At 34.1% G+C, this 72,089-nt stretch overlaps 2 protein-coding genes, 2 long non-coding RNA genes and 1 pseudogene across 9 annotated transcripts; 3 read left to right on the forward strand and 2 right to left on the reverse strand.

The window, feature by feature from the left end:
* The first annotated feature begins 11,376 nt into the window (after positions 1–11,376).
* On the forward strand, positions 11,377–12,530 carry LOC140013103 (uncharacterized). Its single transcript, XR_011820175.1, has 2 exons — positions 11,377–11,512; positions 12,072–12,530. It is a non-coding gene; the product is annotated as an uncharacterized lncRNA (long non-coding RNA).
* A 7,479-nt stretch (positions 12,531–20,009) lies between these two features.
* On the reverse strand, positions 20,010–20,119 carry LOC140013150 (U6 spliceosomal RNA; annotated as a pseudogene).
* Positions 20,120–26,060: 5,941 nt separating this feature from the next.
* On the forward strand, positions 26,061–35,257 carry LOC113703195 (uncharacterized). Its single transcript, XM_072061847.1, has 10 exons — positions 26,061–27,178; positions 27,881–27,972; positions 28,201–28,303; positions 29,187–29,452; positions 29,672–29,803; positions 30,027–30,149; positions 32,827–32,955; positions 33,043–33,260; positions 33,555–33,708; positions 34,525–35,257. Exons 1-10 carry the CDS (start codon positions 26,938–26,940, stop codon positions 34,741–34,743), a joined length of 1,677 nt encoding a protein of 558 aa, XP_071917948.1. The 5' UTR covers positions 26,061–26,937; the 3' UTR covers positions 34,744–35,257.
* Positions 35,258–35,873: 616 nt separating this feature from the next.
* LOC113703200 (endoribonuclease Dicer homolog 3-like) lies at positions 35,874–52,028 on the reverse strand. 5 transcript variants are annotated; one of them, XM_027224490.2, is made up of 26 exons: positions 51,552–52,028; positions 51,263–51,443; positions 50,747–50,860; positions 50,037–50,171; positions 49,542–49,614; positions 48,413–48,477; positions 48,194–48,331; positions 47,210–47,362; positions 46,710–46,845; positions 45,554–45,659; positions 45,244–45,436; positions 44,998–45,158; positions 44,639–44,881; positions 44,501–44,521; positions 44,256–44,407; positions 43,381–43,649; positions 42,763–43,283; positions 42,536–42,630; positions 41,064–41,299; positions 40,768–40,977; positions 38,222–38,698; positions 37,697–37,969; positions 37,249–37,575; positions 36,967–37,171; positions 36,402–36,513; positions 35,874–36,243 (listed from the first exon to the last, which is right to left on the reverse strand). In XM_027224490.2, exons 1-26 carry the CDS (start codon positions 51,671–51,673, stop codon positions 36,036–36,038), a joined length of 4,926 nt encoding a protein of 1,641 aa, XP_027080291.2. In that variant the 5' UTR covers positions 51,674–52,028; the 3' UTR covers positions 35,874–36,035. The 5 variants fall into 5 exon arrangements, with proteins under 5 accessions (XP_027080291.2, XP_071917944.1, XP_027080290.2 ...); XM_072061843.1 differs by lacking the exon at positions 44,501–44,521; XM_027224489.2 differs by having other exon boundaries at positions 44,256–44,521; positions 51,552–52,027.
* Positions 52,029–53,399: 1,371 nt separating this feature from the next.
* LOC140013084 (uncharacterized) lies at positions 53,400–57,202 on the forward strand. Of its 2 annotated transcripts, XR_011820162.1 has the most exons (5): positions 53,400–53,588; positions 53,719–53,882; positions 53,992–55,166; positions 55,701–55,738; positions 55,853–57,202. It is a non-coding gene; the product is annotated as an uncharacterized lncRNA (long non-coding RNA). The 2 variants fall into 2 exon arrangements; XR_011820161.1 differs by having other exon boundaries at positions 53,719–55,166.
* Positions 57,203–72,089: the final 14,887 nt, after the last annotated feature.

Genomic DNA, 72,089 nt, shown 5'->3' on the forward strand with positions numbered 1-72,089 from the left:
TCTCCAACCTAGTGTACGTTCTTGGGATCTCCAATCCCAAGGTGGTTGTATCCTCATAGGTGATTTTTAACATATATTGGACTTTTGTCTTATCCCCCTCGATGTGTATCATATCCTTGACTCAGGCTTGAGATTTATTTTTTCAACACAAATAAAATAACAAAGATATGATATTCTCGAATTTTTTCAAATAATCTCTTAGTGGTCCAAATACATGGAACCAATCTTCGATGAGAAAATTTCTCATCCATATATTTTTGCCAAATAGTGTAGGCGTATATTTACTCATATGTAATTTTTTAATTTTTTCCATGGCCAGTAGTCTAGTGATGCACTAGAAGCCATTCTCAAAAAACTCCATGGTTATTTTTGCTTTTGCAGAAATATCAAAAAATATTTCAAGTACCTTCACATCAGGTCATACTTTTCAGTGAATGCTAGTCTGCATAACTCAAAATAAAGTTAGAATAGATTCAAAAAACAATAATTATGTCATACTCATAAATTGAGCAAATAGAATGGGCATATATTTGCTCACATCAAGCAAAGCCACATTAATTTCCATCATTTCTGTACTCTTCTCAGTGGCTGGTAATCTAGTAACCCACCACTCTCATAATCCTCAATGAATTTTCTTTTGCAAGAAAACTTCATAAGTAATTCAACTCTATTCAAATCATGCGTCACTTTTTAATCTGCACAACTCAAATTAGAGATTAAGGAAATTCAAAAAATATAATAGTCAATGCACTATTATGCTTTAATTTCAAAATTCAACCTGCAAGTAATGCAAGCCATATAATGAAAATTCTCAAGGGTTTCAAAATTCATAGCTACCAGCTTAGTCAACATCCACTATCCGCGTTTCCATCCAAGCATAGTTTGACTATAGTCATGCTTGGCAAGGAAATTAAGTATTCCAGTTTGCATTAAATATAAAGACAACCACATAGCAAACAACATGAAATAATTTAATACAAATCCCAAAGTTGTTGGTTGCCTGCAAATTGATGGCCTTTGACTCGAATACATATTTTTCAATGTTCAACATCACATTTTCAACTCAAAAGTTCATATTCACAATTTTAACACAATACAAGTCAAGAGAATAGAGTTGTTGAGAATTATATGGCTAATAACTTTATATTTCACAACTTCAAGCCACCAAAGCTATTATCCATCTATATAATTTTTCCTTGGTGACAGTATAATCTTTTCTTCATGTATTATCAATACCGTTTATTGCTTGTGAAAATGCAAACCTTAAGCTTGACTAATATCATATGAATTCAAGACAAAACTAGAGAATTTTAAACCCCCACTATTTAAATATAACTTGAACCCTCATAATTGCAGTTTTTTTTTTATATACATCTTGATACCACTATTCTTCAACGTGTCATAGTCATCCACTCAATTGAAGAATGCAATCATGTAATTACATACCCCCACTATTTCTAACAATTATTCATTCAAGACTACTCATGGAGTTCATATGTTAAGATAGTGCAGAAATAGTGTTCTAGGTACTCAAAATGATATACACTCAAAGTAGTACATAAGCATAAGAGCCATCTTATTGGGTACAAATCACACACATTCAACAACTAAATAGTTGCAAAGTCATTCATATATTTTGAGATCACCATTGTTTAAAATGAGGCTGTCTACAGACTTGGAAATTGAACTTGACTCCAAGTTATACATGCATTGTGTTTAGTGTATCTTGACTGTAGTTGAATTCAAGTTGATGGCCTACTGGTTTACCATTGTTTGAACTATAACGTCATAAGACTTCTACTTTTGTACAGGAATTTTTTTTTTTTTTTTTGGCAATCACATTGAAAACCAAAACCAAGAAAATACTCGTATACAAGTCTTTTAGGCATACTTCAAAACTATGAGATTGTACACATTAAAGTAATAAACTTTTAAATATGAGCAATATCGTCTTAAAATTATTGGTTCTAGACCAAAATAAATCATATAAGTAACAATGATTTATCTAATAAAATTTAACAAATAAATTAACAAAAATTCATACCTCAATATTGCATTAAAAATGCAAATAATTGTACCATAAAAATGTTAATTTGGCATGGGTTGAGGCGCGGACCAAGTCGCTCTCTTTAAGACGATTCGCACCCCTACGGAGTGTCCTCCGGTGTAGTAGGTCTCAGCACGTCGCCTCCAGGATACAACAGCCCAGCCTTTTGCACACTGTAGTCTACTCCAATCTACACTATTAGAATAAGACAGAAACCTCCCACTAACACTGATCTTTGCCCTATAAACTCTTATAGTAGTGGAAGAAAAATAGAAAGTAGTATAGAGATAGCAAAGTATATATATGAGGTTTGGTTGATAGATGCCTTATATATAGGCTAAGAAACAAGGAATATTAAAATACCAACATTAATAGGAATTTCACCTCATATTTCAATTACAAATTGAAAAGTCTGGATTCATTGTATAACGGTCAAAAATTACTAAATGAATTCATAAAACCTAATTATTACATAAGTTACAAAAACAAGACATAAATCTCATAAGTTACACATTTAAATGTTTCAATTTGTAACTGAAAATTTATTTAATTTGAATTCAAAATAAACAAGTGAGCATTATTTTTGTTGTTTCGTTGTCATATACGCTACCGTCTCTGTCACGCCATAGTCCGGATGTCCCAATCACGCAGCATTCGCCGTATTCTCAACTTTCGCTTAAGAATATAAGGTAATATTAAATTAGACTAAAACTTATAAAGTATTAAATAGCATAACTAAATATAGTGTGGTACAAATCTTAAATGGAAGGTAGATTACAAGTGTCCAATAAGTTCATGCGTTTATTTTTTAGATGAGACAACGGGTAAAAAATTAAATAAAACTAACAGCCAAAAGCAGTTAGACTGCTAATTTCTATCCATTTACCTAATAAAAATCATTCTCAAGTCTTTAATGTAAACCAACTTATACTCTTCAGAATCTGCAAAAGTGATAAAAATTGGGATGACCGATAAGTCGTTAATAGGTAGCGCCTACCCCTCTGTTGGACCATGCAATCATACCTTTACATATACATACATACATACACATATATACATATATATATATGACAAATTATTTGCACACCATTCACATGTATAATTATTAAAAATAACGTTCTTCGTAAAACAGTCAGTAATAATGAGTGACACAATAATTTGTAAACATCTTATTCATAACCAGTGGCGGAGCTAGGAATTAACTTTGGAGGGGGCGAGTCTATAGCAATGAAAGTAAAATATATTTACAAAAAAAATAATGTGAACATGTATATCACAAGATTAGAAACTTGGGGGGGCAAAGTGAATTTTTTGATCAATTTTTGGGGGGGGCAAAACATAATAATAAAATTTTTTTTACTTAGAAATTTTTTTTTTAACAATTGGAGGGGGGGCGGTTGCCCCCCCTGGCCCCCCCCTTCCCTCCACCCCTGTTCATAACCATACATGAAAGCCATAGAGTCATAAATCATTTCATATCAACTCATAACAAGTACATGCAATGACCGGCTTCTGAGTACTCAATTTAGAGATTAAACCCTTCTAGGTGAGCGACCAATAGATTTCATGACTACCGATTGGTTTCATTATATATAGGCCAATCAGCCGAGTTCTATACCGAACTATCATGACCTTATCAATCGGCCAAACTCTATGCCAGGCTACCATGACCATTAGATAGGACTATAACCCCTACCGTCTATTCCATGACTGTTTTGAACTTTACTTAACATAAATTCATTTCACACATCACATACATAGTTCTTTCATTTCACAAAAGATACCACTTATTTTGTATATAATAACATATCAAAATACTTCAAATAATTCACATGATCCATCTTTATATAGTAAAAATAGAACTTGCACAAATACTCAAATAAATCATTTAATCAAGTAAATTTCAAATTGACACATCAAAATAAGATTAGTAATAAAAATTTCGCTTTGATTTTTTGAAATCCCAAAAGAGTAAGTACCATCTACCTTTGTCTGGCTACTCTAGTGGGACTACTTTAAATTTTTTAAACTTGTGTCGTACCTATTAAATGCATAGATATTTTAATTAGTTGATATTTCTTATAGATATATAAATATACAAAACTCTAAGCAACTATAAGATTCATGTCTAGTGACGCGCGCGAGGTATACATACACAATTAGCTCATCCGCAATCAAGTTTTACATTTATAACTCTTAAATACCCCACACGCGATTTATCGCAAATATACGAATCGTAAACGAGTATAAGGTATTAAGGGTCGATCCCACAGGGAAGATTGCAATTACCAGTGTTTTTCGAACTCCTTTATTATCTAGACTACCATAAATATGAAAGTAATGAAAATAACACTAGAAAGCTCCTAGAGATATGGAATTCCTCACTACTCTTGCAAATGAGATTACCGGTTAAGTGAATGCTATTATCTTGACTAGTTATGGCGTAATTTCCTAATGCATGTGAAACCTACTCTCGTAGTGAATCAACTATACTTGTAATTAAGCCATACCTACTCTCGTGGTTATGAAATTAACTACAAGTTCATTTCTTCTATGAAATTACATGAAACAAGTCACTTAAACCACATAGGTGCACCTCTACTTTCGTGAGTGAACTCCCTATGTTTATCACTTCCTTGAACTAGTGTTAAATTCCAATTCTCATTGCAAATTTAACACCTTAGATAATCACAACTAATGGCCGGCTAATTATGATTAGAATATCAAAAGTGATAAATAACTTGCTCAAAATAATATCACCAAATAACCAAGTAAAGATCATAAACAAGATGTAGAAAGTTCATCCATACTCTAGGCATAAACTTTAACTAAACATGATAAAAACAAACACCAAACTTGTATTATAGTTAAACATGAAATACAAAAGAGAAAGTGATAGGAAAGAAGTCACCCTTGTCACATGAGCTTCAAACTCTCCATCTTTGCTCCTCCAATCTTCCTCCAAATCTAACTACAAATACAAGAAGGATAAACTACTCTACCTATACTATATTAATGAACTAAGAAAAACTAGTGAAGACTATATTTTTGGTGAGTTTTCCTAGCCTTGCCAAGTTATCAAAATTGTCCTTCAAGGCTTCTATTTATAGAGAAATTTAAGAGCCAAATGAATTGTTTCTTGTTGTTATTTTTTACTCTTGAAACTCTTTTGAATTGTTTTTCCAACTTTCCAGCCTTTTCTTAACTATATACAACCGAAATTTCTGGCTGGAACTGAGTTGGAAATGTTGCATGAAAGCAGGACAAGTTGGTCAGAAAATTGCAGCGTTCAGATTAGAATACGCGACTTTAGAAAATGCGACTTTCTGGTCGCGTATTGAACAGTCACGTTTTGAGTTCTGTGTAATTCAACTACCATTTTCGTAATGATAGAGGCCGAACTAACTCTTCTGTAAAACATAAAAGTTGTAGCCCTTTGAATTAGCTTTCCAATGCCTCAAGAATTATCCAATTTGGAGTTCTCTAGACTGAGATATGACCAAAATACTAAAGACTAGTCAGAGCTCTGTTTTCAACTTTGGACAGCTGAGTTGAATTTCGGTATTTCAACTTTTGGGACTATTAAAACGGCTGAATTGGACTTTGATGTCTTCATAACAAATGTAGATACGTCTCTTAGCTTCAAAATGGTATAAAGATCATCTCAATCCAATGTATGTAGCCCAAGATATAGCCAAAATATCAACAGATGCCAAAGCTGACTTTTGTTTGATTCTTTTGTTCTCAAATTGCATTTCTCCTTTTACACTTCATATTTTATTTTCATCACTCTAAATCATCATCAATCATCCAAACATCTTCTCAATGGTCTCCATTTGATGATTGAATCATTAAACCTGTAAAATATGAATTTTTACCATAAAAATTCATAGAAATGCAATTTTCACACTTTAACCACAAAATGCATATTTTCACTAGAATCTTAGTTAATTATTTATAAAACTAAATAAAACACACCAAAACTAATTAATAAAGCACACTAAAAATACGTAAAATATACTCTTATCATCTAGATCATTATCTGAAGCCTAGAAGAGTTTCCTAAATTGGAAAGTTTCTATTTTGGAAAGTTTCCTAAATTGAAAAGTTTCTATTTTTTGAAAGTTCCTTTTTTCCTTATGTAAAGTTTCCTAACTCATAAATAATTGTTTATAATCATATTTATTATCTTGACTATTATTTTTTATATATTTTTTTATTTTTTTATTTTATTTGTTAGTATTGTTATTGTCTTTATCAACACTATTTTATTTTATTTTCATTCATACATATATATATATATATTGGTTAATTAGTTATTATTATCTTTTGTTCTATTTCCATTTTTGCACCTGTATATGTATTATTATTATTGTTCATGTATATACAAATGTGTATTTATTTACCATTACAATTATTATCTTAGCCTATTCCACTTGTATTTATATTTATATTTTCGTTTATATCCTTAATTTATTTCATCCATATTTATATCATCATCATCATCATCATTTTAAGCATTTGTTTAAAAATCTAAAACTTATCTTACATTGTATAAATTAATCTAATAATGTTAGATTAAAATGTCTTAGACTTCTACTTAAACATCTTAAACTTAATTAATTAAGCATAAGCCTGAATAACTAAATCTTTAAAGCCCAAAATTATTTTAGATTAGTTTTTGAAGTTTAATACCCATGATAATCCATAAAAGATGGGTTGGTTATATCTAAAATTTATCTATCGAACATTCACTAAACCCATACTATATTTTTGACCCAAGTATACTTGCCACCTTTTTTTCGGATTTGAATAATAACGGCCCAAGCTCATTATGCCCAAGCATTTCCTTATTTCTCCTAGCCCTAGCCCGATTCCCCTTCACACTTGGCCCAGCATCCAACTCAACTAGCCCACACATACCCAACTACATCTTGACCCAAACCATTTCCTTCCAGATCCGACCCATAAGACCGACCCGATTCATTAACCCATCAATTAGCGGGTCATCTTCTTCCCCATTTTTTTCCTTAACAGAATTTTTTTTTTCCTTTGGCCGCCCTTCATGCCTGACTTGGTATGAGAGGAGGGTCTTGCTCTCTTTTTTTTTTTCTTCTTGCATTGCTGAAGAAGCTTCAGCAACGATGCAACTCTTTTTTTTTTTTTTTAACTTTCCATAGAAATGGGTTTAGACTCTATTTCATCCCATAATATAAAATTTAACACACTATTCCTACTAATCCGAACAAGAATCTTCCTAAATTTCTCATACATATCATAATAAATACATATACATAAAATCTTTAAAATAATTCATGAAGTTAATAAGACTTAAAAGAAAAAGTTTTAACATGCGTTTAAAAGTTACAGGTCTAGATGCTTAGTTCCCTGCTTATTCAACGGCGACGTCTTCTTCTTCTTCTCTATTCTCAGATGGTTCTTGATCTAAGGGAAGACAAATAATGAGAATTAGGAACGATGTTATTTCTTTTAATTGTTTTGATAAGTGTTTTAAATTCCTAATAACCATCCACTACATGGTAGTTACGTGGGTTAAGGATTTTAGTTTATCCTATTTTATCTCCTCCTTAACCCCCAATTACCTTTTAACATTCTCTACCAATTTTTTTTACTTTTTACCCATAGAAAATTACCACTTAATTAATGAGCAAAAATAAAAATTGAATATAACAACAAAAAATGTGGGTGTTACAGTCTCCCATAGTGAAAGAACCTTTCTCCTTATTGAGAGAGATCACCAATATATGCAATATACTTGTTTTAAAACAAAACTTTCCTAAAGTGTATATACTTGTGTTTTTTTTTTCAATTAATCAACAACATCTATACACTACTCTCACTCTAATATTCAAACAGAGGTCTAGCTAGGTCACGAAGTGTTAGAAGGAAAAAAAACCCATCTTTGGACGAAAAGGATGCATTATTGTACACCTTTTGATCAATTTAATTACAGGTGCAAAGATTTGAACTCTTGACATGCAAGTAGAACTACATTATATGCTTTTTATTACATTAGAGCTCAAAACAGGAGAGGCATATGAAATTCAAAACCTAAGGGGCTGCAAGTGAATTATCAATAACCACAAGGGAGATAACCAAAATTATCCCTCTTTTAAGTAAGTTGTTTTTATTTTATTTTTATTTTCTCCTCTTTCTCTTTTCTAATCAAACCATACAAAATTTTACATCCACAAAGTCAAATTTTCAGTCAATTTGTAGATATTATCATAAAGAAATAATAAAAATCGAATAGTGTCTTGGACACGCTTTTAGGACTTAAAATTAGTGATAAATACAGTAATAACATGATCTGTCGTTTAAAAATTTTCAATCCATCACAAACCTAACTAAGGGTTGACACACAGGTATCGTGATTAGTACCACTTCTTCCTTATTCAGTCCGTATATATGTTCAATTGGAGATAGGGGTTACTTTTAGTTGATGTAACCCACCTACTTATTAAATGTAATGCTAGCTCGTTGCTTTGTCATCAAGTTTTTTTTTAATTTTTTTAATTTTTTTGTCCTAAAATTATGATGGTAAGATTCATTAGATTATAGATAAGGTTTACTCTTAAATATCTCTAATTAAAGTAATAACAAAAAAGGGCATTGTTAATACAGTTAGACTAACATATACTATGCCGCTTCTATATGAGAAGTATTGTGATGTGTGAAACATCTAAACTAGTATATGTGTGCTTGATAGGATGATTAAGTTCACTAAATTGATCCTCATAGAGACATCCTTTAAGTGCAAAAAAAATTAATCTCTAAGTGACATTTGTGTAAGTGATCTTTAGAATTAAAGTTATCATGATATCTTGAGTACGGACAGTTATACTTTATTTGTTATATGATTGCTCCTGTAACAGGTAATGCTTCCTAATTAAATTATTATGCTTCCTGGTCCATCTAAATTATTGTGCCTCAACCGAAATTTTGGACCAGTCCTTCGTGAATTTTTGGAAGCCAGTCCCTCCTATGAGTTCCGGGTTTGAGTAGAATGTCCATGCAAAATTAGTCACGTGTTAATTTCCTCAATTTGTCGATTAATGCTGCTCTCTACCTTTATTGTAGTGATGGTTGCTAAAGTAATACATTTGACTTTCTTGAGGATGTCAATAATCAAGGTATATCTATAGGAGGAGCTAAATTCTTCGTACACACTTAAAACCAAAATTCATGGTACTCCTCCCTCTTGTATTCAAACATTCGATATGGTGAAAACTTGTATCCAGTATTGAAAATTGCACAAGGTCTAGATTAGAATTGAAAGAGTAAATTTTATTAAAAAGTATAATGTTCAATAGGAGATTATTTGAAATATTATTTAAAATACTTGTTATAGTACATTTTGTGATATGTATGATAAAAATATGTATGTGAGATAAAAAATTATTGAAAAGATAAAAATATGTTTTAAAAAATATATTTATGATACAAGCGAACACATTGGTTTTTTTCTTTTTCCTTTCTTTATTATAATTATTGTTCTTATTTTTTATAAGCAAGTGGTTTTTCTTTTTTTACCCTCCCTCTCTTTTGGGAACAATGGACGTAAAGTTTTACACGCACAAGAGATCGATTTTCAATTGATTTTCAAAAGTTTATACAATGAGATTGTGAACAAAAGATGCTATTCCCAGTAGGACGTACAAATTTAAAAAAAAAAAAATCAAACGCATTACGGACCAAAGAAACTGATGGGTTTTACTTGTGATTGCTTCTAGCTAATCTCTCTCTCTCTCTCTCAAAAGCATGCGCACACAAATACACTAGGAGATGAACAAACAATAACTCGAGACCCCATAACCATTATTAAGTTTAATCTTATTTATTCTTCAATTGCTTTTTCCTCTTGGATAAAGTTAGTATATATATATATATGGTAACAGTGTATGCACAAGTGGAACGAGATGAAAGACAATTAATCACAATTTAAACTTCAATATTATGTATATATGCACGGTTAATTTTTTTTTTTTTTTACGGAAACGTTAAAACTTGTATTGAAATCAAAGCAAGCTATACAACTTGAGCAACGGTCCATGCGGAGCTTTACAATTGTGTCATTCGACACTGAGGACTTAGATATTCCTCATCTTGCACTAAAGTAGTAGCATATATGCACGGTTAATTAGTTGATACAAAATTTAGTTTCACGGGTCCCACAACATTACATCATCATTTGGGACCAAAATTTAATTACCACATCACATTATCATTTGAGTCCCACTCTTCTCATGCAAGGAAAAATAAAAATGAAATTATTGCTGTCTATCGAACCTTTCCCACAAAATGATAGATTTGCTTAAAATCATCACATTGCCATGTTATCAAGCGGGCTCCACCGCCACATCACATCAGATGTGAATGATATAAGGTGCTTTATCTTTCGCGCCAGAGGAGCTGCCCTCTCATCCAACGAAAATATACTCCATTTTGGCCAATGCAACTGTGTTGTCGGATAGGAGATTATTTAGAATAATTTTTTTTTATAAAATATTGTAGCAATTTTTAATGAAATTAAATATATTCCATTCTGGCCTGTGCGATTGTGTGACACTTTTTTGATATGATGCCTGTAAAATAAAAATACAATTAAAAATATATTTATAATACAAACAAATAAATTTATGTAAATAACTTACTGTCCAACTAATTCGGCGTGAGAACCCGAGTTTGATACGTATCCATATCAACATCAGTGAAGCAATCAACACATAAAAAGCAAACTATCATGCCGTATGGCATTGAACACATAAAATGACAACATTAATTTCTTTTTTTTCTAGGTAGGTGACAACATTAATTTCTTGCTTGCATGCTTTTCTAGATTTTAAATGACTCTTCCATATTGTTGATTATATACCACATATATATAGTATCGATAAGGGTACCTCATGAGGGGACCACAGTGAAAGAACCTTTTTCTTTGTTAAATCGATCAACTTTTGCAAATTTCTATTGATGGTTTTTTAATCTTGCATGTAAAAATCTATAACAAAAGTAGTATATGTCGTTCGTGAATTAGTCTACAAATTTTTTTTAAGAGTGCCCCCTTAATTCTACTGTTTTTACCTGTCTTACCCAGCAAATCTCAAATTCTGGTTTCACCAATGCCCACAAACACATTAAAGAGGCACGGACATGTTGACTTCGGTGTTCAATAACTATTGAGACCTAAACATCATTATTATTTTCAGTGGATATAGCCCGTGTGATATATACTGCGAAGCATCAACTACGAATTTATAATTATTGACAGTGCAGAAAGGAAGCAACCACACTTTTCTGCCCTATATATACTGCTCTGTGAACTGAGACTTGAACCAGGAGATCTCTAGCCAGTCATTTGTAGCTCAAAAATTCAGCATTGAGAAGAAATGGAGAAAGCATCAAAAAAGCTGATACTATTTGCTCTCTTTGTGATTGCTTCATGTAAGTCTTTCCCTCATGCATGCTCACACAAATTAAAGAAAAATGCTTCCACATCCCATAAAAGTTAAGGTTTCTTACATATATATATATTTGTAAAATGCAGAATTTGCCTCTCCTAAGATTTTAGAAATCATTTTATGTTCCACTGAAATTCTAAAAGTTCTCAATTATATTCAATTATGTACGTAGATGTTAGACTTCCTCACCGAGCTTTTTGCATATCTCAGCTTCTGGTTCACCCATAGCACACAAACACGCTAAAACAAGCACAGACACGTTGACATGGGACTTTAGTAACTATTGAGGTCTAATGATCATTATTAAGTTTAATCTTAAATTGCTAAATCTTATCAAAATTTACCCGTATCGACTCCTTATTTGAAAATTTTAGTGTGAAGACATAGAAACTGCTCATGATCTACAGGGACATTAAGCATTCGAAATAACTTGAGATGCAATGAAAAACGAACAACACAAACTATTTGACGAGTTAACCAATATGATTGGTGTAGTTTTAAACTATAAACTGTTGAGCTGAACTTGCAAAATTCATTTGCAGTGGTCATAGGGGGGCCAGTAGCACAGGTGGAAGCCTCAAGAGTCCAACCAGCTGAGGCTGAAGCTGAAGCTATAGCTGAACAATTGATAACAACTCTGGAGTCAACTTTAACTGATACTGGAGGAATTTGCCCTTCCCGATGCTATACTGATAGGCAGTGTCAAACCCTACTTTGTCACAAGACGAGTTGTGAACATGTCGACTACAGTGCCATCAAAAAGTGTGTCTAGTTTCTCCATAATTATCACTGGATTTCATCTCTTGTAGAACCAAGGGATTTGTAGGGCACCATCAATAATAAAGCATGTGAGAGAAATCATATGCAGTAGTGTCATGTATTATGCGCCGATATGTATTTTTCTTGATGTTGTTCACTTTACTCTTTTGCTTGTACTTGTCTTTCACTGTACAATGTACGTTGGATTTGGGTCATCCTGTAATAAAGTTGATTGTTATCTATATTGGCATTTATTCGGTACATGGATGAGAGGCCTTGAATCTTTATTTTGGTCATTTAATCTGGTCTTTAGAAGTTACTGTTAGATTAAACATTTTATGTTTGTGCCCTACAAGTTGTTGATCAATGAAGAACTTCATCTTTGTACTGAACTTAGTGCTAATTTTTATTTATTTATTTTGACAAAAAAGAGTTTATACCTTTTGATAACTTGAAAGTTTTTTATTATAGGAGGAACATCTTACCTACCAACTAAGCTGTATTTTAATAACTTGGTCAATGTAGATAGAATTTAGTATTGAAAAGTTTAGGTGTCTTTGATTCCAAAAGTTGTTCCCCCTTCTTGTTCACTTTGTAATGCAAAGTAGAGATTGTTAAATTTTTCCAAACCCCTCTTGGCGACCTTGATACTCTGTCTCACTTCTTTGCATAAATATTAAATATACCAAATAATGATTTTTATTTGGTGCTTCTAGGGCTATGTGTTGTAAAGAAAAATTGTGTTTTGGATTATGAAAAGATGGAACATGTATATAGAATTAGGATAATCTTATATACACTTACAGTATATATACTTTTACTCTTACATGTACGTCACTCAATTCCAATTTGACTTTGAATATCATTTCTTGCATATGTGATATGTATTTAAAAATGATAATGTATACAGTGTTAATATACACAAGATAAACTCATAAAATTAATGTTTCAATGGCAAGAAATGTTCACAACATGACTGGTGAAACGTTTTCCCTTGCAGTTGCGCTCTTAAAGATGAGAACAGTTGAACCATTTGTGCAAGATGTACTTGATGCAGAAGTCATCGACCAAGATTTGGGGATCACTTACAACAGAACACTATGGATAATTAAAGTTTAGGTGTCTTTTAATTGTTACTTAATACAATTCTTAAGCGTAGCTCTTGGATACATACCTGCTTAATATTATCATGTTTGGAGGCCTAGGCACACGTGATAACTTTTGAACAAAGAAATGCAATTTGTATTCCCCAACGTTGCTCCCTAATTAAACAGATCAAGTACCTCGTAAAAATCGAATATCCATCGATCATTGATTAGAGAATATATTGCTTGGTCTTTTAATTGTCACTACTAGTTCTAGTTAGTAAAATTCAAAATCGAATATTTTTGGTGTCGCGTAGTTTTCCTTATTCTTAAAAAAAAAATTGTACTTATTGACTAAATATATAACGCACTTGTAACTTTTCATGATTAATACTTCTATTTTGTCAAAATTTAAAGTAAACAGACCAGTCATTTGCAGCTCCAAAAATCATTCTCGAGAATATATGGAGAAAACGTCAAAGAGGCTCATAATGGTTGCTTTTCATGTTGGTGTCTCTCTCATGCACACACTAACAAGTAAACAAACCAGATGTAGATAAGGTCAGAATTTTCATGCAGATATATAGTTATTGTTCTTACATAATTCAGTGTACTATTATATAATTTTGTTATATGCGTAAATTTTATTCATACGTATCAACTCAATAGGTAAATATAACTTGGGCCCTGTTTGGCACTTGAGTTTTTTACCAAGTTTTTTAAAAACTTTAGCTACAGTAACCTCAAAAGATTTTTCAAAATTTTTAAATTATACACTTCAAAATATTCAAAAATTTACACATTTCAAAAAAAATTTAAAAAACTTCTACAGTAAGTTACAGTAAAATTTTAGACAAACACCCAATAAACTCACTTGCCAAATAGGGTCTTGGTCCGTAAGCACCTACACCAAATTTTAAAAGAAGTATAACAAACTACTAAGACCCTAGCACCATTGTGTTTACTATGAACCATTAATGACGTTATTGGAGTCTCTTTTAGTTTTAGCTAATAATGTTGGAGAAAAAGTGCCCTTTACCATTGAATAACATTAATTATAGATTAATTTGGTCTTTAAAAGTCATAGTTAAATTAAAATTTTCAAGTTTAGTCCTTTAAAGTTGTGGATAAGTGAACAGCTTCATCTTGGTTTCTCCAAGTAAAAAAAATATTTCGTTGAATAATACACCTTGGTAAAAAAAAAAAACAAAACAAAATGGAGTGTTTTTATTCACACAGTTTGTTGATAACTTTGATAGACATGATCAGCGGGTATATACTTTTTTTTAGTCAGGCAAAGTGGTGGTTTCTAAGGGCAATGTTGTTTAAAGTTATAAATATTTATGAAATGTTTTCTAATTGCTGGTTAATTTGGTTCTTAATTAACTAGAGCTTAATAGAAAATTCTATAGCACCAGTACATACCAGTTGTCCTATGGCCCCCGCACAAAGCGCAAGAGGAATACTATGAAAGTTGGTAGATTCAGGGCCATGTTTTTGGGCCTGGGAATGAAATCTAATCATCAATTTGCATCATGCAAATCTACAAAGTCAAAGAGGTCCCATAAGCCAGAACGGAAAACGGACAGAGAGGGTAAGGCCCATTCCAAAATAAATGCAGAGATTGCTCAAATGGTGTTCTAATTGTAGTTTTAGCCTGTTCCCAACAGCCAACACCCAATTTAGCTATTAAGATAGGGATGGTAACGGGTCGACTGCTCATGGGAGAGTCATGGGGCTAGGGGTGGGGTCGGGTGGGTGTAAGAGCAGGGAGAATTTTTCTCCACCCATTTTAAACGGGGCAGGGGAGTATCCCTGTCCCATATCCCTCCATCTCTTGTACTAATATAAAGTTAAAAAAATAAATACTTATATATAGTTTTCTACATATATACATATACACATTATAACTACATATCAACAATGTATGCATACATCATAATTTGTATGATAAAATAATTATTTGATTATATTTTTAGTTTACTTGAATTTTTTACATATTGTAAGTTATTTACCAAAAATAAAAATAAATACGATAGTTGCGAGTTTAAATTTGATATACACATTATAGCTACATGTCAATAATATATGTATATCTATTATAATTTGAGAACTAAAAAAATCATAATTTTTTGATAAAATGGTGATTTAGTTATTTTTAGTTGACTTCAATTTTTTACATATTGTAAATTGTTTAAATAAATATGATGATTATAAGTTTAGATTTTCTATTAAAAATAGAGAAATGAATTAGAAAAGATCAAAATGAATTTTAACCTTGATTTCACATTGATTATTTAGCTAAGAATCTAAAAAAGTGATTTACATTGTTGTTATTATATATATATATATATTGTTCAAAGAAAAAATATAATTAAACAACTGCATGGGCACCCGCAGAAGTATGGAGTAGGGTAGGGGTGGAAGTAGAAAAATTGGGGACGGGGGGAGATTTTAGAGCACGCAAGAGGATGAGGGAGGGATCCCCTGCCTTGTTGTCATACCTAGATAAAGACATTGGACAGGTGATCATGAGATGTGGACTACCTAATTCTAGGATGGCAGTAAGTAGGGTACCCTCTAAAATCCCTCTTACCAAACGCTTACCTGCTTAGATTAGTGTCTTATCAAACCCTATGGGGTAACACTATATGTTTAATTTCGATTACCATACCTGCTTGCTCACAAGTTCAGATGAACCATTGAATATCCTTTGCCCACTATTTAAACTTATCAACTCATTCATGAAACTACTATACAAGTATCTAAATTGTTTAAAAAACTCTAAAAATTAACTTTTGTTAAACTAAAATTTTATTGCATCAAGATTAAAACATTCCATTAGGATAAAACATAAGTTAAAACCATGGTTTAAGAATCCTATCACATACAGTTTAGAAAAGAACATCAGTTCAGAGATTGATAGATTGTGTCAGAATGGTCAAAATACAATAAGAACAAAATGATAAAAGAATGTCATGGAAAATAAAGTTGTATATTATTTTTCTTTATTTTCCTAACTCCCTATCATGAAATTTTATATACAAACTATATATATGTATACATAGATACAGACACACACACACATATACACATATATATAGATATTTTTATTTATATTTTTAGTAATATGTCAGGTATCAGATATTGGGATTTTTTGGGATCTCTTACCAAACCCTATTGCACTACCTATTGATAACCTTTGCTCCATAGCAAAATCTTATGATAATCCATTGAATCAAATTATGCATTGAGTCAAGTACAGGTGGGTATCCGTGCAACCTTATCTATTGTTATCCCTGCGTGATTCGACTCTCAAGTCTTCCTTTTCTTTCTATATCACTCATCAAAATTTTTTTGGGAAAATGTATACTTTAAATACATGTGTTTAGTAATACCCTGAAAACATTCCAAAAGCACCCTAAAACAAGAAAAAAGATACCAAAAGCAACTTAAAACACATATACAACATTATGCTTCCTTTCTCTACCACCATTCCTCTTTCCCCACCACCAACCCCCTTTCTTGAATTCTGGTATCCCCTTCCTCTTTCCCCACCACTACCCACTCCTCCTCCTTTCTCTCCTTCGCCCAACCAACTTGCCACTTAACCAGTTCACCCATCACCCTTTTCTCCCTTACTATCACCACTCCACGACCCTCTTTTTCTCCCCTTCTTTCCTTCCTTCCTACCATCAATCCATCACTCTCTTCTCCTCTTTACTACCATTCCGCAACCCCTCTCTCATCGTTTTATCCTTCCCCACCAACTCGCCCACTCCCTTTTTCTTGCTCACTTGAAACCCCCTTAATGAGAAAAAGGGTCTCAATATAAGAAGCAGGAAGTTTGGTGGCAATGTTGTTAGATTCAGACCGGATTGACCGGTCTAACTATGAACCAGCATTCTTTCCAAGTTGGTTTGTAATACAAAATCGTTTTAGTAAAAAATCAATCAAAACTATCAAAATCGACTAAACCAGTGACTTAATTTGACTGGTTGACTTGGTTCTCAAACTTTTCTTTCTTGTTTTCTTCAAACATAATTTGAATCACTTAAATTGTAAAACTTTCATTCATTAATAGGAATAAAAAACGCCACCTACTTAGTGTAAACACCAAAATTACTTGCAATCCTAAATAATCTCTAAATCAAGAAGTTTTCATCCCTATCACCTTATCAATTTAGTATGAGTAATTCCAACTTGCGTTAATTTGTTTTAATTTAGTTTTTAAAGTAGTTTTGGAGAATGGATATATTTTAGCCATGAATTTACATTTTTATATATAATTTCTAGGTTTATATTTGATTGCAAGTCTAATACTTTTAGAATATTTTGTATGGTTGGCCGATATAACCAAGAACTTAATTTTAATATTTCTAAAACTAATATAAATATAAAACAATTATGACATCATGCTATTGTTAGTGGATTTTTTAGAACGGTTCAACTGATCTGACTAGTTGACCTCTGACCCAGTAACTTAATCGAGTTGCTATCCGATCAGAATTTAACAAATTCGGTTGGTGGAAGCAAGGGAAAGAAGAAAGAGAGATTGAGGAGGCAAGGTTTTAGGGTTGGGGTAGGTTGGTCGAGGAAAGGGACAAAAAGAGTGGAGAGGCAAAAGGGAATAGGATTATAGGTGGTGGTGGGAAAAAGAGAAAGATAGGTGTGACACAAAGAAAGAGGTGGTTTGCCACTCTCCAATAATTTTTTTAGGCAAATTGAAGATTGTTTTTAAATCACCTCAAAAAAACACATTCTAAAATATCACATCCAACAAGTTATAAGTGTTGTTCCAGTCTATGACATTAGGACACATGATAATAGGTAGGGTTAGGTGTTATAAAAAGGGTTCTTCTATTATGTACTCTTAGGGCACATGATAAGAGATGGATCCGGGTGTTGGTTGTTCGAAAAAGTTTTAAAGAGGTGTATTCGGATGTTAGTTGTCCGGAAAAGTAGTACTCTTAGGGCACATGACAAGAGGTGGATCTGAGCGTTAGTTATCCAGAAAAGTTTAAAAGAGGTGGATCTGAGTGTTAATTGTCCAGAAAAGTTTGAAAGAAGTGGATCCAAGTGTCAGTTGTTAGGAAAAGTTTAAAATTTCTTCACTAAAGCTTCCTAAATCTAGGGAGAGATGACAATATTTAAAATTTAAAGTGGATCCACTTCTTATACTTAGTGTGCTTATCTTGTGCTCTTAGAGCACAATATAGGAAAAATCTTACAAAAATATGGCTACAGTAAAATTTTCTAAATACACCCTCAGTATCACATGATTCATATGGACCAAATATTTTAGTCCTCAATGTTTGAGGTATGGAACAAATTAGTTCACGATATTTTTCTTGGAACAAATTTGCCAAAACAAAATCAATTTCGGTCAAATTGCCCCTAATGTTTCAGTTTAAACATGCAACTCATAAGTGTTCAAGTTTTGGGCGAATTATACGTAGCATCAAATAAAAATTTAAGAAAACTTATAAAAAAATATATAAAGTTGACTAAAAATCATAGAATGTATTAAAACTACAAAAAAATGCAAAATTTAAACAGTCATAAAAATATAAAACAAGTGTGGCATTTTTTTTCCAAATGGAGACAACTAATTTTTTTTCAATCTACCTACATAACAATTATATGCTAAATATATACACGTGTTGCATTGATTCTATTTTTACCCTTTTGATTATAATTGTACAAGTATGGTTTTTCTTTTCTTTTTTTTTTTTTTAACTTTGTCTTCCAACAGCCAACGATATTCTTTTTTGATACTTCTTTTTCCAATGGTTAGTAACATCCCAATCTTGGCATAGACACTCTGTTTTGAAACTCGGACCGGATCGGCCGGTCGAACCGGGAACCGGCCAAGTATCCGGTCCGAGTCATGATAAAAAATCGGAAATTTAAAGCCCGGTCAAAGCCGGTCAAAAACTGGGTTTGACCGGAAAAAAATCGGTTTTTTCCGGTTCAATGGGCATTTTTTTTTAAAAAAAACTCAATCTTTTCAATATTATGTTTTGGCCCCCTAAATTGTTAAAACTTATTAATATACCTCAAATATTTCATACTTTATAAATATTGTCCTAAAATTTGATGTTATTTTTCAATTAAATTCATAATTTTAATTCTAAACTTGTTAATATTTATTAAATAACATAAATTGCTACTTGATACTTCTAATTTCTTTGTATTTTCTTGTTAAATATATTTGAAACATCAAATATATATGAATATACCTTTATTGATATTAACATATTATTAGATATTTTATATATAATATTTTAATTTTTAAATAATTTTTATTTATAACGTCATCCGGTTCGACCCCTATCGACCCCCGGTCGAACCCATTAACCCCTGACCCCTGACCTCGGCCGAGTCGATACCTGGTCCGGTTCTGAAAACATAGCATAGACATTGGAAAAGTTCCAACACTGTTTGAACCTAAACGACAATATAATATATTTGCTTAGAATCAATATCTTGTTCAATTAATACAGTTTGCGAGGTTTTCTTAGCAAGCAGGGAACGAATACAGAAACAAAAAAACAGGTTCCAATTGCCACTACACCAGACAAGAGATTAGATAACTCAATTCCAGGACCTTCAGACTCAGAATCTAGCAATGCAAAAAATTTTGACCATTTCTCCATTTGTGCGTGTCATCCTTGCGCCGGGGCCACGCTAAATGCTAATCTTCTTTGTATCGTTCCAATTTTATCAGATGTCCCCGAAAGGACGAATCTAGCACAGGGGCGGATTTAAGGTATGCCCTCAGTGCCCTCTTAAATTCCTATAATACATATATAATTTTGACATAATTTTAAGTGTGCCCCCAAAGTTTTTTTTAAAAGTGTGAAAGAATGGGTCACAAAATTTAGTTTAGTTACTTATATTGAGAAAAATATACTTTATGAAGTTCAAAATGAGAAAGTTATAAACCGTTATCAAAATATGAAAACTCGTTATAAGCAATTATAAATAGTTTAGTTTGTTTTGGAAATAAAATTATTATTACATTAATAATTTTGAATTTGTCTTTTATGTTTTTAATGGAATATACGTATCATTTGTACTTGTTGGTGAATTTATATATTTTTGTTGATTAAAAAACCAAAAAAAGAGTAGATAAAAAATTTTAGTGTTATTTTTGCCCCCACTAAGATTTTTTTCTGGCTCCGCCACTGATCTAGCAATGCAAATTACCGTAATTATCACCAATTTGATGAAATTCCAATAGCAACTAAAATGGCCAAGATAATGATTTTATTGAATTTATATCATGTATGTAATACACTACTGCTTGTGCCAGATCGAGTTAATTGTCAACACTCAAAAAATTTCCAATTAACTGACGTTGGAAAGCAGCTTCAACTCGAGCAAATACTAAGTGAGACAGCACCATGTTGGCACCCATAGATACGAACCCCAGAATATTTTCCTTCTTAACGATGTACACTGGCTCATCTAATTGAGCCCAGGTGAGTGGTAATGACTTTGTATTTAGTCAAATATAATATAATACAAAAAGCTAGAAGAAGTCGAGACATCCTACAAATATTCAAAAATTAGCTGTGACAAATTTTCAATTTTTTTTTAAAAAATAACTCAGAATCTCTTCCCCTTAGACTAAAAATAATAATTTTAGCCCCATTATCTCATTTGCTAAGCCTAATAAGAACACCATAAGGCAGAAAATTAACAAAAATTCAGTAGAGGAGAAAATTAGGTAGGTTTAAGTCATTGTTATTGGTCTAAAAAAGATTAAAATACTCGACTCCCACATACTGCATATTTATTAAATTATCTAAAATATTGGCTAATGCTTATTCATTAAATTCATTTGTTCACCTTTTATTAAAAAATACTATCCATTTTTGACATAACGTTACTTCACAATGAATATATACAAATCTGACAACATAATTACAATTTTAAGTTGAATAATTTTCAAGGATAATGTCAAAAAAACCATCCTTGAATGCAAAAGATGAAATATCACATTAACAACGGTAAAGCATAGCCTAATCCTTTGTGTGAGGGAAAAAAATCTATTTGGTATAGGCTGGTTGAGGAAAATCATATATAAAACAACCCTAACACTAATAAGTAACAAGAAAATAATATGTTAGGTATAACTCTACTCGTATGCTTTAATGTGAGTTTTGTACACGAGGAATTGCAGCTAACCTTGTTGTTTGGTGACTGATTTCTAGTAAATTTCTTGTTAGTACACAAAGCCACCAATTTGCTCTATATCATGGGCTTTGTCTTTGGCAAACGCCAAAGAAATCACCTTAATTTGCACCCTATCTAATTGGTTAGACATTGTTCACCCACCATATATGCCACAAGACTTGGTTTTGAAGAACCTTAATTTACTAATAACCTTAATTGCTTAAGCAATCACCTAATTCATTTCATTAACATATCATGCAAATGAAAATGCTTGATACAAAGCTTGTTTACTGGAGATTCTTCAACTAATTGAGACAAACAAATAACTTGAGCTATTGTACAAATCTGACAAGTCAACTCAAAATTTTTCTTCTTTTTCTTTTTGTGGTTTAGATAAGGCTATCATTTCACCACAATCAATTCTTGCCAACCCAAAGGCTGTCATGGGGAAAAGGTATGTACTCGTGATAAGATTTAATTAACTTTCTAGCTAGCTAGTGTTATTGTAGTCTGCATGTGTTTTCTTTTTCCATGCAAACATGAACGAGCATTCTGCGGATGGACGAAATCAGATGAACCCTCAATAGCTCGTACTGTATTCCTGTTGACAATTGTCCAGTGAATTGGAAAAGTGTATGTACATAAGACTGATTATTAGGCTCTTTGTTTTCTGGTTTAGATTTTTGTTCAAGGAGTTTGGAGATTGACCAAATTAACAAGGTAAATTTCGACCCCAGAGAAATTGTTAATGCGTTTGTGTATTTACAATTTGGGTCTTTTTATTAGAAAATGCTATGGTTCCTTTAAGTCATGATAAAGACTCGAATTTTAAATGGCAAAAAATTTTGGCGCCCACTAAACTATTTATCAGGTCAAGTTTTGATCATCAAACAATTTTACGTTACAAGTTGACCACCAAACTAACTAATCAATACACCCATAACCATTGTATCAATTAATACTCTTAATCTATGAAATAAGCAGAACACGTGGCATAATTTTGTTTTTAATCGTGTAAGTGGTGGATAAAACTATTCTTGCACTTTGCCACGTGTTCTGCTTATTTCATAGATTAAGAGCATTAATCAATGCAATGGTCACAGGTTTATTGATTAGTTAGTTAAGTGGCCAAGTTGTGATGAAAAATTATTTGATGGTCAAAACTTGATCCGACTAATAGTTTAGTGGCCGTCGAGATTTTTTGCCCAATTTTAAATGATTGAAAATATCATAATCTAAGGGTCCAAAAGAGTACTTACTTTACTATTCATTATTAAATTTAATTGAGAGTATGATATGCAAAAAGGACTATAAAATCTCCCCTTATTATTTAGGGGAGATTGTCAATTTTAAATATTCTCTGATATTTTAACTTCAGTATTCAAGCACAGGATGTGATTAAATCAAAAAAATCATGTAAATTTTTTTAAAAATATGTATAAATAGAGTACTCTCACGAGCCACAATCATTGCTCAGAAAGTTAACAATTAGTGATTTTGTGGAAGGCTGATTAGAAAGAGATCTAATTTAGAAGAACTTTCACCATCATATATTATATTTGTGTAGTTGTGTTGTGTTGTCAATCTGGTGATATATAGGCCACGGCACAAGAGCCACTGAATGCAACGAAAGCGTCTTCAACTATTGGACGAGTTATGACTCTTATGAGACAGAAAAAAGAAAGGCGCCCCTTGATCCAATGAAAAGCGGGTTGTGGTCCATGTGGGCCTCCGGGCCTCTCCACCTCTAGATGTGAGCCCGATCAGCTCGGTCGTTTGTCTGCTTGGGTCTGTCAATGTTAGGTTTGATTTAATACTAACTTGGTAGTTGTTATCATGACCTGGTTGATTCCTTCAATTAACGTGTTTCCACGATAATCGTAAGAAAAAATTTTAGGTATATGGAATGCTTATGATAATGCACCTATCATTGTCAATTTTTAATTCCTCTATCTCTTTTGAGCCTCCTTTTAAAATTTTTTTTTTGGTGTTTAACTCAACACATTAAAGATGGTGAACTGCCTTAATCAAAATCCTAATCTGGGGTTCAAAATTGATATGTTATCAACTTAACAGGATGATTTTTTTATATATATAAAACAGAAATCAATATTATTAATAAACTAGTTGGAAATGATCCAATGCAATCTGTTTGACAAAAAAAAGTTGCACTAATTGTAGAAAATACATAGAACATATCACAAACGAGTTGCTCCATAAATAATATCTACGCATGTCCGTTCCCTCAGATCTGCTGTTCAACTCATTCGAGTTCAAAACTAATGTTGCGATCCGATGAGAAGACCCGAGAAATTTCATATATAAAATATAAATTTGAAATAGCTCTGACATCTGAGAAAAAGAAAACAAAAAATAAATAAAATTCCCACTAGATCTGAGAAAAGGAAAATAAAATGCTAAATAAAACTCTTACTAATAATAACTACTAGAATAGAGAAAACACTCACTAGAATATCTTAGAAGAAACTTTATTAAACATAAAATAAAAATAAAGAAAAAGAAAGAAAGATCTTGACTTAAGGCCAAAATCGTGAAGAGAGAGTTGAGAATCGGGAGAAGGTAGATAAAACGGGTAGGGATGGCAACGGGGCGGGGAACCCCTCCCCCATCCCCCGCCCCACTGCCTACACATTCCCCCCGCCCCGCCCCGCCCCGCCTCCCCCGCGGGGCTAATAAAAATTTATTATATAATTTTATTATAGTTAAAATTTTAGCAAATAATCAAGTACTAAAATATCAACACATCATCAAATTATTATTCTTTGTAATTTTACAATTGAAACTTATAAAAACAATCAAACAAAAATTATTTGAATACAATCCAACATAATGAAATAAATATAACTAAAGTAGTCAAGTTTTCACTTTTGGCACAAATACAATCACTAATTCATTATTGTGCTTGTGCTTTTTTTAAGAAAAAAATGTTATTGTATTAAGTGTAATTAGGGATGTAGTATAAATGTATTAGTAAATTTAGTATAACCAATTAATAATTTGTATTAGTACACATATATAATTATTAGTATAATTAATAATATCAATTATATTATATATACTAATAGACATTATATAATACATATAACTAATAATATCATTATTATAAGTTTGTAACTAATTAAATTATATATTATATATAATTATATACATATATATATTTTATATATTTATTTTTTTAAAGCGGGTGGCAGGGCGGGGGATGGGGCGGGGGTACACTCCCCCGCCCCTCGCCCCGTTTCTGAGCGGGGAGAAAAATTTTCCCCCCATTGCCTCCCCGGGTGACCGCCCCATTGCCATCCCTAAAAACGGGTGAGTAGATAGAGAACCGGGGATGATGGGAAAAGAATAGGAAATTTCTTGAAGTATAAATTAAGGTAGAAAAAGTTTTCAAAAAATTAAAGTTGGGGTGCTGTAAAGTAAACTGATCCGGATGTAAAAGAATATTTTGACTAATGCAATTGAAGACTAGTGCATGGGCATATTTGTGGGTCAAGCAGCATTTCGTAATATAATTGAGGTTGACATGTTTTGGATTCTTTTCATTGAAAAACATTGGGATATAGGGTTGTATTTTTCTTGTCTTGTAATTGCCTCATCACCCTGAAATACACATTCTCAAATGAAAAATGTCCATGGTTGATTTTATGTTTTCCGTGAATTCATTTTTCAATTACCATTTTATCTCACATACATTAAATCGGTATAATACATTTTTTTTCTGCAAAAATTTCAGAAAATAGCAATCCAAACAAGCTCACCTTATGAGGTAAGGTGTAAATAAAATGAAACAGTGCAACTGACTCCTAATTACAAGGGTCCAAACTATTATTGCTATGTTAAGATCATTGTTTAATAACAATTAGTGCTAAAGGCATATGCAATGTGTGAGAAATTTAAAATGTCTCAATCTTTTTTTGTGAATTAGTTTTACATAAATTTTCATTACTAAATCAAATTTGGGATTTTGACCTTCTTTTTTCCATCAAATGATGGTTACTTTGGTAGTTACACTAATTAAAGGCACTTGTGTTGTCAAACAGTGTTTAGATTGTTAAGGTTAAAAATGGTTAGAGGTGATTATCTTAACAATTCGTGCTTATTTTAGATAGTAAAGTATAAGCGATTTTCATAACGGTAAAGTTAAATTTTAAAAAATGACAAAAATTATTTATTCCAAACCCCTACCTCTCTCTTTATTTATAGTAACATATGTGGATTCTTCTAAATTCATACAGATGCATAGTACTCCCGTTTGATTCTATGATGGTTCAGTTCCCGTCGATTTCTCTAGATCTCATTGGCCCCTCATTCCCTTAGTGTAGGCTAGAGTAAGAGTGGGAATAGATTAGATTAGCTGTTACCATCTGATAAAAAAAAGGAACTATTTTCTCCTATCACAAAATTGGATATTTTCAAATAAATTTTAAACAAATTACAAACTCCCTCCGCAATATCTTGCTGAAAATTAAATGCAAGAAATTATACTTCCACACAAGTTTCACTCTTCTTTCCTGTTGTACCAAAAAGGAGAACTCTTTAAGTTCTGAAATTTCTGAGTCACTCTCAGATTAGCCATAATATTTTGATGGCTGATGATTCCAGATTCCACTTTGAGGGCCCAAGCTCCGAATCCAAAATCCACCCCCCAAATGTCATTGAACTTCAAGCTTTTACCCCTACAAACGTTAAAAACAGTGGGAATATTTTTTTTAAATAGATGCCCAATTCAGGAAGAAATCAATTGTTGTTTGTGATTGTTCATTTGTTTGTACGTTGTATTTTGTAGCATTGAATTGTCACGAAAAAGGCAACAAGAACTCCATGATTATATCCTCTCCTTTCCATTTTTGGCTGGCCAATTGAATCAATCCACTCTTCATACACCCCAATAAAAGCAAAAGCTTCTGACTCTCTCACAGGAAAAGCTTTCAAGCAGACCACTCTTCCTCCATTCAAAAAAATTTGCCAACTTTACTTTTGTATTGTAGTACTCTTCTTGCTTTATACTGGTAAACTCTTTCTCATCATTCTGTCAGAAGAAAAATGAAATTTAGTGCTAGTAGATTCTTCAAAATTCCCTGTTTGATTTAGACTCTACTTTTCCATTCCTTTGTCTTCTTTTTCTCAGTACTACTACTGCTGTATCTTCCAATTCTTTACTTTTCCATTTCCCTCCCAAAATTCATGCCTGAAACTTTCTTTTCCACTCCTGACAAAAACCCACCTTTTTTTGCTTTTATTGGGGGGTTACCACCTTCCATTCAATCTATTTTGGCCTGAATTGAAAAGGGTTGTAGGAATTTTTGTTAGACTCGTTCAAAAGATTTGATTTTTTATTTTCTTGCTGTCATTTTGTTTTATGATTAGTTGCATGGGGGGAGGGGGAAAAGTGGAGGTGATAAGCAGTAAAGGGTGTTCAAGGCTGGTTGCAGAGATTTCAACTTCATTTTCCTCATTTAGAGGACACGGGTTCCAATCCTCTGCAATGGAGCCTATGTCCCCTGTCTCAGTTGCCTCCGGAGTTGATGAATCCGGCCGCAAAAACCGGCCCCGGGGACCCTTTTCAGGCCTTGTTATTTGTGTTACTGGACTTTCCAAAGGTACAACAATTTGCAATTCTGGTAACTTGTAGTTTTATTTCTTATTTATTTGGTATTTGTAGGCCTTCTATTTCCCTGCCAGTATGTTTTCCAAAGGTAGTTTTTAGATAGCAAAGTTAGTACATTTTTGGACTTTGTTAATTGTTATTGCATTCTGTTGGTGGTGGATGACTTTGATTCATCTAAGAGCAGACGTTATGGTACTAAAATTTTGGATACAACTGTTAGATAACGTGTTATGGTGCCCAAGTCGTGGACAAGTTATTGTTTATGTTGAAAAGTAGAGATCTTTACGTTGGGATTTAAATCTGAGTTTGGCACCCATTGATTTTAATTATGAACCACCAGAGAAGTTTTCTTATTTTATTTGCCGATGCAAATGAGATGAGTAAACAATTGAGCAAATAAAGTTCTCTGTTTCATTATTTTATGTCCTTGTTGGCTCCTGTTTGATCCTTGTTCCTTTTGGAGTCTGTAATCTTTTGCATCCTCACGCTGGAAGTAGAACTAATATGTTTAATCTACAACTCTATCTTTCAATGGTTTGATGCAACATGGCTTCCTCCTCTCTTTTCCTAGGTTTCTGGATATAATATAAAGGCGTACATAATTAGAAATTGGCAAATATAAGCTGTTTTGATATCAATTTATCTGTTTATCATTTCATCCGTGTTTTATATTCGCCATCACCATGATATGCAGAAGCTAGGGCACAAGTGATGGCTGCAACACAGAAATTGGGTGGTGAATACAGCCCACATTTGCATCCTCAATGTACTCATCTGGTTGTTCAAATATCCTTTTGCATATGTCCTTTTTCCTTTGCAGTTTAACTTATATGATTCCACTCTGATATGAATTATGATAATTTGTGTTTAATTTTAGCATTTTCAACCATTGTAGAAAGCTTTGAAAAATTAATTGCATGTATTATGGAGAAATGATCATGTCTGTAGGTGCTGAATCTTCTTGGTTATGTCGTTGCAAAAGTTGGTCAAAAAATATTTCTTAACGCTTCCTACAGCTTTAGTGGACGGAAGTTTGAGCATGCTTTGAAACATGGGTCAAAACTTGGTCTTTCTGTTGTTACACTTGGATGGTTTGTAGACAGTGCCAGAAGGAATGGTAAGAAACTTTTTCCTGTATTTCTTGAAGCTGATGTTGATTTCTGATGAATTTAATGTAGGTGTTTACTTTTCCAGCTTCAATTTTGTATGACTTGTCACTTAGACTATTAAACCAATAAGAGCTTGAAGATAAGAACCCTGTCATTTGCCTTTGCATTAACCACTTAGTTGAGATATAGCACAGGCCAATTTCTTAACCGAAGCCATCGTTTATACACGAAAGTGAAAATCCATTTGTGCATAATGCTCATGAGGACCTGATATGACTTCTTGTGAATTAAGTCCTGCCAAAGTGTAAAGACAAAACGAGTAGGGCTAATCTTTCTTTTGCCCAAATTAGTTAAGCTGTAGCTATTTCCTAAATTTGTGAAAATTCCATTATTTTCAGGGCTTCATATCGTTTGTCCAATTATGTGATTACTGACTTTGTCGTTATTGTGATTGTAAGTGAGTGCAGCTTGTAAGTGAGTGCAGCTGTTTTCTTACCTACTACTACGTCTTGTCTGCAGCTTGGTGGTTAGGTTGTTGCTAATTTGAAGTCTGATTTTTTATTCTGAGCATAATGAGATGCATATGAATGTTACAAGTATTATTCAGGAACAGCATGTTTATACATATTAGTTCCCCTCGTTAACTATAAAAAAAAAAATTTAATCCACAGCACCACAAAAAAGTCGTAAATGCTTTGTTTAATTGGTTTGTCAAATATCACTTGATATCGGCAGGGTAGGATGCTTTCTGCTTTTGAACTTTGAAAAGGCAAATTAATGCTGCGCCTTGGCATTTTGTAAGCCATTGTTTAGAAGGGGAACTAAAATAGCTTATGCTATGCAAACTGTTACTAAAGCTTTTTCTTCGGGCATTTCTTGTCATTTTCTCAGTGAGGTTGAGTGAAACACTTTATAGTGTTAAGACCATTGGAGAAAGTGTGGCCGCAGATGATCTGAACCGGCTAGTTCACAATATGGGTACTGAGAAGTCTTGTCTTCCCTTTGGTTCACTTGAGTACACTGATAATTCTAACATGACTGGAGGGCCACAACTTCACTTTCCTGAGAGAGAGTCCAAAAGAAGAAACACGAGTTCACTGCTGTCTGGTTATTCCTTTTACATTGATGCAGATGTGTCTGCTGAGCTGCAGAGTAAGGTAGGCTTTGTGTGCTCATAGTAAAGCAATTTTTCTGAGATTGTTTCGAATCTTTGTTTCTAATTTTCTGTACTCATGCTCATAAGAAGACACATTATTGCCTTTAGCCTTTTTATTACAATTTTTTAATTCATTTTTGCTAGTCTTGCAGCACTAAAACCTTAAATTTTTCTTAACTGCTTTAGCTTTTCGCGTATATACATGTTGCTGCAAGTTTAGGTTGTTGAAGCTGCTTCAGGTGAAGGTGCTAACTTGGTGGACCAGTGGTATGTTGGTTGCAGTGCTAGTCATGTAGTTTGTGAAGGACCTTCAGTTGGAAAATATCTTGGTCATTCAAATAACATCGTTACAGTAAGTACTACTTCCCACTGTTTATGTTTAAATGTAAGTATTAGCTGTCTACTCATGATTTCAGGGGGTCCATCTGTGGAAATTTTGGTATTCAGCAGTAATGGTAATTGATGGGATACGTTAGTTAATTGATGTGGAGTGCATAGAATTTGGTGTTTTTATACTTTTAACTTGACACTGATTTTTTATAATGTCTTTGTGACCAATTTATCCTGTGCCTTAGCCGCTGTGGGTTCTGAAGACTGCAAAGGAAAAACGTCTGCAGAGGCTTGTTCACATTTCTGCTGATTTGGCTAGGCAAACTGCAACCACAATTGATGCTATTCAAACCGGCACTTGCAGGGAGGTAATAAATTTTGTCTTCCTTTTGCTCTTCTCCTTCCTTTTTTCTAACCCCCCCCCCCCTCTTTCTTCCTTTCTTCTAACTTTATATTCTCTTTAATGTGATTTAGTATTAGATTTCACTTTCTTAACTCAAAGATAAGTTTTCCTGCCAGTTCTCTTTAAAATATGTAATTTTTTCTGTCCAATCCTTTTTTTTTAGTTGTACAGTACATCCATTCTGTTCTTTGCCTACTAATCGATTAATAGCTAAGACCTAAATTTTTGTGGTCAAAAGAACACATACCTGTACTTTATGACTAGGGGTGAAATCGAGCCGAGTTGAGCTCGAATAGTGACGTACTCGAGCTTGAACCCTACACAGACCACCACAGCTCGAGCTTGAGCTCGAGCGATCTCGAGAAATAAAGATCGAGAGCAACTCGATGATAATCAAAGCAGACTCGAACTCGACTCGATCGAGCTTGATATGCCATTCGAGCTCAATATCGAGTTGAGTACTCGACAAAACAATCTTGCCATCACTTGTTAGTTCACCCCTTTCCTGCACAATTCCTAATAATCTAACTACCTGTTTGGTTGCCACTCTAGAATGGCAATGACAATCACTATCAAACCTCTTCAATCGGAATAGGTTTATGCTATTCCTTTTCAGGTGTTTGGTTTAGGAAAAGCAATGGGAATGATTATTGATTTTGTTGTTTGGTTTATTCACAGTCATCAATGGGAATACAAGCCCCAATTCAACAACTATTTTCCTGTGAGTAAATAAAAAGTTTTGGGATAATTTCAGATACCTCCCCTCATTGGAAGCTTGTTCATTGCATTCAAGTAGAGGAAGAGGTTGATGGTGTTAGTCAAATCCTGACCACGAATAACTCAAATCTGGACCCGGTTACCACGACTTAACTCAAATCCAGACCCAGTTCCTAGCTAGTCCAGACTTATGTGAAACGGATTCATGCTTGTGTTAAACAGCTACACAGAATACATGGCCGGATTCGCTATTCAATCCATGGCCGGATTGCGGATTCGCTATTCAATCCCTGGCCGGATTGAACCTAAGCCGGTTTACCTATAGTTAGGCAGTTTTATCCAACATAAACAAAATAAAATTTGTACATAAAATTAATACTGCAATCATTAATATAATACATTTCTAGCCAGAATCAAGGCCGGATTGTGGATTCGCTATTCAATCCATGGCCGGATTGCAGATTCGGTATTCAATCCGTGGCCGGATTGAACCTAAGCTGGTTTACCTCTAGTTAGGCAGTTTTATCCAACATAAACAAAATAAAATTTGTACATAAAATTAATACTGCAATCATTAATATAATACATTTCTAACAGTTATCCAACATAACTGGTTAAGCCCCTAAATATTGTAGCTAACAAACCTAAAAGAGTAAATTAATAACTAATATATATATATAATACATAAATGCTACCGAGCTCGAGCTACTCGTCGAGCCCACAATTCCTCCTACTAACTACTCGAGATTGACTCGTTTGCTCTAGCAAGTAGCTCGGACTTGACTCAAGCTCAAATTTAACCAAGCTCGAGTCGAGTAGTTAACCAAGCTACCCATGAGCTCGATTCAAGCTACTCGATTCCTCTGCACCCTATTTATGACAGTAGCTTAGTGATTGTGCCGACACTTTTGAACAAGAATTAAAAGGCATGTTTGTGCATTTTCTGGATTCCGAAGAAAGGAAGATCATCTGTGAAAATGACTATTAGAAGCACCAGTTGAGTAGAAAAATGGTAACTGCTGAGGGTGAACTTACATGTAGAGGAAGATCAATATGGCAAGACATTTAAAGCAACATGATAATTACAACACTCATCTTAATACTAAATGGATATTATGCAATTATCAAATCAAATGCAGAACAGAACATTCACTTAACAGATCACTAGAGTACATAAAAACACTGCACTTTAGTTGACTGCATAGAGTTAATAAAATTAAAGATACTTAAAGCTTTCTTTCATGCACAATTTGCAGATTGAAAATTAGGATACTTTTTAGTAGCACTTGCACGCTTGAACCAGTGCAATGCAAGACACTGTTTTAGACCAACAGTTTAATATTCCATTTATCACCAATATTGTTTCTTTGATGTAATGATAATTGGATTAAGTATCCCAACAATGTTCTTTTCATGTTATTGGTTGCATAAGAGAAAAAGAAGAAACATGCTGCAACAATGGAGGAAAAAGTCAACTACCACATCTGAGTGCAATTTTATGTAAAGTTAGTAAAACAAAACCTTGCTTGAAAAGGGAACATTTTGTCCAAGTGATCAATATGTCCTTCTGTTTCCATACTTAGTGCTTGGGAGTTTAAAGTTTTTCAGATAAATTGACAGACATTTTCTGGAGACGAGGTTTCTAGGTTGACAATGTATAGTTAGCCAAGAGTTGATGTGCATATGTATTTCCACTTCCCTTTTTTCTATAGTTCTGTTTGTTTTTCCAAGATTTGAACTTCTATCACTTCCTATAGCATGCTAATTTAAAATTATGTTTCCTACTACGTTCATCCTACATGACTTGTATTTTTCATTTAGAGTTTTTTAGCCTTTTTCCCTAGTTATTTGCAGCTTAATTAGTGATTTTGTGCTTAAGGAAATTAGTTTTGAGATAAAATTTTTATTTTTTGATCCATTATTAGAAATTTGGTGGGTCTATTTGTCTTCAAGATGCACCAACTTCCATGCTAAAAGTCAGCCACGAAGAACGACAGAAGATTATTAACCTGGCCAAAGACTGGGTTAGGAAACGCCGTAATTGCCGAATGCAGGTAGATTTGGGAGTTAGCTATTGAAGTCAGGTTTTTTATTTATGTTATATTCAGGTTGAATAATTACCTCATCTGTTGTGGTTGCAGACATGCCAAACCCCAATGCGTCCAATTAACCCGAGCAGCCTTCTGGATTCTGTATGCTGGTCAATATCTGAACCAACTTCATCTGCCACTATCTATACTGAGTCTTCCAGTGTAGAGGATGCCAATGACCAAGATACATTTGTCTTCTTTGATGCAAAGGCAGATGGAAAAGAATCTGAAGCATCATTTGTCAACTTGTCTCGACCGCTTACAGAAAGGTTACTGAAATGAATTCCTCTCTGAAATAATTTTCCACTTTTTGCCCTAAAGCAATAGTTTACTATCCTTGATTTCTTTAACTAGTAGAATACATGAAATAATACTTGAAAAATATCCCCTCAATGATGTAGTAGACGTTCACCTTGAAAGTATAAGTTCTTGTAGAGAATGATAATATATGTCATCAATGTTTCAGAAGTTACCTATTGTACACGGGGAATTTGTATTTTTAGTATATCTGATGTTATAAGGTACACATATGTTGCTATCTAATGATATCCTCATGATTGCAGTGAGAAGTCTGAGTTAATATTCAAGAGCCACTTCCTTACCATATTATTCCCCGTTGATCGATTTTCTGAGATGGGACCCTGTTCGAGGACATTTTTCAGTGATAAAGGCTTTACATGTTTGCAGGTGTTGGATCACATCTATGCATTCTATCAGGTACTGCTTGATATCTTTCCTTTGGCCTATATTTTTGAAACTGTAAAACCCTTATTTTTTCTTGTTGATTCTGGTCCTTACTTCTTCTTATGAATCATTTGGTTTTCTTACTGCTGGATCTGCATAATCATTACCAATGTTAAACAATGATTGGGTTTCATGCGCTTTCTTGATTGAGGATAAGAAAAGTAGAATGTTGTGTAGGTAAATTGGAAGTACCTTTAAGAACAGATAGTGTATGACCAATTCTCCCTGCTGGGCACTTCATGGTAGTACTGTTTGGTTTCAATGGGAACAGAAAAACTGTACCTATGAAACCTGTGGAAGATTTTGATGTCCAGTATAATTCATATCTTTATTTAAAGAATTTTTTTAAAAAATATTTTATATCTCGTCTATGAAGTGAGAGTTTTTACAGAAATATGCATATGAATTAGCAGTATGGTGGTTATATTTCTTAGTCAAATACACATATAATGTCCATTTGTGCGGATAACTAGTAAAACCAGATTCAATGCAGATGGATATATTTTGAAAGGTGGATATGCTGTTCTTATGTCTTAGTAATGATTTTGGGCTGCCACTAATAACATGGTCAATGTTATTGGGAAATGGTGCCACAAATAAACAAGTTTCTCACTTGAGGCTTAGTTGTACAGTTTTTTTTGGATACAATACAGGTTGGTTATTGAACCTGGCACCTTAGGTATCCAGGCCAATGTTGTTACCTACTTAACTGAGATGGCTCGATGAGCATTTTTTGTACATGAAAAGGAGGTTTGTTGTCAGTTTCTAATTTTGGTAATGCTTCCATAGGAAAACATGTCAGCTGCAGAAGTAGAGGTTGCCCTTCATACTGATTCCAGACATGCTGACCGGCTGCGATCAGTGTATTCTAGTAAAACAACTGCAGAGCTTGGTTATTTGGAATTCAAGCGGATTGACTTTTTGGGAAGTCGTAAAAGTTTTGAAATGTTGAAGCGTGTGTCGGGGGATAATAACAGTAATGTTTATGAGTTGTTAATCAGAGCCTAGGTCACACTTGAGAAACTGCTGAACTTGGTTTGTGAAGGTGGTGGCAACTAGTGCTGGTATTTCAACTGATAATATAAGTCAGTGCTTGGAAAACAGGTCAAGCTGTCAATCGCATCAGCAAAGCAGCTTTTGAAACCATGTGAATGCCAACCATACCATATCATGCCACTAGTCTGTTGTTTTTTGATCAGTTTGAACTTTCATATGATGGCCTCAATATGTACATATGGTTCTGCTACGTAGCCTCACTTTTGAAGGCGAAGAGATGTAAGATTTCAATGTTGTGTTGTTCGTTTGGTTTGAAAATAGTGATCAAATGAAATTGTTTAGACATATACAGTTCTGCTTAGGGATAACCATGAAAAACGAAAGGTAAATAGTATATCTGTATTGGTTCAATATGTTGCAGCACCCTCTTTTTTTGGGGAAGCATATTCTTGATGAATAATTATGAATCAGTATGCTCCTGTCCTGTGTTGGAATTTGCTGGAAGAGCACGAGGACATCTATTTTATACCTGTCCTAGCAGTGAAATCAATACTTTTTTATGACTGCCTACCTATTTTCGAAGAAGTGAAAGTTATGTGCATGCATGCCTGTGGTGCAATATTCATCTGTTTCTTTAAGGGAAAGGAAACAGAGCCAGAACCTAAACAATGCACCCGATTGATGATCAAATTACGCTGTAGAAAAACTTGTGTACTTAAAAAGGCTAGGTACACTTACGGTGCACCTTTGCTGGACTCCCAATTCACACTTTTATGGTTCCTCCAGATGCACTTTCCCTAGAAGATTTTCATGTAAACACCAAGATTTGGAAACTGGGGCAAAAACAGACAAAAGTGTACTATGTTTTCTGTCAATACTATATAGTTGCTTTGTTGAATTCTTTCTTTTTTCTTTTGGAATTTGAAATGGTATATTTATCATCAAAATCCCAAATTCTAAATCCATTTCCTACTAACTAATGATGTCAAGAATTTGCAATGTTGAAGCTCTACTAGGAATGTACTAGTAGATTTTAGTAGGATTTTGAATTCGTTAAGATAATAGTTAGGTTCATGGGCCAGCCAATAATTGTCCAGTTCAAGTGCTTATAAAACACTCTTCAAAGCAAAATGGAAAACTGCTTATTGGCCAACTCTGCCAAATCCTTAAATCTTATTTTTGGTAGATCATCATTTTCAATGTGATACATAGTATTTCAGTGACAATATCCAGTAGAAGAGACTCTCCGCTTGTATATACTTACTAGAAAAATCGGTTTGGCAGTGTTTTGGCAGAACAGAAAATCACTGTGCACGAATGACAATCCTTTTCTGTTGTTGTAACTCATAAAGCATGGTCAAGGCAGCTGAGTCAAATGAGCTCTTCTTATCAGCTCTTTGATCTCCTTTGACTACTATAGTAGCAGAGTTTGGTATGATCAAGGTGATATCAGATTCGAAACTATTAAACCCTGTTCTCTGCTCAGAGCCTTCACCAATTACCATTTGAGATCTGTGGAGGGAAATACTAGTCAGGATTGAAGTACAAGATATTTATATCTAACTAGAAAATAATACTTTAGAATTGGATTCAACTTATTCTAGGGGGAATGTTTATATTTGGTACGATACAAATCAAGAAAAATCACCAAAACAGCAGCACTCACTAACCTTGACTTGCGCTCTGTGGTATGGAAAGTAGGCATTGGCCACTGCAGTCTCTTGCAGAGAGCAAAAAGAGAGGACCGTGGCCCTCCTTTTTTCATGTCAATTGGTGGAAGTACTGCCAAGAAGATAAACATCAGGCGTGCAGCTAAACAATTGACTCCAAAGTAAGTTTTCCACCACAAGGTTGTGCAAACATAGAATGATAAAATGAGTACAGTATGCGCACACAGATAATCCCCCTCAGGTTCTCTGATGTCTTTAACTAACCCAATCCTATCATGTCTTTTTAGAAGCCGGAGCAAATAGCTCCATAACATTATTCTTACCACTAAAGCTACTAATTTTATTTGAAACTAATCTTGAAACAACTTAGCAAGGAAGTCTGCACAAAAACCATAAATGAAAACACTTAGAGAATATATTGGGGATAAAAGGCCTTGCCTGCACCAACAGGCACAGGGGCTTTAGGTTCTCATTCAAAGTAGCTAGAACCGGGATTTGCAATATATTCTTCTATGTTACTCGCCATGATTAACTCTTAAGCCAGGAAGAACAATGATTACAGTACCTGGTATATTGAGCCTATCAGAATCAAAGCCCTGTGGATCACCACTCTCTGGCCCTGGATTCACCTGAATAATCTTCTGCTTTTTATTAAATTTTAGATCAGTACCTTCATTTTTTAAACAGCAGATACCATCTGAGCTTGGTAAAGATGTACAAGAAACATCATCTTTCTCTTCTTTTGGCCTTTTAGACAGAATTCCTCTTTCCTGTTGTTAGTAAGAGGATCATAATTAGACAACATCCAAAAAATTCCTGAATAATTTGGAAAACCTACAGGACAAACCTCTAAGTCCTTCAACAGAAGAAGAGCTGCTTGACCCTTAGCAATTTTTCTATTTGGTCCACAACCCTCTTTAACTAACTGATTATCTTCTAGCTGTAAGATAAGCTCTGCCTTCACCAAATCACCCTTTGTTGTACAAATTTGTTTTAGAAAGTAACCAACAGAATCACACCACTCAATTAGTTCACGAAGTGGAGGGAGCTCAAGCTTATCAGGGGTCACAATAGGAGAAAGCAGCGGCTTAAATATCCTCCAGACTTCATCCAGATTGAGTTTGGTGTCAATTAGTATTGCCCCAGCAATACTTTCCACCAAGTCCCCCAGTACCTGTAGGGCATGAAGATATGCACGTGATACTAACACATATAAAATAAAATTAGCTACATACAAGACAAAACAAAATTGCCATCGTAAAATTGAAATGCCAGTGAAGTAACTAGAAACTGACCTTAGGAGCTTTTGTAACTTGGAGTGACTTTGTACTGTTGCAAGGATCAGACACAGACTTAGCATATGCCGAAATCTGATCTTCAAGGAATCCAGAGCAATGTTGAAGATGCAGATGAAGTTTCTGTCTAACAGCAGCAAGAGCAAAACTATCATTATTCACAGAGGCAGAACGCAGATCTGTCAATTCCCCAGGGTCAATGTCAGAGTGATTTTGATAAAGGTGCCAAGTTATAAGTATGTCCAGCACTGAATCGCCAAGAAATTCCAGCCTCTAATCAGAAAACCAAAATCAGAAAATTGTGCACAGAAAATATCCATGTCTACAAGAAAGGAAATAAAGATAAAAATGATGACATGTATATTTACTCATCCCCCTTTTAGGCACAAAACTCTTGACCTTGACAACCTCAAGATAACTCAGCTACAACATCAGCAAGGCCAATATTGATGCAAAAGCTTCCTTATTATAGATTGAATTCGAATAATGACAGAAATAATTTACTTATTGAAGTTTTTATCCTACCTGGTAACAGAAACTAGCATCTTGCTCTTGTTCAGTTGCATGTGTAATGGCCTCTAGCAACAGCCCCTTGACTCTGAATTCATAACCAAGCTTCATCTCCAGGATTCCAATGTCTTTGGCTTTTGGGTCATATGAATGAAGAGATGCAACCTTAATGGCCTCACCAACTAATGCAGGCTCAAGTTCAGCATCAATCCGAAGCCATTTCATCAACCCAATTGCAGCACCCAATCCCCCACCAACATAGTATGCCCCTATTAGGGCTTCAACACAATCAGATATTGTTTTTGATCCAATCCATCTGTGACCTCTATCACAGCACTTCCCAACTACTACTTTAGTGTCTTCTGTAATGAACTTTCCGTCTAAAGGCACTTCTATTGTATCCACCCCATGTTCACAATGATTAGGCCATATAGAATGCTGCCCTGGAGCAGTCCAGCGACGTGGTTCAAATGGACTGTCCCGTATATAATTCTGTACATAAGAAATGCAACGAAATATAAAAGCATTTTCTTAGTCAAATAAAGTAAAACACATTCTATTTAATTGTGGCATACAATAGGAAAGATGGATAAGAATTAGTTTCGCTTTTAACTGCCTCGACCACAAACTCAATCTCCAATAATGATAGTGCAAGAATGTCAATAACTTTTAGTTATTTATTTGTTTACTTTGTATATACTTTATCTCCCTTCGTTTGATTATAATATTTTTCATTTTTGGTGTGCACATTGGGAGAGAGTTTGGGAGGTTGAGGTAGAGTGAGGAACAGAGGAAAGATCATATCTTGATGTATGAATGCAGACAAGTATTATTTCAAGCAACCATCAAAATGCTTCACAAGGGTTAAGAGTTAAATATTCTTTCTCCAGATCGAATAAATGGTCTGACTGCAATAACATGTATGTTTAGCTCATCTTATATTTATCCAAAAACAAAATTATGCTCCCGAAAGTAGAGAATGTCAGTTGTCATTCCTGTAAAAAGCACATAGGAAGATTGTTAGGAATGCTTTTGAACTTCTACATCTCTACGTTTGAACAGAATCAAACAAATTATCAGAGTATTGCTATTGGGCATCATTCTATTCATTTGGCCCATGGGCCGACACTTTGCTTCCAACTTAACTGACTCAAGGACCAACAGCAGAGCGTGCTAGCCTATTACGTTTTTCAGCCTCATGCTGCAGTCTAACGGCTCCCTAGCAGGTTGGGGCAAAAAACTCCAAACCTCTCTCTAAAAACAAGGTAAGATTTAAAGCTTTTCTTTGCTGGAAAGTAATAACCCCAATGGGCTGTGGCTTTTTTTTATACAATTTACAAAACACGACTTATTGGAAAGGAACTGATGCACCACAACCTCATACTCCCTGGGTAAGAGTCCCCTGGGTTTATAAGAGATAAACCAACATTTATCGAATTTGCAAAAGAGAGTTATAGCAGTCAAACCTAATGTATCCATGAATATAAGGTTATTGTGCAGCTTTCAATAGGAAGTCTGACCCACCTCTTTTATTCTGCATCCTAGCTGGAGGAAGCGTTCCCGCTCCTGGTTTTCTATTGTTTATTGATATAAGTGGAAGGCTTTCCTTCCCTAGCATAATGAATACCTATTCTCATTAACAGCAGTTGAAGTCATGTGTGGTAACTATACCAAACCATCTTAGGGATGTATTTGTTGATAGGCTAGTCTTAGACTGGTTTTAAGGAAAGGTTTTGTTTTTGCCTTAAGAGTGCAACTGAAAGACCGCCACTCCCAGTTATTAATTCACTAATGGTGCAGTTGCTGTCACATAGCCATCCACAGCAGGTAACAAGGCAGCACCTTATTAGGATCAGACCTTTCACTATAGATGCTAGCAACTCTATGAGATAGGAAGGATGAAGAGTAACATTAGTATCATGCCCAAAAATAGCAAATGGAAATGCCTTTCTCTAATGCTCCTTCATCTGCGAATTAATTTCAAATAAACAGCCTAATTTTCCATGTGACTATATTTGTACCTTTGCTACTTCCAGTTTCAAAAGAAACCATCTGACACCACAGTTAACCAAATCCAAGAACCTTTGTTCTATCCCAAATTTGGTGGAAGGACTTGATATCATAGTTATGCAAGTTGTTATTTATCATCTTTTAGTGCAAGTCATCTGTGACTACTTAAGCAGTATTTAGAGTTCATTTGCATATAGGATGTGAAAATCACAAACTCCAGTGTTTCAGCAGCCACTGATTGAACGATGACTAACCAGTGCTAATATTGCAATGGAAGCTCAATAAAATATATAGTAACTAAAAAAGATTTAAAACAGGTCAAGAATCCAAGTCCAAACTGCTTAAGAAAGGAGTAGAAGTCAGCAAGACCTAAATGAAGAATAGTCGGCTCTGGATAATTCCATCAATTGTGAAACAGAAAGCAAGGGCTGGAGGGAGGAGGGAGGGAGGGAAACACAACCACATGCATGTATGACACGATTTCAAGCACAAGCAGAAATAAGCAATAAACAAAATCTTCAAGATAACATATTTCCAAGTAAAAGAAGTACCTGCAACTTGCAATCAGTTCCCAATTTATGCAGGGTGGAGTTACACACAGCCCTTGAACGCTGAGCAGATAATTGTCCTTCATGTTTTTTGGGATGTTTTAGAAAGAGGTAGCAACTCATAACATATTTTAGCACTGAATCTCCGAGCAACTCTAAGCGTTCCATGGAAAGGCTTTCATTACATTTTACAGTTGTAAGAGCCTCCAGAATCTGATTACGAAAAGAAACATCAATAAAATCAGGAATTAATAGCATTTTAGAGGACAATTTTTGCCCAATGTAACAGCAACACATACCAACGAGCTTGCTATATGTATGTTTTGAGAATTCAGGGCAATCTCTTCTCGGAGCTGGCTTGCCAACATCAGAGACTCCAGTCGGTACATTATGGAAGGTAGCAAATAAAATGATCTTAAGACATCATGTGAGACATCAATGCTGGCTAGAAGTTCTGGTGGCATGTGAGCATAGCATCGTGGCTTTTCAACAGCCATCCTACTGTCACCATGCAATTTCTTTCCACGTGAAGTGCCTGCTTATCCAGAAGATACTGTGAAATTGACTTCGACAAGGCACATCTATATGCCAAAATCAACTAAAACTTTGTTTACTAGTTCTCTGGAACTAGGAATTACCTTCATAAAACCAGTAAACGAACTCTATTTTCCAACCCAACACAATTTAAGCGGACTACGTAAATGTTGTTTGGAATTTTGACGGGTCAGTCATCATGGCAGATATCCATTTAAATATTAACAATTACAGAATGATCAAATTATTCAACAGAAACTGTGACTTTTGGCTCAATAGAATGCGAATTAGAAAATGTGGAGTAGCTCTCAGGCATGCATGCAAGGAACTAATTATTTAGGACTTCTTAGAAATACATGAGAGTAACTGCAGATGGTTTCAGATTTAGATTGAAACTGAACCAGCTTCATCTTCAACTGCTCAAAACTTCTCCTGTGAGAACTTCTCCTGTGAGATGAAACCAACAGAACTATGATTTCTTCCTTTTTTTTTCAAGCAAAATTTCTCCTGTGAGATTTGTCAATCAAGTATAGAAATAATATTGTAGAATTAAGTAAATATCCAAAAGTTTGTGTTTCAGTCTGGTTTAAGTATAAGAAGATAACATTATCAACATGGATTGTTTCTTGAAGGAGAATCTAGAGCCCTATATGGTCATATTCTCCATTCTGCACAAGCATTAGACCACATCGGATGCAATTGCAAAGGTAAAAGCACCACAAATAAGAAAATTAAGTGAAAAATTAAATTCCATTCGTGTCTCATCTTCACAGAATGGTCCACACTGGTAAACAGTTAGACCTAAAGAAAACTCACTTAAGTACAAAGCTCACACGAAGAGAGAGAGAGAGAGAGAGAGAGAGTGGCATTTAAGCTCCAAATTTTCACTTATATAAAGCAGTAAATGGCACAGGCAGGTTCAGCAAGTTCTTTCCCCCCATAAGAAAAAAAAAAGAACCAACAAAAAATCTAGAAAAAGGAACTTTAGTCCATGTCATAAGTGCATATACGAACTAGCATCAAGGAGATACATGAAATTTGCAAAAATCAAAAGTTCTGAACCTCAAGCACTTTGAGAATTAAGTGCTTAGTAAAGCAGATTACGTTCTCAATGATTTTCCTTTTCCTTTACTATAAATTCCAGGTTTATCAAGATAGATAGTGTAAGTATGAAAATCTCTCCAAGCAAGACGAAAAGAATTAAAAAAAGAAAAAAGAAATGCAAGAGGCGATGTACCTTCATTTCTAAAATCCACCAGAAGGTTGTGTGAACTATGACTTTGCTTTAGCAGCACCAAAGGCTGCTGAGGATGCACTAAAACAATTCCATACCTGAACAGGAGTAAAAATTGCAATACAATAAGTTTTCCTAGTCTTTTATCCAGGAGGGGGGGGGGGGGGCGGGGCAAAAATATGACGATGGCGTAAGGAGGATAGAGAGATCAAAAATTTGACAGGAATTACTTTTTATTGAAATAATCAGCATACGATGAATAACTTGATGGTTCAGCATCAGAATTGGCATCAAAAGGGCTTTCTGCTGATGTATTATCGACTGCTGCCATAATAGAATAAATTCTGCCAGTATGGATGGCCACAACTACCATATCCTTCAGATTATTTAAGGAAATTGATGTATTTGCCAGATGGATGATATTTGTGCTTTCTGCATCACTTCCATCAGGATCAGGTCTATGAACTAACATGTTTTTCCTGTTGCTTTCAGACCGTTCAGCACTTATCCAAGCATGCTTCTTGAAAAATTCCACCACTGAAACACAAGATTCAATTCCTCCCCAATTTATTCTCCAGGGCTCAGAGCAATTGATTAACAACTCTACGGGTAAAAGCAAATACATGTTTGATGGGTCCCACAATGTTTCCTGTGCCTGAAAGAGGAACTTCCTTTCTCCAGACAATTTGATAAACAATTTACCAAATAACCCATTGAAAAATAATTCTTGGAAGCATTTTGCTTTTGCCACCTGATCACAGTAAAATGACTTTTAGCATTTAGCTACAGAAGAGAAAAAGGCTTGTTATTTTGCCAAAAAATCCTGATTCAGTGAAGGAGAGTTCAACCTGTTCTGCGTCAAGATGAATTTGGCCACATGCAGAAACAGTAGATTTGACAAACTTTGAGATTAGATACAGGTCCACTTCAGTTTTTCCTACATCATCATCTAGCTTTGACTCGAGCAAAAGAACAAAGCTGGAATAAAGTTGCTCAGTTTTACAAGAAAAGTCTATCTTATATACGTAAAAAACAAATCCATCAAGCTTGTCTCCCCAAGTCCCAGACAGCGCACGAATGCAGGTGGTTCCATGCAATTCTTTCCTCTTTGTTGTTCCTAAAAGCAAAATAGACGGATATACCTTCATAACTTTGAGAGGTAAAAGACCATGTTGAGCAGGCACTACTCGATAAAAGACTAAGCTAAGTGCACAAGTAGAAATCTTAGAAAGTGGAGTATGATTCAGGACAGTTTATTCAATCAAATACAGTAAGCCATCCATAGTTAATCGGAGAGAAATTCTCATCTGACAAGTAAAGATAAGGGTGAAGCATGACTTAAGTCCCATTAAAAAATGATAGTAGTTCAGTGCATCTTTATTACTTGTAGTTTTTACCCACCATGGAAAATGTTTTCGGAATTCAATTCATGTGTCAGTAGTTTATTCATTGTGACTTCTAAGCATTGCAGGGCTTGTATGTTTATGGGTATCTAAATCCCTATTTTTCCACACTTCCACATATAAACAAAACCCCTATGTTTTTCCCTTTTTTATTTGACGAACATTGTCTTTGATGATGACAGATCAAAATTATGGGGAAGGGAAAATTTTGCATCTTAAATAAGATTACAAACAGAGAGTGCAACCATGGAAGAATTATTATTAAGGAGCAAAAGGCACTATTATACTAAACATTCAGTTAAGGTACATAAGTAATATACCTGCACCTGATGCTAATGCTTTACAATTTGGGTGGGAACTACTTTGGGAAGGCTTTTCACTGATAGGAAGAAGATGATCACTGAGAGCCCCCATCTGATGCAGCTTTTTACATGCTTCCAAGCACACAAGCTGTTTGGACAAAAGAGTATTCCTACAAAGAGGGCCAGTCATAGTTTGAAATGCTGCATTTGGAGGTAAAGTCAATTGACATTGATATGACTGTCCAACCAGTAAGTACTGATACATTGGCTTTGGAATGAAGTACCTGCCAAAAAGCATCACTAGTGATCCAAGTAAGATACAAAAAGTTACATCAAGAAACCATCCCCTAATCACAGAGTTTTCTCGTCTGTATAGATTTGATAATATCAAGTATACATACTTGTCTCCTGGGAGTTTGTCGCAATATCTCTGTAAGAGGCTAACACTTGAATCTGCAGCAACTGATGCTCCAGTTGCCTCCACCACATATGTATTTTTTTCCTTCATAAGATATGTATCTTTTTCCTTCATAAGACAAGATTTTTTAACACAAGCATCAGGATCTCTGCTTACCGCCGTATTATTCATTGAGAATTCACTCCTAATGAGGTTAAACAAGTCATCCATTTGTCTGATGTTCCCCCTGCAATTTAAAAGAGTCAAACTACACTGAATGGACTAAAGCAATTCAGTCTCAGCAACAGTGCTATTTTTTGCAAAATCTTGAAATCTGGAGGCGAGAGAGAAAATTGTCTTCACCTCTCAAGCATGACAATAAATTGAGAGCCCAATTGACAAGCTCGTCCACGTGACTGGACATAACTGTGAACTGTTTTTGGTAGATCAAAGCGCACAACAAACTTACAGTCAGGTACATGGATTCCCTCCTCAATGACATCAGTTGAGAATAATAGATTGACCTATTAAAGAATGTCCTACTCATCAGTAATCAATACCACAATTGCAATAATTTCATCTAAACTCATAAACAGTTTTTTTGGTGACCTCCCCAACTCTGAATGATTCAAGGGTTTCTTTCTGAGCTTTTGGTGCCAATGCATCAACTAATGAGTTATTTCCCGTCATGTATGCAACCCCAAAATGAGACAAGCATGCAGTTCTCTTAATGAGTTGCTCAAGTACTTTTGCTGTTATAGTTCTTTCAACAAAAATGAGACACGACACTTTAGTATCTTTCCTGCGATTGGAGAAAAAGGAGGTTATAAAACAGAAAATGATGCAGAAAGGACTAATAAAGAGAAATATAAATGCTGAAACATATTTTCAAATTTCAGTAATGGAATCAGAGTATTACCCAAATGATCTGAATATCTCCAAAAGCTCACATACTTTTGAAGAGATATAGCCTCTACATATAGTAGCTGAAGAATTATATCCAACACCTAGAAGCTTCTCGTGATCTAAGGACACATGAAAGAAATTGTCACATCAAAAACTAAAGTGGAGCAGAAAATGTATACTCCTATCTGCTTTTCGGACTACTCTAGCATAATAACAAGAAACAACAAAAACGAGTCGCCAAAGTAAAGACTGTCAAAACGCAAGACACTAGATAGAGTTTGACTGCGTACAGAGTTGATAAGAAACAAGAAGGAAGGTTTTAAGTCTTTCAGAGAAAATTAGGCAAGTAACTAGAAATGGTTAACTGGTTATACAAAAACTTCAAAACTGGCCATATTCACATAATTAAAGACCACAAAGGCATTAGTATGTCAAAACATTACAATAATATAAGACATAGATTATTGTAAACCACTTAGAAAAGATAAGCTCATTGAGAAGACATCCATCTTTTTGCAAGCATAGTTTATTGCATTACTGCACAGGCTAAAGAAATAACGGGCCCATGAATAAGAACTTCACTACAAGATTGAAAAAGTTGCTTCTTATCTCTTGTTAAATTCCTCTTGAAGATCAGCTTACAACAGTATGCTCCCAAGGGGCTCAAGAATCTTGCATAAAATCAAATTCATAAGTGCTTCTTACAGGTAAACAAACAACTAATGAAAAGATACAGCAAAACTCAAAGAATCCTGGAGACATGTACATAAGAGGGAATGGGAGGATAAATTGAAAGGAGGAAAGAGAAAATGCATTCAGTCCTCCTCTCATATCAGAACCATAAAAACTGCTCTCCACCACATATCCTACTTTAATTATATTTAGAGTTTGATCACAATTCCTAAGCACTAAAAGTTTTTCTGAAGAAGGTATATCCTTCCTCAACATCTGAGCACCCACCATCCACCCCAAAGATGCAAGTATCAATCACTAAGATCAGGAACACACTGCTTAAAGGAGATAAATTCTTACACCTATACCGTGTCATGGAAAATACTACCTGCAATCCATGATGAAGAGGCTAACTAAATAATGACCCCAAAAAGGCAAGCAGGCAGTAAAATCAAGATTTCCTCCATATGTATATATCCAATAAAGTCAAAACATACCTTGAGGCAATGATTTCAGAATTGTTGATAGTACTTCCTCAAGAAAATAGTTATACTGCAGTGAAGCTTTCTCAGATGAGAAAGCTTCACACTCTTCCTTAACATTAGAGGCAGCCTCTATACAGATTTTAATAGCCTGCACAAGAAGGAACTTGAGTTCTAAAACCATAATCAAGTTTGCAGTCATGTATAAAGCTAGAGCAAATAAGAAACTTGGTGCAGTAAAACAATCAAAGATGAAGAAGAAATGGTAGCTCTTGATTTGATACATGCAAATAATACGGAATAAGTACACCAAACAAAATATCTCAAACAAAAGCAAACAAAACCTAAGTCACAAACTGAAATACTCACATAACTGAACTTGCATGATCATTATCCTACCTAACTTAACTACTGACTTAAAACTGCAAATGACGTTCACAAAGTTGCCAAATCTATAGATACTTCATACTTTTCATACATTATACCAAATTGTATCCTTGTACGGACCTGCTTACCTCATATGCACATATAAGGCCAAGATTGTCGAGGCACCACAAAATAGTTGCATAATCACTCGACAACCTCTTTTGAAACATCACGGCTTTATCATTAATGTCTTTGTACTGGCATGGGAGGGAGCATTGCAAATCAAGCAAAGCAGCATCAAACTGTCCAATGTAAGGAGAAAGAAAGAAAGGGTAAGAACAGCAAAACGTCAGGCAGGTTAGAAAATAATACTGCCATTTGTTCATGTAGAATGAGTTGCACATTCATGCAGCCAATTCCATTTTAATATTGTACATATGAATATAACCAACATTGAACCAACAACTTGCATCCATTTCTTTCTGGATTTTTGAACTAGGGACACAATGGGAACCATCTATACCTTTTCAGCACTTTAATAACTGCTACATAAGACAATACTAACCATCCAAGTTAAATACACTGAATACTCACCAAAACAAAAGAAATGGGCCAAATGATGTTGCCTTATTTTCAATCAAATACAAACATGTTAGCATTTGTGTTGATGGCCCCATAACATATACTTTGGCTAGTGAGTAATAGAGTTGCTATCAGATTTAAACCAAGGTTCTGTTGCATTACCTTTCTCTGCTTCCTGTTAATGACCACTTTGGAATTCTTATATTTCCTTCTTTTTTTTTTTGGTCACCCAAAGAAAGGATCAGAAACTAACAACCTTAACCTGCCTCAAGGACTCACAATGAATACTGTACGCTTCTCAGTACTTGAGAATGCCCTTAACAAACACTCAAGTCTTAGAGATGCTAAAGTAGAAAAAGTTAAACCAGACAATCTCCGAGCAGGATGTAGGGTGAGAGGTGAAATTATTTGCATCTCCCCATACAGCGCCAACTAGTTGTGCAGAAGGAGAGAATAAGACAGGCAGGGGTGTATTCTTCTAGATGCATCTGCACATTTATTTATCTCCATATGCAATGTTCGTTATGTACATATTATGCAGATGGTATCACCTTCTCTCGTAGATGCTCAATTTCTGCCTCCAATGTTTCCAATTCCAAATTTGATGATGGAGGGTCATAAAATCTACGAACATCTTTTGCAGAAGGGACAGATTCCTCCAACTCTGCCCTGTTCTCTGTTGCATAAATCTGCATAGACATTACATTTGTTAACCAACCAAGTATCCTGGACAGGATAAATACTATCTTCCAATGACATTGAAATATTACCTGGGAATCCAAAAGACTTTCAAGTTCTGATATTCGCCGCCCAGAGACTATGGTGGATGTTACACCTGGTGTCATGAAGCACATAAACTCATGCAATAGCAAAAATTACAATAGACAAAACAAGTGAAAACCTTGATCAAAATAGTTACCAAAACAAGTAACAGATAACGAAGCAAGACAACTAGAAAAAGAAAGACATTTTATCTAGTCAAAACGGTCACAGCTAAGAGACTGAGTGCACCAGAAATATTGAAACAAAGGCTCAAGTTCCTTGTTGAGTTGGAAGAACAAGTCAGAAGATCAACTATTGTTCATTTGGGAAACACTCATGCTACTTGCTTGATCTAGAGAGGAAACTATTTTCAATGGAACAAGAATAAAAAAAACAGTGTCAGCTAAGTTAGTATATCAGCATAGCTATTTAAGCAAAAGGCTAAATGGATAAGAGAATAGACTTAAAATATATTTTCCTAAAATGCTAAAATTGCCATCATCTTTAAAATTAAATCTGTTAGGATAACACTAGTACTTGATAACCCAATTAAATAACCAAAGTTTTATTTGTTTCCTGTAGTTGGGGAAAAAAGGGCTTTCTAACGTTGAAAAAAAAAATCAAAAAATCCTTTGACACAGAGATTATGTAGATGGAGAAATTCGCAGAAAGAATTTCACACTCATGTAAAGAACAGAAAGACTGTTGATCATGGGCCCAAACGAGAGGAAAACACTACTACAAATACTTGCAAATCTAAGGTTAAATCATGAAGTTTAGAAGTTCTAGAACTTATAATGTGAAGCACTAGATATTAGCACATTTTTGCCACAAAGAGAACAACAGAATGACCCATAACCAAGTATCAAGCATCCATATACATAGGCCATCAATAGCAAAAGTCTAGAATTCTAGAATTTTGTACCCTTGAATCAATAGACAAAATTGTGCAGATAAATTGTCTGAAATACATGAAGAACTACATGTTAGCACTCTTCCAAGACAAGATGAACCATATTCAGCAAATGCAATCTTCATCATATGGCAATCAAAAAATATAGATTAAAAAAAATCTATTTCAGCTCCACAAATGGAAAAAAATTATTAGCAAATGTAAGAAAGAAAATGAGCAACTACCTTTCCTAATTACTGGTGATGCAGTCATACCAAAGATCTTTGGCTTGTTTCTAAATTTATCATGGTAGAAGTCCTTCATAAGGAAAAATTGGAGAAATCAGATTGTTAATTCAAAAGATTTATTCAAGAAAATGCAGATGAATATACTTTATTTTGAAAACTATTTTGGGAGAGGAGAGTGTAAGGAAGAGCAGGAGGCGAAGATGCGGTGCACACCTGGTAGAGTCTGAATACGAGAACTTCAGGAGAGCAAGGGTGCAAAAATATATATATAACCTATTATTATTGGCTTTTTTTTTTAGGAAGAAAACCTTTTCCAAGGGAGGGAGGGGACCTCAAATCAAAATTACTCAGAATGTGTTCAAAAATTACTGGTTCCAAATATACATCAGGTGGCTACCACAACCAGCCTCTTCCCCCATTAATAAAACCATTTGGAGGGTGAATACATGAAGAGTGAAACAATTCAATAGAATAATAAGAAGTGACCTTCACCTTCATTATTTTTGTGTAAGGATGGTTACCAGTGGCATGATGACACTCATCTAGAATCATTAAGCATACAACATCCAGACTCATGAAAGCTTTCCTCAGAGCATCCAATAAAATCTGGGGCGTCATAACCATAACCTAAGGAAAGTAACAGATAATTTTCACAGTGTTAAACTTTAAATATCATAATGTTAATTTCACAAGTCAGATATTCTTTAACATCAATGATATGCATGGTAGTTTAATGAAGTCCATAGAGTGTTGAGAATCTAACTCGGTAGACAGCAGTACTGCTTCCCGTTCAGTTCCTTAAAAACTGATTTCACTACTATCAACCTGATTGCACTAACAAAATATAGAAGATGATGAAATTCAGGCATTACTTCGAAATCAATTCAGGGTGAAACCCCTTATGAGGCTCCTGCGAACATGGTGTCCACCAAACTCATATCTGCAAGCAGAGATGTTTGTTCTACATAATAAACCTGCAATTCCTATGTCATACTCATAATAGAGCAAATATATATACATTGATTGGGTTCAATCTATATAACTATATTAAGGTAGAACCAAAATGTTAAGTCACTCAGTAGAGGAATCATGCTGATTATTCAAATGAATACACCCAAGAGGAACCGAATTCTACAGGTAACACCAGTTACTCAAAGAGAAAAACTTTCTCATAAAGACAGCATTAAGCAGATCCAACTTACATCATGTGCATTGATTGCTTTCTCCCAGGTCTCCTTATGCCAATCATCAACACCTTTGGCCCCAAACAACTCCTCAACTTCAAGCTCTGTGTGACATTTTATTACCTCATATTGCTGCAATGCAATAAAAATGAGGAAAAAAAGACAGCAAACAATACGAAAGAAAGAAAATTAAACAAAAAGTTGTAACTTAGTTCTTTCAAGGGCTCCCATGAATAATATATACATTAAAGATTATCAATTTTTTAGCCCATTACAGGGCACCAAATACTCCTTTGCAAACCAAAAGCCATAGATTACACTTAAAATGTCCTCGAGCTAGAAAAAACACATAATGCAAGACAAGCACTTAACAGGAAACTAAAACAAATTAAGAATAGCAAAAATTAGCATTGGAAGACTCAGAAATTTATAAACCCAGTATTAACAAGTCAAAAAACAAGAAGTTTAATCTTACTTCATCATCGAAAGCAACATCTATAAAACAGCAAGAGGTTAACTGTGAAGGGGGCATGCCTGGTGAACAAGGTGGACACTAGGAGCCAAGAAAATTATTAATTTCTTTTCACCATTAAGCCTGAGAGATTGGCCTAATTCTTTGATCATCATAACAGCAATCATGGTCTTCCCAGCACCACTGTCCAACACTGCAATTGTGTTTCTCCTCTTTGCAACTTCAAAAATCTCAACTTGGTAGCTACAACAAATGCATGCATAGCAAAACCAGCCCGATCATCAATCAAGAACATTCAGGAATTGGCAGAAAATTTGAAAGAAAAAAATTACTTAAAAATGGAACACATACCTTGTTGGCATCAAGCTTTGATTTTTAACAACATCCATGGCTTCACTGGTTATTCTAGCCATGGAATTCATGCTTTCAAAGCTTCTTTTTAAAGGGTTCTTGACATTTTGTGAGGAACCCATCTTTATTCCTTTATTGTAAAAAATCACTGCTATCAAACTATGATACAAAGATTCTCTGCCACTCTCTACACAAAATTGATCATCAGTCTGTTAAAGAATGAAGAGAGGACACAACAATGGTGTGAATTTCGAAGGATGAAGAATATAGATGAACAGATAGGAGCAATTTATTGCAAATTTCCATACACTTCTAAAACCTTTTTAGTATTTCTATTTTTCTTGAAATTCATAGAAGCCAAGAGGGTTGTGTGAGAGACGCATTCGGTTTTGGGCTCTTGCTAATTTCTGCTACAGTAACAAATTGAACAATTATTTACTATTTAGCATAATTTTGTGTAAAAATGCATTATTTCCAAGCAGTAATTTAGCTAGGAAAATAAAGGTAGGGAGAGGTTTATTTTCGTTTCAAAAGCGGTTAGTATCAGAACTGTGACTTTAGAGGGTTAGTTAAAGGGTTAATTACATTTACCTCCCTTGAAGTTTGACCAAATAACCAATCGATCCCTGAGATTTGACCAAATAACAGTCCACCACTTTTTGAATAACCAGGCATTTAACAATTACCCTCTTGCTGTTAAGAAGCGTTAGTGATTCTACTTGACATCAGGAAAAAGGAAACTTGGGATGACGAAATTGCCTTTATTGTGTCCAGCTGTCATCAAGATTTGTTCAAGTTTCGAAAATACCCTTTTTATTAAAGAAAAAATATATAATATTGGGATTATAATTCTTTATCGTTCACATCCCAATCACGTGCACTTGCCTACCTTTATTAACATATCTAGTGTATGCGTGAATGCAATGATTTCCAATTAATCCTAATTGCAGATGTGTCGATCTGCCATTGGCCAATTGACGGTCGTCCTGCTCGTGTGAATTCGCTTGTGTGAATTGGACGTCTGGCAATTCTTTTGTTTCTTTGTTTGTTTCGAAATCTTCCACTGAAATCTTGTCCCATGTACGGATGGCAATGGGGCGGGGGACGCTGCCTACGAATTCCCCCCGACCCGCCTCGCTTCCCCGCGGGTGCTCTCGCAGGACTAATAAAAATTTGTTATATAATTTTATTATAATTAAGTTTTAGCAAATAATTAAGTATTAAAATATCAACACATCATCAAATTATTATTCATTGTAATTTCACAATTTAAACTTATAAAAACAATCAAACAAAAGTTATTTGAATACAATCCAACATGATGAAATAAATACAACTAAAGTAGTCAAGTTTTCACTTTTAGCTCAAATACAATCACTAATTCATTATTCTGCTTGTGCTTTTTTTTTTAGAAAAAAATGTTATTGTATTAAGTGTAATTAGGGATTTAGTATAATGTATTAGTAAATTTAGTATAACCAATTAATAATTTGTATTAGTACACATATATAATTATTAGTATAATTGATAATATCAATTATATTACATATACTAATATATATTATATAATACATATAACTAATAATATCATTATCATAAATTTGTAACTAATTAAATTATATATTATATATATAATTATATACATATATATTTTTTATATATTTATTTTTTTAAAGCGGGTGGCGGGGCGAGGGTACACTCCCCCACCCCTCCCACCCCGTTTCTAAGCGGAGGGAAAAAAATTTCCCCTGGCCCCGCCCCCGCCCCACCCCCCGCCCCATTAGCCCCCAGCATCCTTAGTCCCATGTGACTTTCACATCTTTTTCTTTTTCATTTTTTACTTTGTAAAAGAAACCCATGTGGGTTTGGTGAGAATTAACTGTTCAGTGCTTCAGAATTCAGAACCGTCTTTTCTGCTCCTCTCCATCTATCGTTTCTCGCTTTTCATGATCACCGAAACCCCCCTCAGCCTCTCATCTTCGTCTTTATCATCATCATCATCTTCTTATCTTCTATCTATCTTGGTGAGAACAAATGGTAAGAAGAAAAAATAATTTGCTCTGAGGTTCTTTCTTCCTCTGCCAAAAATAATCTAGCCCTTTAAATTTTTTTCTTTTTTTTTTAGCGACTGAGCAAACTAATGCTGTTTATTTTTTTTATATTGCAGGATAAAAAGGCTCCAGATGTTTCTACCTCTGCTTGGTCGTCTTCCTTTCCTCTTCTTCTCTCTTATTTTTAATTTTTTTTGTCAAAATCCTCTTCTTCCTTTCACCCTTTTCTATCCATGTATGTGATGAGCAAGTGCCAGAGACAAATCTGAAATTCTTTTAGGTTTTGAATCTGAACATTTTGAGATTTTTCTTTCATTAAATTTTCTGTTCATGTTGTTTTCTCCTTTTACTTATTTGATCTGAACTTGACCTTTTTTTTGTGATTGCAGGTAGGAAAAGTTGGTAAATTTCATGTTTTATTTTGGTAAATTAAGTTTTGGTTGTAATTTTCCAGGTTTTCTGTTGTGAATCCTTGACAAGAAAATATTTTGTGTGTTCTTAGTTTCTGAGTTTTTTTAGATTAACGGCCAATAGCATTGTAAGTGATCATGGAGCCCTACTAATTTAGATACTTGTTTTAAATACCTGTTCCATGCGTATTTGCAGAGATCTTGCCTTTCTTTTTTCTTTTACAAGAACATCATTTATTTATTTTAGTTTACAAAAATGCCAATTTTTTTGTCAAAAAATTCCCGTTGATTTGGTTCTAAGAAGCTAAGATTGGCTTGTAATCATCTATTGGGGATAACATTTCGAGAATACAACCTAAATTATAGCAGATTTACTGGTCCCTAAAATGGTTTCAATCTTTGCAGGCAAAAAAAATTTTGGTATGATATGTTGGTCTTTCCAATTTTTTCATTTGTTGAAAAGGTATAGTTAATTTTTTGCAGCTGAAATAACAAGAAGATGTTAGGATTCGTTTGCATTCATATTCTATTTTCTTAAATTATTTACTTTTTTTCGTACTATTGGTTATGTTATTAACATACTTTACTATATTAAAGGCGTGACCAAATCAAGATTCAATCATTCTAAGACCAGTTCGTGGAATAGTAAAATTTTTAAGTTAAAATGTTATATTTTCCTTTTTTTGTGGCTTTTTGATTGAAGGATGGTCACTATTGGATAGAGTGGTTCTTTAATTTTAGCCTTAGGTCCTTAATTATTTGCATGCTGCTAATACTCTATTTTCAAATGGTGGATACCTTTTGAATTGTCTCAAATATGTATGATATTTATTTTTGAAACAGTTTTGACATTTTTCCCCTTTTTTCTTTATACATACTATGACCATGTTGCAAAACACACTTCAAATTTTGGTGCTATTGTATTGTACAAAGAACTGAATGAGTTTTACCCAATCATAGACTTATTGGATTGTGTCGTGGTTTTCTTTTTCCTTTTCATTTTACAGATGATCATTTTTTCCATAACTTTTTTAAAGCTTGGTCCTCTGTGTATCTTTTCCTTGCGAATGGAAAGTACCAATTTGAGACAGTCTTCTCAAAATTTTTTGGAAGATCTTAAGCCTCTGGACTGTATGCAAACCAAAATAAGATAGGTAAAGCATAGCTCTTCATCAATGAAATATCCTATCATCTTATATCTATGCTACCATTTTCTACTTACACTTTTCATGATTAATTTTCATATAAGTAGGAATGTACACCAGTTAATAATAATATTTGTTAGAGAGCTAGGATGGTTTGTTATACTTTATGGCCAATACTAATTCTCCAATGCATTTCATCACCCTAGAATTCCAAAGTTTAAATGGGTTCTATAGGACAAACATAACTACGATTTGGAAAAGTCAATTTCATGTCAGCAATTCTAAAAAGAATTATTTAAGGGTGCAAAAGGAGTTCAATAGTCACTTCTTTGTTTTAAGATTTGACAATTTGCAGGGCCATTGAAATTTTAAGTTTTTTTTTGTTGTCAAGAATTTTCCAATTTGACACTTCATGAAGGGTGTATATTGGTTTATCCTTTCATTTTTTTTTTTTTGCATAGATGTGTCTATTCACGAGCAATTTTCTCTTAATTTTTCCTTTGATCTAAATATTTCTTCATGTTTCCTTTTGTTTCTTGCTAGGTTATTACGAGTATGGATGGTAATTTTTTTGGAAAAAGGTATAGCCTTCTGGTTGGAGTACTACACCAGATGAAAGTAATAAATATACTAATTTATTTTATTCACAATTGGGTTATGATGATACAATTTTGATTTCTTTAGATGTATTTCAGGCTTTAAGTTGATTGTCGTATCTTGGCGAGGCAACCCTGATGGCATTTGACGTTCATTCTTCCCTTCAAATGTAATTGGGTCTGCAGCCATAGCGGTACTCTTATCTCTATCAGACTTTTGCTGACAGACCTGAGCCTTACTTTAAATTATTATAATTACTGCTTGATTTAATCAAAGATTTGATCACTAATTCCTTTTTTATTCATTTGTATAATAATCTTCGGATCATGTAAATTTTTGATATTTTTATTGGTCGTTTTCACCTTTGAAACAATCTCTAGAGAGCTATATCAGAAATTCTCAGGTGTGCTACTTTGGTTTACAGTTATAGCTTATTCATCATTTGATGTTTTACTTATGACAAAGCTTTAGCCTTTTCCTTTTTCTTTATACTATTTTGATGATGCTAGAGAAATTGCTTGATGCTTTGGTTCTATTTTTATAGTGACCCAAAATAATCTTTTGTCAATATGCCTTAAACTTTTGAGAAATTTTGTGGTCAAGTGTAGAAACTACATGATGTTTAGAATGAAATATCTAAATATTTGGGAGGTCTTGTAAGCATATACGTTTTAATAGAGAAGTAAATATGATATTTGATGGTTGTTTTTTTTTTAAATAGTGATACTTTTTTACTTCAGTATAAAAAGATTGGTTAGTTGGGAAAATCTATTCGGGGCCTTTCTTTTTTCCTGCTTCACAGCCCAAAAACATAAAAGAAAAACATCCTGCATTGCTCACTTAGTGTTATTTGGGTAGAAATTATTTCTCCTAATTTTCTCTCTCTTTATGGTAATTAGAAGATAACATGTTCATAATGATGGCTTTTGGTAATGTTAAATTGCATGTTTTGTAGCTGTTTAGTCGTGACAAGAGATTAACTCTTTTTTTAGGTATCTACATTTGGTACTTCGTTTTTTGGTCTCCTGGGTTCTAAAGAATTAGAGAAAAGAAGCATTTTTCTTCTTTTTTTTTTGTAAACTTTATTTCTTGGAAAAATAGGGATAGGTATTGCTGGAGTTATGTTACTTTCAAAGGGCTACATTTGATGGTCTATTTTGAGGATAGAGCCTTGTAAATCTCGAGCAATGGATAGTGCCATATAGCTGGCACTGCTGTTAAAGAGATTTGAACATCTACAAGTGTGGAAGAAGTATAATTGACCTGCAAGCACATAAAATAGAGGGAATATCTACAACAGTGGATGTGAATGGAACATTAGAATGAACAGTTTTCTCAGTTCTTTTTATCATAACTGGTTTAGATTGACTAGATCAATTTCAAACCCCCTTTGATCACCCACCAAAGGTTCTTGAATAGCTTTAAATTGTGTACCCCTGACTAGGAAATGAATCACATTGCTACACGGTTATAGTTTTCCCTTTTTTTTTTAGTTAGTAGTTCAAAATCTCTTATATCTTTGCATCCATACAAGAAATAGTTTTTGTTTCGTTCTTTTAATCCTATGTTACTCAACTAATTTGTTTGGTTTAATTCTTTTGCAACTTGATTGAGATTGACGACTATGAAGTTTAAAGAGTCAGTGATGGCAATTCTCTAGAAGCACTGAAGTTGATGAACTTTACTCGAGATGGGTTCAAAGTGAACTGTATGAGGCAACATGCTCGAATTAAAAGTTATCAACAGTTTGTCTTGTTATATGCCTAATTAACAATTTATGGATTTGACCATTTACATCTGGATAGATAATACTGTCAAAATCCACAGTGAAAACACACTTTTTTTTTTGTGTTTCACATTTTTTGCTAAATAGTTAAAAGTGAAAGAATCTTTGTTATGCGGTTGACCTTTCTTCGTTTCTCTGATTTGAATGATGAAATGATGATATGCATATATTTTCAACTTTTAGCTTCTACCGTTTGAAATTTTCTACACTTTTCCTTTTGGTTTAACTTGATGTTCTATTGTTCATACATGTTATGTTGGTAAAAAGGTGGCATGAATGAAGGTATGTCCATGATTTATAGGCTAAAATGTATAAGCTATTTTTTGACTTTTTATTCTTTATTTATTTGTCCACCATTCACGTCTGAGGAAAAATTGGTTGGCAAGAGGTATTATTCAAATATATGATGGTGGCTCAAAATGCATACTGTGACGCCCCCACTTCTCCCAAGAACGAACCCAAGGGTATCCGCGGAACGCCTGTCCAGCTCTCGCCAGGACTCGAGACAATTCCAATTCAAACCCAGTCTAATACTAACAATGAGAGTCGGAATAAAGGTACGAAGTCATTTTCATACATAAATATCCAGTCTTACATCACAATTTCAATTTTACAATCACTTTTCCTAAAATATACAACATCCAAAAGTGTCTAATCGATTACAATCAAAACACTAATATCAAAGTGCCTCAAGTCGGCATTTCCTTAACTCCTTCCAATCGGGTTCCTGTTAAGGAAAAGCAAAATTAATGGGATGAGTTGACGCTCAATGAGGTTAAGAAAATCATGCAAGCAGGTAATTCAAGCAGCAATAAAGCTGGTACGAGAGATAAAACTATAACATTCAAGCAATTTTCGAATTTTCACAAAACATATTTAAGAAGGATGCGGGAGCTCTTAGGAGTTTATTTCCACTTGCTTTGTCAAAGTTCAATTCAATAGTCCGTAGAACTTTACTTATTTCATTTATGATTCTGAGTCGAATGAGAGGTATCTCCCACTCGAATCGGTGTGGTATATACAATCGCTCAGTGGTCGATTATACGTTTATGGTTCTGAGTCGAATGAGAGGTACCTCCCACCCGAATCGGTGTGGTACATACTATCGCTCAATGGTCGATGAGACATCGCTCCAATCGACTTATGCTTTGCTTATAGTTCTGAGTCGAATGAGGGGTACCTCCCACCCAAATTGGTGTGGTACATACTATCGCCCAATAGTCGATGAGACATCGCTCCAATCGACTTAGGATGGTTTATGGTTTTGAGACGACATGAGAGGTACCTCCCACCCGAATAGGTGTGGTACATGCTATCGCTCAAAGAACTGATCATTTATTTAGGGTTTTGAGCCGACATGAGAGGTACCTCCCACCCGAATCAGTGTGGTACATGCTATCACTCAGAGAGTCGATTATACGATTATAATTATAAGGGTTGATGACTTTCAGTCCAATCGACAAATACCGTTATAGGCCGATGAGCAACGCTCAAACCGACGATTCCAAATAAGAATCACAAATACGAATCACATCCACATTACTATGTACAAGTCAAATATGAATTCACATAGCAAAATACGAACATAATTTCGTTCGAAAGAGAACGAGTGCGGTAAAGTATACACTCGTCTCAAAATTTTAAATTCACATAACAGATAAGAAACAGTTAACCACTTAGCAACAAATTCATGCACTTGACACTCACCAATCAAAACAAGGGAGTAAGTGCATAAACAAGTCTTTAGGTGTTCCCCTCGAGATCCTCTTGAAAGTCTCATTGAGCACTTGAGCAAATAGTAATTGACTATCACACACCGTTATTTATAAACCCCTTGTTACAGGAAAGATTGTACTCTTGTACAATATTAAGAAAATGTCGTAAAAGAGAGCCTTAATTACTCGTAAATCGAGACTCAAAAATGGGATTTTAAAACACAAGCGAAATCTGATTTTCATCTTTGAAATCAAGTGTAAAACGGTCTAGCAATATCGAAGGATAATAGAGAGTTCGCAACCTTCAATTTCCTTTAAATTCAGAAGTTTCATATTTGTCGAGCGATCTTTGAAAAATCGTATATCACTCTCTGCAAGTCCAAAATTGGAAAATTTGGTACCGTTAGAAACTACTTCCAAAGTACTAAAAGTTCTTAGAAGACACTTTCCATAATTTCAAATGGAAGACATTCAAATTTTGGGTCCAAGAGGCTGTTTTGGAATACCAAGACAGTTTTGGGTTAATTTTTGGCAAAGTTTGAAAATTCGAAAAAATTTACACAATGCGAACTAGCCTCTAAAATTTGGAAATCAATTAGAGTTACAATCAAAGTTTAAAACAAAAAAGTAGAACAAGAATTGGAGTTTTGAGCATCAAGATATGGCGGTTCAAAATTATCCAAAAGTTGGGACGGTTAGACCATTTTTCAGGTTTAAAACATAGACTTTGAATCTTTGGTTGAGCATCGAAATGGACTTGGAATGGCACCAAATTTAGTATGATTACACTACCATATAAGGGCTATTCCTCTGTGAAGTTTCATACAAAAATTCGTTCGAAAAATCGGTTAACAAAACCATTAAAGTTCCACAATTTGCTAAGGCAAATCTGTCTTGCACTTTCGTTTTTTCTTTTCTCAAACATTTGGCCAATGAAAATTCCTCGAACATAATTCATTTATGAAAACAGGTCTAGGAAACATTCAAAATATATTTGGTAGGTGATTAACACCAAGGATTTCGAATAACAAGCTCCAAATCAAGATTAGATATAAATCAGTTCGAAATTAGGGTTTTCTTTCACAAAGACAGCTCTGAAATCCGACCACAACTCACTCAATTCAACTCATAATTGAGCGTGGTTAGGCGTTGAAAACTACATTCATAAGGCTACAATTTCTCAGAAGGAATCATTTTAAAATTCTGTCCACAACTAACTCATATTTGAGCATCAAGTCGCAGCTCAAAACAGGGCTTCCAGTACAGACGAGAAACAGAACAGGCAACTTTACAAGGCTGGTACAGCTCACTCAGGTGGAATCAGTGTATGCATTTTATACCGTTGGAAGACTGGAAGTGTCTAGTTTCTAATGTCATAAACGGTACTCGATTTTGACATCGAAGCAAAGATTTATGGCCGAAACAAGACCACTGCCAGAGAGACTCTGGTTACGTTTCCAGTTTTGCTACATTTTCGAAATCTCAACTTTTGGCCAACCAATTTGGATGAATTTTGGTAGAAACTTTCCACACAACCCACACAACATATTTACATCAAAATCAAGTCAATTAAACCACAAAAAAGTGTACTAATGGTCGTGGCAAAACAAGGGCAGAATCGTCACATCTCACTTCCTTTGAGTTTTCTTTCACAATACAACTTATTTTCACTAGATTAAGCACTAATCCAATATAAATAACATCAAATCTCATCAAATCAGTTCATCAAACCATTGTGGGATTTCATAGAGCCCACTCACAACTACCCATATGAATCTATGAGTTCACAAGTGCAATACAACTTATAAAAACCAAGATTCAAGAGGTTGATCATCATTTACCTCCTTAGATGGCTAGAGCAGAAATTTTCAGTCACCTTAAACCCAAGAAAACCGTGAGAAACAAGCTCCTTGCCTAGCTTAAGTTGATCTCCAAGTGGTTTGCAAGTTGTGTGTAAATTTTGGAGTGATTTGATGAAGAAATGAAATAAAAAAGTGAAGAGCTTTGGTTCCTTCTTCCTCCTCTTGGATGGCCGGCTGCTATGAGTGAAGAGAGAGTGTGTGTTTGCTGAAAATGAAGCTTCATTGAGAAGCTTAAATGTGTGGCAAAAAATGTTTCAAAAGTCAACTGGGAATAGTGCGCGTTCGCGTGCGTTTTGTGTCCGATTTCTCTCGGGTTCGTTTCACTTGTGCACTAAATCTCCAATGCACTTTCTTAAACATTATAATTATTCACTCTTAATAGTCTAGAATAAATTTTTTAAATCTCCAATTAACCGCTCCAGCTCAATATACGCGAACTTTCGATTTGCACGCGTTACGGCGAAACTTTCAAAAAATTCTTATAACGATAGTATAACTAACTAATACTTGAATACTTAGGCATAAAAATACCTATTTTAAGGCTAATGTATAATTTTCCAATTTTTCAAGCTCATTGTCCCCTCGAATCGATTATTGTCTTCAAACGCGCATTCACTATTCTCACTAAATGAACTTTCAAAAATTAAATTTTTGTAACAAGTCATTTTAAAATATACATAAGCCATAGTTCCATGTAATTGGGTTTAAAAAGTTTGGAATAAAATATTCGGAGCAAACAGGTGAATAAATATTTAAATAAACTAGTAATATTCGATAAAAATAAGAAAATCTTCGGGTCCTCACACATATGCTGTTTATTTGCTTTCTATTGTTTATTTATTCATCCAATATTAATGTTTGAGAAAAAGTTTGAGTGGCAATAGGTATTTATTCAAATATAATGATGGCTCAAACTTAGGAGTATGGAACGTGTTCTTGATGACTTTATTTTTATATTTGGTACTTTAGTAGTTCCTTAAATTTTTGAACAAAGCATGGCAAAAACTACTAGTGCGTTATTCGTGGTTTAACAAGATTGTCATTCTGGTAGTGGTTATTAAATTCTAATTTGATTCTTTCTTGGCAGGATTTGACTGATGTTTAGATTGTGGAAACTTGGAAGCTAATGGAGTTTTGTCATGAATTCTGGATACTTTCCCTTCTCTGTAATATCTTTAGCAAATAGTTATTATTTACTTCAAGAATCGCTTACTATAGTATAGATGTCAAATTTTGTAACAATTCTTTTAATCTTTCAACTCTAATACATAGCTTCAACAGAATTGGCTGATTTCTCAAGACGCTGACCAAGCAAAGAATAGAGTCATTTCTCTAGAAATAGCCGCAAGAGAGCACTTTTCGATGAATGTGTCTTAAATTCTGATTTATTCCCCTTTCACAATTAGTGACATGCATAGTGCATTGGAAGAGTCTACCTCAGTTATACGTGTTATTATACTCTTCAACTTTAGTAGTAGTATTTCCTTTGTTAACTCTTATCTGTCTTAGTTTACACCTAAATTAATCACAACTGAAATGTCAACAAAATGTTTCAATTATCAACCACACAAAGAAAATTATATAAAAAATTGATTTTTAATTTGAAAATGTGGCCATTAAGGGCTTTGGGTATATTAACCTTGCAACCTCAGTTCTGGGCATATTAACTTTGTAACCTCACACAGCACATCGCGCAGTAATCCCCTCCTAGTCTTACAAAAAGAGTGAAGAAAAAGACTTCTCCATTTTTCCCAAGTTTAACGAGCAAAAACCTCAAGAGAATAACAACAACAAAGCTTGGAGAGAATCAAGTGTAAAAACCAACTTGCTGCTACATCAGGTAAGCATGTGTTGGTTCCGAATCACAGGATAATGGTGAGTTAACATGAGTTAAAATTGAAAGAGTTATTGCTTAGGGTTTGGGATTTAGGAATTTATGGAGTTGTCTCTAATTAAGATGGAATTAAGGGTTCTTTAATTATGACATTATCATTCTTAGATTAATTTTTATTTATGTTTAATTTATTTGCTTTTATTGGTATTTTGTTATTCTGTGGCCACATTTAGGATATCTCAAGGTTTAAGGTTTATAAAATTACGATTTATGGTCTGTTAATAAGATGAAATTGAAGAGTTTAATTTAAAAATAATTTGCAAAGTAAAAACAATGAGTAATAAATTTCTAGTTGTTTGTAGTGAGCCTAATTGATTTGCTTTTAGTAAGTCTTCTGAGGGTTAATTACATTTTGTAGGAATTATATTTTTTGTTATTTTAATGCCTATTCTAATTGATTTTGGTTGCTGTTAATTTTTTTATGTTTATAATATGAGTCTTATTTTGCAGGAATGGCTTCATCAAGCAATAGCTCAAATATTGAAAATTTGAGATTTGAGAGCATAAGATGTGGTTGTGGTCAAATAGCTTCAATTATGGTATCTCGAACACAAAAGAATCCCAGAAGGCTTTATTGTAATTATAGTGTGCATGGATGGTTGAAGTGGGTTTTGCCAAATTATGTTATAGAGAATGAGGTGAACTATGATCCAAGATTTAGGCAAGGTGCAAGAGATGAATTTATTGAAATGAACTATAACCCATGGCTGAGGAGAAATGCAGGTGGTGATCTTGGTGCAGCAAGTCATATGATCCAAAGAAATGATGCAAATAAGGTGCTCTGGTCCATTTGGACTTGGCTTGGGCATATTAAGATATTGATAGCAATAAATCTTGTCTTGTTGGCTGCATACTTGTTTGCCCAACTTATAAACATGTTAAGAAGTTGAAAAAAATGGCATTGGCTTTCTAGCTTTTCACGGCACATATGTGTCAGCTGATAGCAATACCTGTTGTCTCTAGTTTAAAATGCTACAAAGACTTGTTGTAAATGTGCTTCAATGAAATGGAACCTCTAGTGTTATTTCAGTGGTATAACTTTTGGTTGTTTTGAGTTGTTTATAGTCTACTTCATTTCATGCAATTTTGAAAAAGAATCCTGCTACATTATAATGCAAGTGTGTCAAAATTCAACTGTATTACAATTGCTGGAGCATTACAAGTTTGCAAACCATTGTAAATTGCTGCCTAAACAACCATTGTTCCAGCATCAGATGCATTTTCATTTCCAGTGTACAGAAATATTTCTGCATCAGGAATTCTAGACGATGTTCCTGGACTGCCTCCAATACCCCGCATTTTCAAATGAGAAACGAGTGCATTTCTTGTCCTACAGTCTTGACAATTTGAAATTCCTCCAGTAGAAATCAGCCTTTTGATTAATATCTCAGAAGATGCTGACTGGGATTGCTGTTTGAGGAGATCCAATGGGGGTATTGCCATCAACATCCCGGATGTTTAAAATTTATTCCACATACTGACATCAGGAGTTCCACCAAATTAGATTGAACGTTCTTAATCACTGCCATGTGAAGAGCAGTTCTACCATCATTGTTCCTGACATTGATAATATCTTCTATGTTAGTAGCAACTTTGCCACATACCAACTGCATCATAAGCTCTATCTGTCGATCTAGTTTTCGAAATCCCGGGCTTCTGAAGCCTGCCACTGCCATGTGAAGAAAAGTACCTCCATAATTATTCTTCATTGAGCTGGTTGAGGGAGATGAAGATATAAGAACCTCCACAACAGCTAAGTGCGTAAAATCTGAAATATTCCATACCAAGTACTTGAAAAGAGCTAGTAAAAACAAACAAAGAAACAATGATAACTTAGTTCCATTGTGCTATGAATCATCAAAAGAACAAAAAGACCATACACTGGTCACAAAGTTTTATCTATATCAGCACCACATATGTGCTATGAACCATCAAAAGAACATAAAGGCCATACCATAGCTATAAAGTCTAATAAGTACAAGCACAATAGACTGAGAAGTTTCATAGTACTAATGAAGATCGGAATCCTATTTGTCTTCATTTGCAACCATGTCAACAAAAAACATATTAAACAAAGCCTGAAGGCTAGAACATTGCATATTCAGATTGAGAATTTTTTTTACAAGTTGCTGGCAATGTTGAGGTAGGCCCTGGTTGTGCTGAAGTAGTAATAGCTCCTGATACCGATCCTCCATTGTTGTTGCCAACAACTGATCTTCTTCCAATGACCATAGCAGCAAGATTTTTGCCCAGTAGATTTGAAGCTCTTGAACTCCCAAACATTCCTTCAAGTGTTTGAGATAAAGCCATACTTTGCTTTCTCCCTACAGTTTCATGCATGTTTGTAGTTAGCAAAATCTACATTCCTTCAACTGGTTGCTGTGTACCATCAGAGTTTGAGTACATGAAATTTAGCAGTCACCTAAGAGACTTGAATGGTGGCTGTGTACTTCCAGTAGGTAGAGTAACTGATTCTTATGTAGGGCAATAAGTAGATGTTGGTCTACTAGTTCCAGCAGATACACGAAGTTCCATTCCACTGGTCTAACCAAGTAACTTCAGCAAGAATGAAAACAAGGTTAGAAAATGCTTAAGATTACATTTAACAATTAGAGGAATGTAACAGAGTTTGAATAATGCACTCCACCTTTCTTCTCTTGAAATTGCCTTTTCTATCCCTCTTTGAACCATTTTCACAATTTCTTTTAGTGTACCCAAATTGTTGACACAAACTACACTTCAGCGTGGATGATCTTTTTCCTTGGCCTATAGTTGGTGCTTCTCCTTGCTCCCTTCTCCGTGCCTTTCTTGGGCTACCAGCTTTTCTTCTAAGTGCTGGTGGTAGTACTTTAGAAGGATTCACATCAATAGGTGGCCAAAACTTTACATCTGGGATTGGATGAATGACTTCTTTGTATGCTTTTATGTAAAATTCTTTTGTGTTGCTAAAAGCACAATAACTTTCCAAATCTGCTCTCTTGTTAATAAGAACAGCTGTTGCATGCTTGCATGGTATTCCAGACAAGCTCCATACCTTGCAATCACATGTTCTCTCATTGATGTTCACAATGTAAGAAACATTACAATCATTCACTTGGAATTCGTTAACACTTGCAATTAGTATAGTGCACTTTCTACATTCATTAGCAAGTACATTAAGTCTGTTTTTCACATTTGGAACCACATTATTCTTAAAAAGACAGCCTTTTTCAAATCTTTTTAGCAGCCTACTCATCAACTTAGATCGAATATTGTCCAGCAATGTTAACACATTCTTACCCCTTAGATCTCCTACCCAATGATTAAACGATTCAGCAATGTTGTTTGTGATGTGATCACTTTCAAATCTTTGGGGAAAGCGTGCCTAGACCATAGGTGATAAGGAATTTTCTCCAACCACTCATAAGTTGCAGGTTTTAAATCCTTAATTTTAGCCATAGCCTCCTTAAAGTTTACTTCAGTGTAAACCCTGAAAGCTTGCCAAAATTATTGCCTAAGCATAACTCCTGGAAAGTGGCCTCTAAAATTGCTATATATATGCCTGCAACACTTTCTATTCACTGCCGATGGTACCTTAGAGTTAATGGCTTCAATCAGTCCCTACAAACACCAAAAATAGTAAAATACATTAATAAAAGCCCAAATTCAGTGATTGATTAAGTGAATGAGCTGTTAAGATCATACCTTTTGCCTATCAGTCATGAAAGTCCAAGGCTTATCCCTTGGAAAGTCATCAAGCATTGCAGCTAACCATTCAAAGAAAAACATCCAACTTTCTTTATTCTGACTCTCAACAATGGCATAAGCAATAGGATACAATCCATTATTTCTATCCAAACCAATTGCAGAAAGTAAAACCCCTCCATACGGCCCTTTCAAGTGACATCCATCAAATCCTATGAAAGGAAGACAACTATCAAAAAATCCTTTCTTCAGTGCATCTAACCCCACAAACATTCTTTTAACTGAAGGAACATTAGATCCCAAAGTCATTTCAAATTGAATCTTAGCTATACTACCAGGATTTGTATTCATAATCATGACACAATACTTAGGCAGCAAGCTATAGCTATCACCATGACTACCATCAATAATGTCCTGTGCCTTTTGCTTTGCTCTATAAAGCTGCATATCAGTAGGAAAAACACCATACTTAGCCAATTCATTCCTTAATAGATCAAGTTTAATAGTAAAATATGCCCTCAATAGGTCAATTATTTTTCCTGCAATCCACTTGGCAGAAGCAACAATTTTTTCACTCATGACACAAGTATGATCAGGTGTGCATGTTTTTACCATATATGTCACCTTATCAAGTAATAGAGAAGCATGTACTCTCTACTCACAACCTTGATTGCCGTAAATCTAGACTTTTCATTTCTATCAAAAATTAGAGGAAAGCCCCACTGAATTTTATATTCATATAGCACTCTTCTAAAAGTATCAATATTTGCAAATATCATTTCCTTTAAGAGCCTAAATTTCTCTCCCTCAGGTATGGAAAACTTAGCAACATTTAGGCATGCACCCATTAAATCATCCTCCAAGTCACTGTCTGATTCATTTTCAACTTCAACTTCATCATTGGACTCATAATCAGACAAGTCTCCACCAGACTCTAACTCATTTTCCAATCCCTCTTGTACAAATGTACTAAATAGTTCATCATCTAAGTCAACACTCATCTCATCATTGTCACTATAAAACATATAGCTCATCATTAGTTTCCACTTCATCCTGGATCCCTGCATCAACACCATTCAAAACATATTCGAATTCCTTTCTTTTACCCAACCTTTTGCTAGTTATAGTATTTTGTCTAGCCTTTCCTTCTGCCCAACCTTTTGAATTCTTTTTACCAGTCCTTTTGGTGTTGCTACTCTCTCCTCCATGGAAGTTAACACCCACCACTTCAAAGTTCATAGCAATATCAACATTGTTACCATCTATTCCTGTGTTGTTTTCATTATCATTATTAATATTGGCACTAAGATTATTGAAATTCAGCCCCATAATATTTCCATTCCATCAATATTGTTCCCATTACCTGCATTTTCATTCAAGTTCTCTTAAACATCATCGTGAACCTGCCTAACATAAACATTGATATATCCATTCCTCCTATGTAAACCAAACATTTCCAGGACATCCGAATCAGTTTCAATGTTCATTGTTTCTACAGTACCAGGGATATCACAACATAAAGCAATCATGAAATTTTGTCCACTAGAAATACAATTCAAAACATTCTCACAAACATCAGATAACAAGTCAATGTAAGAATATCGATCGGGTTCAATATTCCTTAGTTCAAACTTCATGCTTTCACAATGAAGAGTAATGTCGTAGACACTTGCAAGTCCAGCCTAAAACCATGAAAACAACAAAGTTAATCATGCACTTCATTAACAAATAGCGTTAATATGATAATAAAAAACTTATTTGCATGCAACTAAATTTATCGATATGAATCAACATGGAATCTGACATAACAGGAAATAAATAAAGATTTCCTATTAAACCCTAAATTGTAAAACTATTTTGATGAACAACTAATACAACCCTATTGTGGTTCAAACAACTAAGAATTACATATATATGTTGCCAATGTAGAAAAAAGTGATATATTAAAAAAATTCACAAAAACTCCAGATTTACACTATTAAATCTAGATTTCTTGTTATTTATGACTATGTTCACCACCCAGATAACTATTATACATGCAATATCAACCAAAAAGAAAATATTGTATTGATGCATCACAATCAAAAACCCCTAAATTCAAAGCATATTTGTGTCATAGAAATCAAACTAAGAAGGATCTAATGTACATAAATATTAGATCCGTGCATGAAGAACTCATTTTTTTGGTTCAAATAGTATATAATACCCATGCAAGAAATGATCAGTTGAAGATAATACCATGCTTGTGCCTCCAATAGCTTTCCGACCCTACAGCCTTTGTTGTGAAAAATTTTGAAACCACAGTATGTTGATCTGTAGACAAAACAATGCGATTTTTGAGTTTTGTCTTAGTGATTTAAGGATTAAGCAACCATAGAAAGATAGGATTTCATGGAGAGAGAGTGCAAGAAGAGTGAGAGTGAGTATGATAATCTAAAGGTGGGATTGTGGGGGTTGAAGTGATAAAGGCGATGTCTTGTAGTGTTTCCTGCCTAAAGGCTAAAATGGTAAGTACATATTCTATTTTTATGTCTTTAAAATTTGATGGAAATCAGTAAGGGTTATTCAGACTTTTGGCTATTTCCGTTCCATATAAGTGACAGAAGTTAGCATAGGGGAGGAATATGTTATTTGGTCAAATCTTAAGGATCGATTAGTTATTTGGTCAAATCTCAAGGGAGGTAAATGTAATTAACCCTTGGTTAAAAGAAATACTTTCAGAAGCCTCAAGGGAGGTTTCTGACAATTGCAGAGACATTTCCACAAGTTTATTAAATTATGCCTACCTTCCTTGCTTTTACTGTTTATATAACAATATTGGTCCAAAAGGCTATTTTTGTCTCAAAAATCTAAACTACCTTTTTTGTACGAAAATAAAATAAAAATTATTTTACCAATTATTTTCTTCCAATTTCAACAAAACCCACTATACTAACAAACTAGTCTAGCAAATAGTCTAATTTCAAATTCTAAACCGAAGCAATTCCATTATCATAGGAATGGATGGGATTAATCAAGTTTAAGAGAAGGAAATGCATCATTATGACTATAGAGATCTTCAAGAAATTCATTTTGCCAAAAAAAATAATATTTTATTTACAACTAATCATAACCCAAACTTCAAACCCAATGCCCACATCTTCTCAAAACAAAATAATCTAATCTACCATCAAATCTCTAAACATGTTAACGTCTTAAATACAGAGAAGAAACTCCATCTACATAACGAAACCACAACCAACAATTGTCAAGCATGTACTTATTAACATCTTAAAAAGTTTCTTGGATAGATGATAGATAAATTAGTAAATTTACCAATTTCAGTCCCTCTTCCTCTTTTGGGCAATGATTGCATTATTTGTTCCATTATTATTGTGTGTCTTTTCATCTCTTTTCAGTTTGACCATGAAATCAAATATTACTTCAACCATCAAATCTAATCCCTCAATTAAACTTGTGATTTGGCAATTCTAAAGAGAAGAAATGAGGAATAGAAATATATAGTAGAGTATGAGAAATCACTTGTGATGTGATTGGTTGCAGTTATAGACAATGATTGGTGGTAATTTGAGAGCGAGTTGTAAGATGCAGGGGTTGATGGATGAGAACAAAGTGACAGTAAGTGAGAGAGAATCGTCGTTAATTGTAACTTGTAAACAGGATAGTCGAAAAGATTAGGTTTCTTTTTCTTTTTTTAATCTCATTTCATTATATTGTGAATTATTTATTAAGTGAAGGTCAATGTCTTCATTTTATTGTGATAAGAGAGGTTAGTGTAATTTGTAAAACTTGAGGGGAATTGAGTGAAATTATCATAAACTTCAGGGGAAGTTTGTGAAATTATCCCTAGTTAAAAAGCAAACTTTTTAACTTGGAAGACTTGTCAACTTGTTCACAGTCTTTGATGAGAAGGAGATTAAAAAGAAAAGAATCATGAGATTTATAGAAAATGCCAAAGGCCCTCGTTTCTTTATTAATGGCGTTTTTTTGATCTCTTGAATGTGTGAAGTAATCAAAGACCACTACCTTTAATCGAATTTAAAACTATGCATTTTATGAAATTGTAATTAAAATGAAGAGTACGGACAGTTTTATCCTTTGATGTAAGTAAAAAAAAAAAATCAAGCACAATTGCATAAACAATTAAGAGAGTGCAACTAGCTTTTTCCAAACTTCATTTGCTAATTTGTTCTAATTAGTTACAAAAAGGTTACTAAAACAATTTACCCTTAAGTATTAGAATTTGCAAAGTTTCTCTTATAAGTAAGACTTGTCAACTTGTTCATAGTCTTTGATGAGAAGGAGATTAAAAAGAAAAGAATCATGAGATTTATAGAAAATGCCAAAGGCACTCGTTTCTTTATTAATGGCGTTTTTTTGATCTCTTGAATGTGTGAAGTAATCAAAGACCACTACCTTTAATCGAATTCAAAACTATGCATTTTATGAAATTTTAATTAAAATGAAGAGTATGGACAGTTTTATCCTTTGATGTAAGTAAAAAAAAAATCAAGGAAAATTGCATAAACAATTAAGAGAGTGCAACTAGCTTTTTCCAAACTTCATTTGCTAATTTGTTCTAATTAGTTACAAAAAGGTTACTAAAACAATTTACCCTTAAGTATTAGAATTTGCAAAGTTTCGCTTATGAGTAAATGATTAGTGGTTAACGTTAGCATAATTTTTGTATTAAAAGGAGGCTTAGATGTAATCCCGAGGTTAAGTTAAAGAATTTTAATGGGTGCGATAGAGTCATCATATATTTAATTAATGCACACTTAATTGGACTAGGGACGTAAACAAGTTGAGTTGAACTTAAGTAATACACCATCGAGTTCAAATACTTGATCTAAGCTCGTTCAGCTTTTAAACTCAAACCTGAGTTCAAATTTGACCTCAATTGAATCTAACTAAATTAAGTTTAAGTAATATAAATTAGTATTTAATGTAATGTTAAAGAAGAGATATGATAGACACGTCATATTAATAAATATAAAAAGTTATACATATGTACGCACACATAGATATATATATACACACACACACACACCTATAAACGAATGTCAGTAGGCTCCATGAGATTTTGAGTCTCATGTAATAGGCTTGAATTCAAGTTCGTCAAGTTACTCTAGCTACTTGAACTTAGTTCGAGCTTGAATGCGAGCTTGAATTCAAATTTTGATAGAATAAACTGGTGAATAGTTCAATGGAGCTCGATTCATTTGCAATCCCAAGACTTTAAGTAATACTCATGTAGTTTTGGGAACGTAGAGAATTTCTTGTACTATCTTTGCCCTCACATAAGTGTGGTTTGAAGAAATGAATATAAAACTTGAACTTTGGAATTGTTTATTATGGGTAAGATTGGAAAGTTGGTTGATCAATTTTGATGTG

The sequence above is a fragment of the Coffea arabica genome, chromosome 8e, assembly GCF_036785885.1.
Source record: "Coffea arabica cultivar ET-39 chromosome 8e, Coffea Arabica ET-39 HiFi, whole genome shotgun sequence".
Taxonomy (NCBI): domain Eukaryota; kingdom Viridiplantae; phylum Streptophyta; class Magnoliopsida; order Gentianales; family Rubiaceae; genus Coffea; species Coffea arabica.

What these genes read in the sequence shown, in the direction of transcription:
- LOC113703195 (XM_072061847.1), top strand. Translation starts at nt 26,938, where the DNA reads ATGATTAGTTGCATGGGGGGAGGGGGAAAAGTGGAGGTGATAAGCAGT. An exon ending in ATTCAAATAACATCGTTACA is followed by an intron (nt 29,804 to 30,026) that starts GTAAGTACTACT and finishes CCTGTGCCTTAG; the next exon opens with CCGCTGTGGGTTCTGAAGAC. An exon ending in GCCGTAATTGCCGAATGCAG is followed by an intron (nt 32,956 to 33,042) that starts GTAGATTTGGGA and finishes TTGTGGTTGCAG; the next exon opens with ACATGCCAAACCCCAATGCG.
- LOC113703200 (XM_027224489.2), bottom strand. Translation starts at nt 51,673, where the DNA reads ATGGGTTCCTCACAAAATGTCAAGAACCCTTTAAAAAGAAGCTTTGAA. An exon ending in CTTACACAAAAATAATGAAG is followed by an intron (nt 49,615 to 50,036) that starts GTGAAGGTCACT and finishes TTCCTTATGAAG; the next exon opens with GACTTCTACCATGATAAATT. An exon ending in GCCTTATATGTGCATATGAG is followed by an intron (nt 46,846 to 47,209) that starts GTAAGCAGGTCC and finishes CTTCTTGTGCAG; the next exon opens with GCTATTAAAATCTGTATAGA.